The sequence below is a fragment of the Adiantum capillus-veneris genome, chromosome 10 (assembly GCF_014529385.1).
Source record: "Adiantum capillus-veneris isolate H3 chromosome 10, ASM1452938v2, whole genome shotgun sequence".
In the NCBI taxonomy this organism is placed as follows: domain Eukaryota; kingdom Viridiplantae; phylum Streptophyta; class Polypodiopsida; order Polypodiales; family Pteridaceae; genus Adiantum; species Adiantum capillus-veneris.
Window position 1 is genome coordinate 83,153,126 of NC_140940.1, and position 72,089 is coordinate 83,225,214.

General features: G+C 43.4%; 1 protein-coding gene across 2 annotated transcripts; it reads right to left on the reverse strand.

Annotated features, from left to right (window-relative positions):
• Window positions 1-15,966: 15,966 nt before the first annotated feature.
• On the reverse strand, window positions 15,967-53,414 carry LOC147449158 (RAF-like serine/threonine-protein kinase 20). 2 transcript variants are annotated; one of them, XM_086521720.1, is made up of 8 exons: window positions 49,297-53,414; window positions 18,086-18,184; window positions 17,851-18,003; window positions 17,602-17,765; window positions 17,267-17,414; window positions 17,047-17,166; window positions 16,845-16,938; window positions 15,967-16,770 (listed from the first exon to the last, which is right to left on the reverse strand). In XM_086521720.1, exons 1-8 carry the CDS (start codon window positions 52,948-52,950, stop codon window positions 16,604-16,606), a joined length of 4,599 nt encoding a protein of 1,532 aa, XP_086377846.1. In that variant the 5' UTR covers window positions 52,951-53,414; the 3' UTR covers window positions 15,967-16,603. The 2 variants fall into 2 exon arrangements, with proteins under 2 accessions (XP_086377846.1, XP_086377847.1); XM_086521721.1 differs by having other exon boundaries at window positions 16,851-16,938; window positions 49,297-53,412.
• Window positions 53,415-72,089: the final 18,675 nt, after the last annotated feature.

The following is a 72,089-nucleotide window of genomic DNA, read 5'->3' on the forward strand; positions in this document are numbered from 1 at the left end:
AGTCTCCAAGTACTAGCAAAAGTCTGGTAGGAATCTGGTAAGGCATCAAGAACAGTCTGCACAAGGGAACTGTCAGAAATGACTTCACCTGCAGAAATGAGTTGCTCATTGATATCCTTGACACTAGCAAGGAAAGTGTCCATATCATCTTCCTCATGCATAATCTTCGACTCTAGCTCTTTACGCAGCAAAGCAATTTTAGCCTCATTGCGGCTTGCATAAAGACCTGCTAGAATATCCCAAGCCTGTTTTGCAGATTTTGCTGAACGGATGTGAGGAATAATGGTGCGCTTCACAGACAACGCAATCAATGCATGAGCCTGCGCATCCTTAACATCCCAACGAGCTTGTTCTGCTGTAGGCAAAACAACTCTAACAGCTGCAATCCTTGCAGCAAGACCTGCAACATCCTCAATATCGCCTACATCTTCAGAACCAGGACGTACATCAATGCCCTGCACAATGTTCCAGACACCTTTTGACACAAGAACATGTTGCATCATATAAGCCCACATAGGGTAGTTGTCCCCATCCAACCTGTCCTCAGCAGCAAACATCTTGAACACATCTGTGTTGTTGTTGTCAGCCATGGTAAATGCTGCACCTGATGTGAAAACTGCCCGAAAATAGGAGAAATGGAGCGGGAACAACTTGTGCTATATAGCACAAACCGTAGAAGACTATAAGGCACCTGTTATGCAGAAAACGGCACTGACAGAAAATCTGCACAAAATGACGAAATAACCTGTGCAGTACTGCCCGTAGTGGAAACGGAGGCCGAAATGAGCCCAAATCAAAATTCTGAGCAGACCAAGCTCTTCGAGCTTTCCCAAAATATTTGTCGACCTGCGAACGCTTGCCAAAGCTCACTGAAATCGGAGAAAGTGAGCAGGCGTGTGCTGGAGCAGCTGGCGACTAAGCCCGGGAGGACGTGACCTGCTCTGATACCAATTGTTGGAATTAGGGTTGCAGAGAAACACACACAGCTTGGAGAAGACGAAGGAAGCTCAAGGTACACAATAGAGAGTGTATTCCTTAGTGTGCAATGGAAAGATTGATAGCCCTAGAGTGATGGGCGTATATACAATGCAAGGGGGAAAAAACCTCCTAAAGAGAGAAAAAATGCCCCGACGGTCCTAGTGTGTTCACACACATCACTACCACATGTATATGGTAACACACCATTTATCCAAGATAGGCTGCATTGAAACATGGAGAGAAGCAAGCTTTACCATGTTTCCAAGCTAGGCTCCATTGAAACACTCTAGGGGGTTTTATTTCAAGGCCCACCACTTGTTTAACCTATTATCCCTAGTAGCATGAGTGGTTTGGTTTCAAGATTCACCACTTGTACACTCTATGTCATTATATTGTGTTAAGGTCCACCACTTGTCCAACCTATAAGGTTATATCTTAAATAGTATCCTTTCTCGCCACTTGAAATACCCATGATATGTTTTACATGGGAGTTTCATTCCAAGATCCACCACTTGTCCAAGCTAACCATATTTAAACATAGAGAGAAACAAAGGTCCACGACTTGTCCAAGCTAAGCTCCATTGAAACATGGAGAGAAGGAACCTCCACCTCCTATATAGGCTCCATTAAAACATGGACATAAGTAAGTTCCACCATGTCTCCTATATGCTAGGCTCCATTGAAATACGCAAAACCCATGATATTTTGTACATGGGTGATTTACATTCAAGGTCAACCATTTGTCCACCCTATTATCCCTAGTAGGTTTGGTCTCACAATTCACCACTTTTCCACTCTATGTCATTATAATAAGAGGAATTGGGTGCTAAGGTCCACCACTTGTCCAGCCTATAAGGTTATACCTTGAATGGTATTTTTTTTCACCACTTGTAATGCCCATGACATGTTTTACATGGGGGTTTTGTTTCAAGGTTCACCACTTGTCCAAGCTAATTCTATTGAAACATAGAGAGAAACAAAGGTCCACCACTTTTCCAAGCTAGGCTCCATTGAAACATGGACCTTAATACCAAATTATTCCTAGTAGCATGAGTGATATTTTGTACATGGGGGGTTTGCATTCAAGGTCCACCACTTGTCCAACCTACTTTTCCTAGTAGGTTTGGTCCCAAGATTCACCACTTGTCCACTCTATGTCATTATATTAATAATAATTGGGTGTTAAGGTCCACCACTTGTCCAACCTATAAGGTTATATATTGAATGGTATTTTTTCTCACCACTTGTAATGTCCATGATATGTTTTACATGGGGATTTTGTTCCAAGGTCCACCACTTGTCCAAGCTAAATCTGTTCAAACATAGAGAGAAACAAACGTCCACCACTTGTCCAACCTAGGCTCCATTGAAACATGGAGAGAATGATGCTCCACCATTTATCCAAGATAGACTCCATTGAAACATGGAGAGAAGTAAGCTCCACCATGTCTCGAAGATGCTAGAGTCGATTGAAATACCCAAAACCCCTGATACTTTGTACATGGGGGGTTTACATTCAAGGTCCACCACTTGTCCAACCTATTATCCCTAGTGCTAGGAAATAAGACGTAGCTAAATAGATAATTGAGTAGATTACTTAATGGAGAGAGACAGATTTACATACACGAGATTATAGAGTAGAGAGAGAGAGAGAGAGAGAGAGAGTACACACGATATACGTGGTTCACCCAATGTGGGCTACGTCCACGGGAAAGCAGCCACTCAATGGCTTTAGTACTTCAAAACAAGAAGTAATTTACAAAGGGATTATACCCTTAATGGAGCTCCCGCCTTGCTTCACTCTCACCACCTCACACTCACCTTGTTGCATCAACTTCACACTATGAAATGTGTGTAGAAATGGCCTCCTTTTATAGGCCAAAAGGGCTGCCCTCTCTTTTGAGAGACAGCCATGTGTAGCCGCCCTTGTGCGAATAAGTCCAAATCGGACCCTCCAATCCGCCCATGTGTGGCCGCCCTTGAGAAGACAAGTCCGCTTTTGAATTCGGCCACCGACCACCGGCCATTGACTTCCGACCACCGGCCACCGACCATTGACTTCCGACTACCGGCCACCGGCCAACCGACCGGTTGTTTTCCGACCACTTTCCGGCCGCCGTCCGGCCATAATATTCCGGCGAAAAAGAATATTCCGGCGAAAAAAACTCTCGGGAGCCTTCGCCCCCGAGGCCTTTAAAGTTGCCCCTGATTCTTGTCCGTGAAAATTTTGGTTTCTGGTGAGTGATTTTCCTTCACGCACAATGGCTTCTCCTCATAATGGGGGCCTTACAAATGTGCGCTTTTACCACAAAAAATTACAAGGGTAAATCAGGCTCCATACTTAACAATCTCCCACTTGGAGACTGATCTCCAAACAAACCTGTGACTGCTTTCCATTCTGGCTTCTTATCCTTGAATGCCGATTGAAGATGAGCAAAAGCTCAACTTCTCCTTGTTCACCACCTTTGTAAACATGTCTGTAGGATTTTCACTTGTATGCACCTTTCCTAGCTTTAGTTGTCCCTCTTCCAAAAGAGTGCGTATGAAGTGATATCTCAGCTCAATGTGCTTTGTCCTTGAATGAAAGGCTGAGTTCTTCGCAAGATGGATAGCGCTTTGGCTATCACTATACAAGACACAATTGTCTTGTTTGAATCCAAGCTCTTCTAAGAATCTGTGAAGCCACAGAATTTCTTTGCTTGCCTCCGTCATTGCTACATACTCTGCTTCCGTGGTAGAAAGTGAAACCACTTTCTGCAGCTTTGAAGCCCAGCTTACTGTTGTGCCTCCAACCGTGAACACATAGCCAGTAGTGCTCCTTCGAGTATCTTTGTCACCTGCCATATCTGCATTAGCATACCCTTCTAGAAAAATATCAGTTCCTCCAAAATACAAAGCATTTGTTGTTGTCCCTTTTAGATACCTAAGTATCCACTTCACAGCTTGCCAATGCTCTTTACCTGGGTTGTCCATGAACCTACTCACAACTCCCACTGCATGTGCAATGTCTGGCCTTGTCCAGACCATAGCATACATTAGAGAACCTACCGCTGCAGCATATGGAACTTTAGACATATAGGCTATCTCATCTTGTGTCTTTGGACACATATCCTTCGTTAGTTTAAAATGACCAGCCAAAGGTGTAGAAACTGGTTTTGCATTTTGCATTGCAAACCTTTCTAGTACCTTCTTGATGTAATCTTCTTGAGATAGCTTTATTGTCTTCTTCGTCCTGTCCCTTGATATTTTCATACCAAGTATCCTCTTTGCAGCACCTAAATCTTTCATTGAAAAAGATTTGGACAGCTCCTCTTTTAGGTCTTTGATGTCCTGCATGTTAGCACTTGCAATCAACATGTCATCAACATACAACATTAGGATGATGAATTTCCCATCTCCCAAATTCTTCGTGTAGACGCAGTGATCCGAGTTGCATCTTGTGAATCCATGATCGAATCCATGATCCAACATCCATCGATCAAACTTCAAGTACCATTGTCTTGATGCTTGCTTTAAACCATACAAGCTCTTCTTTAATCTGCAAACCATTTTCTCCTTACCTTTTACTTCATACCCCTTTGGTTGAAGCATGTAGATTTCCTCCTCTAAGTCACCGTGAGGGAATGCCGTATTTACATCCATTTGCTCGAGATTTAGATCATGAGTAGCCACAAGGCTTAAGACAAGCCTAATTGAGTTCATTTTTACAACAGGAGAAAATATTTCATTGAAGTCAATACCTTTCTTTTGAAAAAAACCTTTTACCACAAGCCTAGACTTGTACCTTTTCTTCCCACCTTCTTCTTCCTTTATCTTGTACACCCATTTGTTTTGAAGTGCCCGCTTACCTTTAGGCAACTCAACCAACTCCCATGTTTGGTTGTGATATAGTGAGTCCATCTCCACTTGCATGCTCTTCGTCCATTCTTCTTTGGATTCATGTTGCATAGCTTCTTCATATGATTCCGGCTCTCCAGAATCTGAGATCAAGAGATGGTTGAAGGAAGGAACAAACCTTTCTGGAGGTCTACTTGCTCTTGTAGATCTTCGGGGAATAGGTTGAGGCTCCTCATTTGGTTGACGTTGTTGCACATTGTCACCGTTTGCAGTCCTTGAGTCTTCACCGTCCTCAAGCTCCATGTACTCATCACCTGCTTCTTTTGTTTGTTTTCTTTCCAAGTAATCTTTGTACATATTTTGTTCGTTAAAAATTACATCCCTACTCCTTAAGATTTTACCATCTTCAGGATTCCATAGGCGATACCCAAAGTCACCTTCTCCATAGCCAATGAAGAAACACTTTTTGGACTTTGCATCTAGCTTTGATCTTAGGCTTCTATCTATGTGCATGAAAGCCTCACACCCAAACACTTTGAGAAATGCATAATTCACCGGTTTACCTGTCCATGCCTCTTCTGGAACTCCCCCATCCAATGCCGTTGAGGGTGACCGATTGATTAAGTACACAGACGTACTTACAGCTTCTGCCCAAAGCTCAAGCGGTAGGCCTGCATGTAGACGCATGCTTCGTGCTCGTTCCATGATTGTCCTGTTCATCCTTTCCGAAATCCCATTTTGTTGAGGTGTCCTTGGGGTTGTCCTTTGCCTCCGAATTCCATTGCTAGCACAAAAGCTTTCAAAAGCTTGGCTGCAATATTCGCCTCCATTGTCGGATCTGAGGCAATTAACCTTGGTACCTGTTTCATTCTCCACAAAGGCTTTCCACCTTTGAAATATGGAAAATACATCGGATTTATTCTTCATGACATAAACCCATGTTTTTCTAGTCGCATCGTCTATGAATGTTACATAGTACAATGAGCCACCAAGTGATGGTGTACTTGCAGGACCCCAAACATCAGAATGAACCAACTCAATTTTTTTATTTTTTCTTTCATTTCCTGATTTTTGAAATTTTACCCTCTTTTGTTTACCATAAACACAATCTTCACAGAACTCTAAGTCCACTTCTTTCAAACCTGGTAGAAGCTTCTTTGTTTGAAGGATTTGCATTCCTTTGGCACTCATATGCCCAAGTCGGTAGTGCCACACCGCACTGTCAACTTCTGTAGTTGCTGCACAAGCTGAAGGTTGCGTGCTAACAGCACACAAGTAAAGTGTACCGACTTTTTCACCCTTGGCAACCACCAAAGATCCCTTTGAGATCTTCCACCGTTTGTTTCCGAATGCAATGTTGTGACCTTCATCGTCCAATTGTCCTGTAGAGATCAAATTTTTGCGAAGAGAAGGAACATGCCTAACATCTTTAAGCTTCCATTCATTTCCGTTAGCAGTTTTGACAGAAACTGTACCTTTGCCGACAATCTCACAAGCTTCATCATCTCCCAAATATACATACCCAAAATTACCTTTAGTGTAGTCTTGGAAATGTTGCTTGTGTGGTGTCGCATGGAATGAAGCCCCGGAATCTACTATCCAGGAATTAGACACATTGTCTAATGAGAGAATTAGAGCATCTTGCTCTACTTTACCTGCCACATTGGCCTCCGATGTTGGCTTGTTGTCTTGAGACTCTGCCTCCTTCTTCTTCTTGGACCAGCAATCCTTCTTAACGTGGACTTTCTTGCCGCAGTTCCAACATTCAAGAACTGACTTTGTGCGTGACTTGCTCCGCCTTGAGCGATCACGACCCTTTTGGTTTTTGAACCTCTCCTTAGGCCTTCCTCTTGTTTTCACTGATAGTGCAGCACTTGATGATTCTCCTGCGCTTCTTCTTCGCATTTCCTCACTTAGGAGAACACCCACAACATCATCAAACTTAAGAGTATTTGTGCCAGAGATAGAATTACTTACAGCCATCACAAGGCTGTCCCAACTATCCGGTAGAGATGATAGTATAAGGAAAGCTCGTACTTCGTCATCGAAATTGATTTTCACTGATCGAAGTTCACTTATGTTTGTGTTAAAGTCATTTAGGTGTTCTGCAACTGAACCATTCTCTGCCATCTTTAGATTGAACAAGCGCTTCATAAGAAATACCTTATTGGATGCCGATGGTTTCTCGTAGAAGTCGTCAAGTGACTTCATCAAGTCCTCCGTGGTCTTCATCTCCGAAACATTGAAGGCCACCGTTGACGCCAAGCTTAACCGGATTGTTCCCAGTGCCTTTCGATCAAGGACAATCCATGCTTCATATGCCATTGTTGCGGGCTTCTTCGCAAGACCGCCTAGTGGCAAATAGAGGTCCTTCTGGTAGAGATAGTCTTCAATCTGCATCTTCCAATGTTGGTAGTTTTTGCCGTTGAACTTCTCAATCTTGAGCTTCCCTTCCTCCGCCATAACTCCCACTCAATTCAAGGAATCCTTTCCTTGAGATAATTTAGCTACGAGCAAACCTTGCTCCGATACCAGTTGCTAGGAAATAAGACATAGCTAAATAGATAATTGAGTAGATTACTTAATGGAGAGAGACAGATTTACATACACGAGATTATAGAGTAGAGAGAGAGAGAGAGAGAGTACACACGATATACGTGGTTCACCCAATGTGGGCTACGTCCACGGGAAAGCAGCCACTCAATGGCTTTAGTACTTCAAAACAAGAAGTAATTTACAAAGGGATTATACCCTTAATGGAGCTCCCGCCTTGCTTCACTCTCACCACCTCACACTCACCTTGTTACATCAACTTCACACTATGAAATGTGTGTAGAAATGGCCTCCTTTTATAGGCCAAAAGGGCTGCCCTCTCTTTTGAGAGACAGCCATGTGTAGCCGCCCTTGTGCGAATAAGTCCAAATCGGACCCTCCAATCCGCCCATGTGTGGCCGCCCTTGAGAAGACAAGTCCGCTTTTGAATTTGGCCACCGGCCATTGAATTCGGCCACCGACCACCGGCCATTGACTTCCGACCACCGGCCACCGACCATTGACTTCCGACCACCGGCCATTGACTACCGGCCACCGGCCAACCGACCAGTTGTTTTCCGACCACTTTCCGGCCGCCGTCCGGCCATAATATTCCGGCGAAAAAAATCTCTCGGGGGCCTCCGCCCCCGAGGCCTTTAAAGTTGCCCCTGATTCTTGTCCGTGAAAATTTTGGTTTCTGGTGAGTGATTTTCCTTCACGCACGATGGCTTCTCCTCATAATGGGGGCCTTACAAATGTGCGCTTTTACCACAGAAAATTACAAGGGTAAATCAGGCTCCATACTTAACACCTAGTAGCATGAGTGGTTTGGTCTCAAGATTCACCACTTGTCCACTCTATATCATTATATTAAGAAAAATTAGGTTTCCATATCTAAATGGATCTTTGCTTGGATAAGTGGTAGACCTTGAGACCTAAATACCCATTCTACACTAGAGCATTGGTAAAGCCTTATGCACTTCAAGCATACCTTTAACAACAAGTAGTAGTTATTAGTTGACTTAAGTCTAGTTGACCTCCATGGTATTGAGACTAAGAGAGAGTGTAGCATAAAAAAGAGTCAGGATTTTAATTTGACTTTCTTTCTATTAATGAGTAGATCATAGATGGATTTTGGTATCTAATAAAACCTTACGGTAGACAATGTAAAACTCATGTCTATTGTTGTGTTTGCATTAAGTGTTCTTGTTCTTTAATTTCAGAACCATTACAGAAAAATGGATTGGCTATATGCTGGCATAACCCAGAATGGTGTGGCTGAAAGGATGAATAGAACCATTCAAGAATGGGTCACTTCTATGTTGTCTATGGTCAACTTACCTCAAGAATTTTGGGGAGAAGTTGTTACGATGGCTGCTTATTTGATCAATCGATCACCTAGTACATCACTAAAGTACAAGGTTCCGCAAGAGATGTGGATAGTAAAACGTCCCAATTATGACAGATTACATGTATTCAGGTGTGAGACATTCTCACATGTGCCAAAAGAGCTTAGACAAAAGCTAGATCCCAAATCATACAAGTGCATCTTCATTGGATATGGTGTGGACAGAGAGATGGGATATCGTCTCTGGCATCCAAAATTCAAGAAAGTTATATGCAACTCACAAGTGACATTCAACAAGTCTAAGATGCATTGACAGCTAGTGAAAGACATAGAGTATCGTAGAGTATGGTTTGAGGACGTTGCCTCACCATCAGTTACATAGAATGTTGGGCGTGCCAATGATGCACCTTCCACTAGTACACACACACACACACATGTTTCTCCAGAGAGAGCAGAATCCAGCAGTCAAGAACTTCGGAGATCTACTCGTACATCTTGTGCACGTGAGCATTTTGAGCCAAGATTGGACTTCTTTCTAGTCACTACCTGCGGTGAACGCGCTTGCTACAAAGAGGCCATTCAAATGGACGATAGCATGAAGTGGGAAGAGGCTATGCAATCTGAGTATAGCTCGATCTTAGCAAATGAAACTTGGGAATTGACGGAGTTACATGCAAGTAAACAGGCATTGCCATGCAAATGGGTGTACAAAAAGAAGTATATCACAGACGATCCCAAGCCTAAGTATAAGGCTAGATTGGCTTCTAAAGGGTTCAAGCACATGAAAGGCATAGATTTTGATGAAATCTTTTCTCACATGGTCAAGATGACTACCCTACAGCTTGTGCTTGGTCTAGTAGCCATCAAGGACATGGAATTGGTCCAAATGGATGTGAAGACAACGTTTCTTCATGGGGATCTTGAAGAGGATGTCTACATGAAACAGCCAAAAGGTTTTGCGATAAAGCTTGAGAAGCCAACATGGATAGAACTGGTGTGTAAAAGGATTTGTATGAAGTCCTACAAAATAGTGAGCATGTTTTTTTGAGCGACTAAAAAAACGAGCAAGTCCTTCAATAAAGTTTTTGTGAATTAGAGAGATTTTCAAAAGTGATAAGGGAAAAGACATGGTCATATAGTATAACAAATACATAATTAAAGAGACATTTCAAACCACATTTACAGACCAAAAGAGCCTGGGTTGTTGGTAGGACAACTATACCCAATGAGAGACAACGATTAGTTCTTTACTATCCCATGGACACGTCATAAGGCTATGTTCAAGGGTGTTTCCTCTATGTCGCTTGCTTTGATTGGCAAAGAAAGTTTGTGTTGGTGGTCTGGCCTACCAGTTGTTGGGTTTCCTCAAAACCATGGTCTTCCATCCTGCATTTGTGCAAGAAGTGCGAACATAGAGCTTCAAGCAAATCTTTCTATGCACCTGTGTCCACCCTTTGTGAACCTTATGCCTTCATCTAAACTTAGCCTAAGCACCACTATATTCATCTTTGTTGTTCAAGATTATAACCTAATTTTCAATGTTTTATTCATACATAACAAGCCACAAAGATGTCATTCTCTTGCATAGTGTTCATAGAAAATCAAAGGTCAATGTAGTTATAACCAACACAAATAATGAGTGCTATTTCAGAGGGTTACAATGGCCATCACTCCATTTTGGGCTGCTCCTATTGAAAACAACCCCAAGTGGTTTAATATTTGCTTTGATTTAATGTGGATGATCAGTGCTAATTTACAGTCGCATTATCATTGTCTACAATTTATCTCGTTATTTTGGCCCTTTCAACTAATTGTGCTTTTATAATACTTTATCTAGAGCCATGTGTAGCTAGTGTTAACAACAATAATCACCCTGGTAATCAGCAGAGCAGGCCCTTTCATGCCCCACTTACACAACACAATCTTTTGACTCCTCCCCAACGATTCTGTGTTGTAAGCCAACAAAAAGGATAGCGCTCAAGCTCTCAGTGATTCCATCAAGCTTGATGGATAGCTTCCTCTTTGCATGAGTATAAGGCTAAATAGCTTGTCTGCTATGAGCAAACCAACCAACATATCTAATTCTCCCCATCAACTAGCCGCTTCTATCAAAATCAATTGCTACAAGTGTTAGAAATCTACCACTACGTCATTGGCCCCTTGCCTGTATGTATTGTTGCCCTTACCAACCCTTATCACCGTTGTCGATCACATTTTCCTCCCCTTGCACATATATAACCGATAAAGTAGTCGTGCCCTCTACAAGTGAGGTAGCTTTCATCTTGGCCCTCTATAAAAGAAACTTCACCCCACTGAGACCTTATTGCCATCTGAGACGGCCGTATGAGGTGCCATCTGGGCCTTTAAATCAGAGCAACTATTGTACCACTTGGCATTGTCATCAATTGCAGCAACTCAAATGGAGCCACAACCTTTGCATCGCCTATTGGAACCGGTCCACGCCGGCGCGAACTAGTTTGGAGTAGTTTCAAATGCAGTGCAATGATTTGATTTAATAAAAAGTACAAAAAACCTCATTTGTATATCTTTTTAAAGAGCATAACTTATAAGTATTTCTTGCAGACACTACTGGAACCAGTCCGCGGCGGTGCGGACTGACTTCGACAGCTTACACTAGGAAGGCGGCAGCAAAACCTGGTGGTTGGAGGGCTACAATAGCGGAAAAATCCGTAGGCTAAACCCCACTCTGTTGACTAATAAAACTAGAGAGCATGCCTTGCAAGGCATCAAAAACACAGAGCCATGGTGGAGCTCCACAAAGCTGAGTGGCGACGAGCGTAGTTGAGTGATCCCGTTCAAGCATTCTCATGCCTGCGCGCGCGCGCGCACACACACACACACACACACATGCAGGCCCATACTTAATTGGTCAATGGCAAAAACATTTGTTTTGTAATGATTTAAATAATTTCATATTGCAAATATTAATATACAGAATGATCATGTGGAGAACGCATTGGGGTAGAACTATGTCTCGCTATGAATCCTTGCTCTAGTTCACGAAGAGTTGACAAGTGCCAAATCTTCACAGATTGCACGTTTGTCATTGTCCACTTTGACTCCTCCTCCTGTTACCACCATGTGAGTGTAATGCTTCCTTTATCTATTTTTTCATCCGAGTCTCTGAGACACCTCTTCTATTGACGTGGCCATTCTCCAACTTCAACACCTGGCATCACCGTGGCCTTTGCAAGGCTATGTTCCGACGTATCCCTGATGTGGCATCCAATGTCGGAGTGTTGTGCCACGATGGTACACTCTTGCGTGAAGTCCCTGCTCGCAATGTTTTACAGCTAGCCACCAATGTCATCTATATTGGACATCTTGGACAACAAGTCCGTGGACGTGTCATGCATAGCTCATTAACCTGGCCTTCCACATATCAAGGCTCAACCTCCTCACATGTTGTCACGTTACTAGGTACGACTTTTCAACACCAATTAGAAGGACATTCATTAGCCTGGACGTCCACAGTCTTATAGATTGAACCTAGTTTGAGAGGTGTCGAGCTGAGAGGTGCCAAGTTTAGCGGGCTTGAGCTACGATGGACAGAGCTGAACGGGGTTGGGCAATGATGGGCTGAGCGGGGCCGTTGTTGAGCTGAGGGATATTAGAGAAGACCTGGTGAGCTAGGCGATATGAAGTCAAGTGAAGCGGAGATGAGAGAGAGAGGGTGGTGGAATCCAAAATGACATGAGTATTTTCTTTAATATACATTGCGCTCAAGTCAATTTGTCATGGGTGTTTCTCATATTTGCTCAAAAATTGGCTTTGCTCAGTTTTTTCTGCTCGTTGATTGGAAAGCCTCTTTGTATTGGTTAAAGCAAGGCTCAAGGCAATGGTACATCAAATTTGATAAGTACATTCAGTCTCAAGGTTACATATGAAGCCAAAAAGATCACTGCTTGTACAAAAGGAGGTTGAGCGATGGTTCCCTCATCAATCTGATCAGTACATGGATGATATGCTCATAGCCAAGAAGTCATAAGATGAGATTGCACTTCTCCAGGATGCCTTAAACAAGCAGTTTGCTATGAAATATTTGGGCGATGTATATGAATTTCTTAGCCCATGCATATCAAGAGAGATCGCAAACATGGTATACTTGAACTTTCACAGGAAGAGTATTTTCAGAAGGTCTTGCAACGATTTAATATGCAAGGGGGGAAAGCATTGAGTACCCCAATGGCTGCAAAACAAAAACTTAGCAAGCATGATTGTCCCAAATCGGATGTTGAAAAGGTAGAGATGGCAAATGTTCTGGCAGTCTCATGTTTGCCATGGTTAGCACACATCCAGACATTGCATATACAGTGGGAGTCGATAGCGGGTATAAGGCAAATCCAAGCAGAAAGCATTGGGAAGCAGTGAAGCACACCTTGAGATGTATCAAGGGCTCAGTCAGCAAGTGCTTACGCTTCAGATCAGCCTATTAGTGATGCAGGTATACATAATGTACTTAATGAGAAAAGGGATGAGAATGAGCAAGCTAGAGGTATGCCAAAATGGCTGGTGCATATTTTGCACGACAGTAAATTGGACGCACCTTTGTTTAGTTGTACTCGTTCAGGTTCTCGCCATGCATCTTATGCATCAAATTGTTATGCTTTAATTGTGTCTAGCTTATGTGATGTTGAGGAACTTCTGTCTTTTGATGAAGCACAAAATTCAAAAAATTGGATGGTTGTCATGCAATCAAAATATGATGCACTTATAGAAGATGACACATGGACTTTATGTGATTTGCCTCTTGGCAAAAAGGCCATTGGTATGAAGCGGGTTTGCAAGTCGAAACGCAAACCAGATGGTCAGATTGATGGCTATGAGGCTCGACTTGTTGCAAAGGATTATGCACAACAAAAAGGTATAGATTATGAAGAGACTTTTACTCCCACTTGTCGTATGACTACTGTGTGTTTTCTATGGGCATTGGAAGCTCATTTAGGTTGGGATGTATATCAGTCACACATCGTTACTGCTTGCTTGAATGGTGACATATTTGAGGAAGTTTATGAAACGCAACCTCATGGTTTTGTCATTAAAGGGCAAGAGGATAAAGTGTCCAAATGTAAGAAAGTTTTGTATGCCTCGTGCTTGGTATGAAAAGGCTGACATTCGTTTGGTCAAACGAGGCTTTCGTAATAAACCAATAGAAAGCATGTTGTATGTAAAGCGTGAGGGTGATGTACTTCTCTTTGTCGTTCTCTATGTGGATGATTTGATGATCATTGGACCAAATGAGAGACATATTGCTGAACTTAAGGCTGATTTGAATACTACTTTCAAGATAAAAGATTTGGGGTTATTGCATCATTACTTGGGTATACAATTTGTGATGGTGGTATTACCTTGTGTCAGACAAGTTACATAGAGACATTGCTATGGAAGTTAGGACTTGAGGATTACAAACCTATGGAAACATGTTTGAAATTGAGTCTTCATGATGTTTGTGATCCTGCTGAAGCCACTCTTTACCAAATTACTGTTGACTTGTGCATCATGAAGCTGAATCTTCAGTTTGCAGCCTCGCAACTCAACAGATTGATGCATAGCCAAGGGTCTAAGCATTGGCAGGCTGTCAAGAGGATTTTTGGCTACTTGAGAGGCACTTTACATCGTGGCTTGTTTTACCCCAAGGGGGGATCATTGCCACCAGCTTTACATGCTTTTTCGGACTCAAATTGTGCTGGTTGTTTTGACACACGAGTGTCCACAAGTGGTTTTTGTTTCATGCTCGACAGGTTATACATATCATGGTTGAGCAAGAAGCAACCTACTAAGGCCACTTCCAATTGTGAGGGCGAGTACAAAGCACTCTTCACAACTACATTTGAGTGTAAATGGCTCAGACGCCTTATGGTTGATTTGGGTGTTGGACAGAACACTACCAACACTATCTACACTGACAGTCAAAGCGCATTGGCAGTTGCGAGAAACTTAACTTTTCATACTCGCACAAAGCGCATTGAGACGCATTACCACTATGTCAGGAAGAGGCTCTCAACAGGAGAGATCAGCTTGGTTTATGCGCCAACACAGGACAACCTTGCAAATCTTTTCACAAAGGCATTGTCTCGTGACAAGTTCGAAGCTTTCCGCAAAGCTTTGGGATTACTCCCCTTTGTGGACTGATCATGTTTTCAAGGCATGGCACTTCCCTATACTCTATGTCAACTCTTGTTCATTGCATCACTCCCAAGGGGGATTTGTTACCATAAACACGAGGTAGTCTTAGGATCGTCGGAGCATTTTTTTCCCTCACTAAGAGGTTGTTTCCTGTGCATTGTATATATGCCCATCACTCTAGGGCTATCTTATCATTCCATTGCACACTAAGTAATACACAATATTGTGTGCCTTGAGCTTCCTTCGTCTTTTCCGAGTTCTATGTGTTTTCCTGCAACCCCAACAGCGATTGGGTTGGAGAGCAATGGCTTAGATCATGCCAAGCCACCACATGTAGGCTCAAGAATCACCAAGTAACAAGCCGTCGACATGCTCCATGTCTTTTGCACACATTATTGGATCGTAGGAGATGCCGTAGGGCAAGAAAGCTTTGAGATATTTTCAATGGATCCAAAGCAAGGGTCTTGTCAATGTTCTTTCTTTTACGAGAAAGAATAGCATTCACGCTGGTGAGCAAACTTTTGGCGAAATACTGAGGAAGTCTTCAAGATGAGGTAGTGATCAATTCTGCCACACCTTGTGAGAACTGATGTTGGATTCCAGCTTTGTGCAGACCTTCGGACAAGTCATCGACGTCGTGTTGCTGCTCTTTTCAGTCATAATATAAGATTGAAAAGAATGTGTGAGCTCTTTCTTAAAAGCAAGTGTTTTGGGTCTTAGAAGGACGTTATTACGCAGGCGCAGCCAAAGTTTTTCAAGGCAGGTGTGTATAATTAGTGTCTGCGTTAAGATAACAAAATACTGCGTGACGTCATCGCAGACTCTTGGCCGTGTGAAAAACGGCTTAGATTATGCCAAGCTGTCACTTGTAGGTTCACAAAACCATAAAACCTCACTAGGCTCACCAAGTAAAGAAGTCAGGCCATCACAAAGACCTTTACTGCAAATGGGCTGATATTTCCTCCACATACACCATCCCTTTCTCCCGAAAGAGCGTGCCAACAAAATCTTACTCTGAAAAAATGATCCATCGGCCGTCACTTAGAAATGTAAAAACATGACAAAGAAAGGTTAAAACAATTTTTTGCCATGCCAATGATAGCCCACAAGATGGGACAGCATCCTGAACAACAATGATCTCTTGAAAGAATAAGGTAACATATACATGATCAAGTGGCTCAAAACCAAGGTGTGCTCCTCACCTCGGAGAACTAATTAGAACCACAATAAATAAAAGCTAAGGCAAATCTCAACTTTGGATGAGTACCTGATTAAGGCAGTATCATCTTACCTGTCTTTTCTAGATGCATACTAATAAACTTGCTATAGATACAACGAGAACCTTCCCCAAGGTCCCATTATGCTGTCCGAGAACCGAAGCTTCACCTACTTGTCCACAATCTTTGAACAAAGCATCCAAGATTTAGACTTAGCCTAGATGTTGAGTAGCTCCTGGCTCTTCATCTATATATACAGAAGTCTTTGGTGAAAATTTACATGCAGCCAGTATTTACAAAGCTGCAAAGCACTTGATGAAAAAATCTCCATCGGCAGCACTCCACAACACCACGGTAACCAAAATCAAATACAAGAGCCATTCATGAAGAGCTTACACCTCAAGAAAAATGGCTACTACGAGAGTGGACTTCAAAACCATTATTGGGACCGTTGCTCCTATCCCTACTACTCAACTTTGTCAGGCCCCTTGCTCGCTTAAAATTCATTGTCCGTCCCCTTTCTCAACTTTTTCCGGCCCTTTCCTCACTTAACATTCATTGAGGAAGCTATTGCTCTTAGCTCACTTGCCACTGTCAGAAAATCAGGCCTATCCGCGGGATTGCCTGACCAGCACCTTTCCATTAAATCTCTCCAACTGGGATCACACCAGCTTGGTATAGCCGGCCGCAAGTTGTCATTTACAATACCCCCTGCAGAAACAGAACATGTTAATTGTCCAACTGCTTCTTATAACATGGCATTTTTCTCTTCATTGAAAAGCTACCTCTACCTATAATGGTACCACAATGCATGTTAGCATATGGTTCTTCTCCCGTTAGCAGCTCCCACATAACTATTCCAAACGAGTACACATCGACCTGCAAACAATTGTCTTTCCAATGAGCCCATTTGAAAACAAGCGTATTGACCAATAAGAGTGACCAATTGCATTGAACCACACTTTCTGGTCTACTTCAATCACTTACTTTCTCTGTTACCAACCCCTTTGTGTTCAATAATTCAGGCGCCATCCATGGTAAAGTTCCTCTTACACCCCCTGAGACCAAGGTCTGATGCTTCACCTTTGAAAGCCCAAAATCACCTACCTAAAACACAGTCCAAACTAGTTACATATACTGAAAACAGACCATAAGATAAGGTTATGATACTCTACTTGGCACCAACACTTGCACAAAACCAAGTCACCTTGCAGATGGGCCGGTGTGCATCTCTCATATTGACAAGGAGGTTCTCACTTTTTAAATCAAAATGTACTATCCTTTTACTGTGCAAGTACTCCATTCCAAATGCAGCATCCATGGCAATCAACAAGCGCTTTCTACGATCAATGGTCCTGTATTAACATACACCATGTCCTGTCAGCTAAAACTCCAATTGTTGCAGATTTCATAGTTAGTAGAGCTTAATATCAATCAGAATCAAACTAAGAAAACTTTGTGGCAAAATCCTGTCCTTACAAAATCCGCAGTGTCATAATATAAGCAGCAAACCAAATGCTACAACGATAGGAACTCACTAACCTATCTTTCTTCAGAAGGACCTGCTTCAAAGAACCATTCACCATATACTCTGTTACGGTTGCTAAAGTGCCTTCAGGCCCATCAGGCACTACTCCATAGAAAGCCACAATATTAGGATGATGCAACTGGCTTAGAGTGCCAGCTTCCCTCCAGAAATCCGAGATCTGTGAAGTGTAACCGAGTTAGCAAACCCTTCTATGGAAGACACACAAAATCGTGGAGTTGGCCAAGTACAGAATCTGGCTCTACCAAGCGTTCTTGCTCCAATGGACTACCCATAAAACAGCTTGCTTTTATTCGCTTAATAGCAACATCTGATCCCCTCCATTTACCATGAAACACTGTTCCATAAGTCCCAGAGCCTAGCTCTTTTAAATCCTCAAGATCATCATTCTTTATAATCTGGTGAAAAATTGAACATTAGTCCCTTCTTGCTGGTGATGCACAGTTACCTCCTAACGCTACATTTTATTAAGGAAGGAACCTGCAAGCCGCGAGCAATAGCCTCTGCTTCAGCTTGGGTTGCAGGCAGCTCCTTTTCATCCTCTTCAAGACGACAATTAACAGATCCGCTCACCTTAACCTGTATATTGTCAATCAAAGAAGCAGTATTAATGGCAGAACATAGCAATCCAGAGCTCTGTCTGGACCTTAAACATGTAACAAGACTTGTAAAAACAACACTTCAGTAATGTACTGCCATATTCAAAGCAGCTAATGATAAAGCCTACAAATCATGATATTGTAAAACTAGAGAGAGAGGAAGAAGAAAGGAAGGAATGACAAAGCCGTTCTGCATTTCGACATAGCCATGATCTATAAGCTGCCAGACTTTCTATCTAAAGGTCTCCAGCAGGTCAAAATAAGATGCAAACATAATCTTTAGATCTGCTGAAGGAACCCAGATAGGTGTCTTTCATCAACTTCAGAATCTTTGCATGCAAACTCCTCTATTAGCACTACACGGTTACAAGTAATCATTCAACTACTGAAAAACAAACAAGAGAGTTAAACAAATTCAACAACAGACTCAACTGAGTCATCAGCCCCATCTTGTCTCCACCTTGGCACCTCTCCTCTTCCAGCTCACCTTACAGTCATTTCCCTCGCGCAAAATAAAGGTCCCAACTTTGAATTCTCAGACCCTCCAGCACAGTACATGCAATTTGCAAAAAAACAAAAAAAAAAGGAATCACATCTACTATATCTCGATAGAACCCCCGGCCCCCTCATGGGCATCACTCACAGACGAGCTAAGTTGCTATGTCTGGAGATTGTCCATCAATGTTAAGACATAACCAATTCAGGAGTCCCAAAACAGAAGCAGAACTGAAATTAAGCACTCGATTGATATTAAAAATCTCTTAGAAGCCAGACAAGAAAGAGCAGAATAGAGGGGAGACAAGAGATACGACACTAGACTAGGGTGAAAAGATGGGCTGGTCCCCTGCCCTTCAGAAAATCGTTATTAACGGGAAAGAATGCAAGCACAAATACAGAAGGTGGGGCCTGATACCCACACTCCATTATGGTACATGGCAGAATACTCTCCCTAACTGAACCTTAAGCAAAAAGCTCTCTACTCCGAAGAGTCACAACTTGATCTGAGGGTGTGGCAACCCTTTTGAGTTCTTCTCAAATCCGTAACTGAATCCCTGTAGCAGAGACCGAAGCCTTCTACAGCTATTGCTCTCACTCCGAAGAGCAAAAACCTGCAGAACACAGAAAGCAGTCAAGCAAACCTCACAAGATAACATCACTTCACTTGAACAAAGTTGAACTCAAATGTGGAACTGTCTCAAATGTAGACTTCACGTGGTCTCGCACTTGCTCATGGCAAGAACCCGAGAGACCTCTCTTTTGTTGCGAAAGTGCCAAGAATCTGAAGTCAAAACTGAGGGAGAGGGGCTGCTTTAATAGGTGCTGGCCACCCTTCCCTGTGCACTTGTCTTGCATGTGTAGCCACTTGCATGCATGTGTGGCCACATTGTCAAAAGTGTCACAGGAAAGGCTGTTCAAAACTTGCAGGCAGAATGTCCTTAGGTAGACTAACAAGCCCCTAACCTCCAGATCAACACTGGTCACAGGAAAAACCTCTGCGAGGAAAAAAAGCACAATTTTTCCAGCAGGCAGATGGACACCAATATTTAATAGCACCTTGCAAGCATCAATGCTACCAACTTTTGTGAAGAAGACTCGGTAGAAACCCTACATGCATAGTCTAACAAGCACAGAGCTTGCGGCCAAAGAAAGCGTCAAAATGATCATAGGCAGGTCAAATGACATCAAAATGAAGTCAAACTTCATGAACGGCTTCCATACAACTACTTCTTCATGTTCTTGATCATGCATTGTGCCAGGCAATAGCCTATGGTTCATTTCAGCATTTAGAGACTCATTCAGGCGTCAAATTGATAAAGATATTGATATCTAGCTATTGAGGTGACACCTCGAGAGTGTCCCAAGGGAGTATATGTCCGTCCATGTTGAATTGATCACATGCTTGGAAACTAGTATATTTGTGTAAGGTAGGAAAAAATCGCGATTTTTGCCGTGCCAGAACACTTTGAACCACAGTGATTTTTTTATGCTACCAAAGTTTTATCCTAGCTTGGATACCCATGTCTATGAAGTATCACATGCATTGCAAATGCCTATCACTATTTACATGTGATTTTCACCTTGTAATAAGGCGGGAAATGGTCTAAACCTTGCATAGAGTAACACGTTAGTGATTTAGGCTGATCTACATTACAAGAATATCATGAGAAACAAGCCCACAAAGTAGCTAGTTCATATGAGCCCAAATCTTCATGCTGAGAAGAAAATCAAAATTTTTCCCTGCATACTTGAAATCAGTCCCAGCCAGGTTTTTCACCTAACAGCAAGCTGACATGAGTCCCTAGACCACTCTTATACAGCCAAAGTTCACAAAATTGTGTCACAAATGGGTGACGTGGCATGGCAGCAGACCCCGGGATGACACGTGGCAGGCTGACATGGCCACAGTACGGATCTCCACGTTTCCCGGTGCAAAACATGCTGACAGGCTGACGTGGCATCCTACGGAATTCCCGCTTTTGCGTAGCTGTTGATGACGTGGCAAAGCGTACAGAATCCCTGATTTTATGCTGGCTGATTTTAGCAAGGCTTTTCGAACAAATTGCTTTATTTTTGAAAGCTTTTAAAGTTGATGGTTTTTGGGGCTCTGCTTTTGGGCAACCCTTGTACCAATAAATAAGTGGGCAACGCTTAACTTCTCAGAGCATCTGATGTAACAGACTTGGACACTCCAAGTCAAGAATCTACCACGATAGCACCAAATAACCACTTCAAAACAGTTCACAGTTTACAATTGATTCAACACTGGCCCGGCTGACTTTCGTGCCTAGAGATATTGGCCCCAAAGACCCCAAAAGCTGAAATCAAAAGCTTCAAGTAAAAGCTTCGAAAATAAAGTAAAAGTTCTTCCTCTCTCTTTCTTTTAATAAATAAAGCAGAGGCTTTCTCTTTCTCTCTCTCTTGCTAAAATAAAGCAAAGAGGGTTCTCTCTCTCTTTCTCAGCAATTTGCGTAGAAAAAGCAACGGTAAAAAGTTGCCCAACCTTTCGTAAATCACGCTGATGTCCAGCAAATCAGGGTTAGGGTTAGGACAGAATTAGGGTTTCTGATTTTAGGGTTAGGATTTCATCAGAATTAGGGTTTCTAGTTTTAGGGTTAGGGTTTCAACAAAATTAGGGTTTTTGGTTTTAGAGTTAGGCTTTCAACAGAATTAGGGTTATTGGTTTTAGGGTTAGGGTTTCAACAGAATTAGGGTTTTTGACAGCCACATCATCACTTTGTGACATCTGGACACAGAGTCTGAGAGTGAGCACCCTCCCACTCTCTTGTACTTTGAACACAAATTAATACAAAAAGAAATACCGAAAGGGGCGCCAGTCTTTGGGGCCAATATCTCTAGGCACGGAACTATGGCGGGCTGTGTCGACTCAAGTGTGAATTGTGAATTGTTTTGAAGTCGATCTCTGTTGTGTCGCGGTAGAATCTTGACTTGGGGTGTCCAAGTTTGTTACAGTGGTATCAGAGCGCGGCCAATTTCTCTTCTACCGAGAAATCCGATCCTTTTCTCGTGACACTTATGGATTCCAACAGAGAACAATCGACTTCTTCTACATCTTGGAATGCGGGAGGAGATCACGAAGAAGATTCGCATGAAGAGTACAGCCCACCTCGGCCTACTCAGACAAAGATTGAAGAGATGGAAGTCGACAAGTGGTTGACAACGCAACAAAGATGATGATTTAACATTGCGAAGGATCCGAAATTTGCAAAATTTTTGACTCAGCAATCCTTCAAAGAAGTGCACACCCAGTGGCAGAAGGCCACAGAGCCACCTATCAAACCGGCACTCAAGAAACCTCCTGCTCTGAGGATGTTTACAGAGCAAGAATTGGTAGAGGTGGTTGATACACAAATCAGTCGGCTTTTGAACGCGAACAATAAAGCCAAAAAGCACGACAAAAAACAGAAGAAAGGAACTGATTTCTCGGGTTATTTGGGTCGTCAATCTACTTTTGCCTCAGCGAGAAAGCAGAAGCAACGTACTACCTAGTTCTTCTTCTTCTTCTTCTTCTTACAGTTCTTCTAGCTCTTCTGACTCGAGCGAAGAAGACAGGAAAGGGATAAAGCGAAGCAAAAAGCAAAGCTTCGGAAAGGGCAAGAAAAAGGCAAAGAAGCCTAAGTTTCGCCCAGTTTCTGACTACAGAGGACTCATCCTTAGATAGTTCGGACTCCGACGATCACACGTTTTACGGAAAGAAGAAGCATTTCTATAAAGCCAACCAATATGACTTCCTTGGAGATAAAAGCAAGAAATTAAAGAATATAAAGAAGGTGGACAGTCAATTAAGTTTGACACTTTTTCTGGATTCCAAGATGCTTTGAGGGCATTGGCCTTCATACAACAGTTTGACATAGCTTTCTCTAGAGGGCATTACTCAGAGCACTCCAAGATTCGGAGGGCTACCTCTTTCTTCAAGGGAAATGCTCGAACATGGTGGTCCACCCTTCTACTGAACAAGGAAGCTTCGGTTAAATGGTTGAAATTCAAAAGGCTTTGAACAAGGAAGCTCTCGTTGAATGGTTGAAATTCAAAAGGCTTTTTATTTCTTCTTGGCTGACTCAAGAGTACGAACGAGATATACGAACAGCTTGGAATCATCTACGAATGACCAAGGCAGATTCTCTGGACGTATATTGCAAGGGAGTTTGAAGCTCTTTTCTAGAAGATCTCATTTAAAGAACAGATTGATCGGTTTTGATGTGGACTTCCTAACGAGATCCGAGATCACTGCTTAGAACAAAAGTCAAATTCTACTCAAGAATTGATGGGTCATGCGAAACGGGGTTTTGCCATACATTTAGGCAGTCTGAAAAGAAAGACAAGGATTCACTACCTCGGCTCACTCTTCGAGAGAGGGCCAACTACATCAAAGAGGGGAAGTGTTTTGGATCCGGGGAACATGCGCACGTCTGCACGAAGTGCCCTAAAAAGGCACAGCAAGAACAGAATGAAGACAGGCCAGAGAGTTCGAGAGCAGTTGAGGAACGTGGACGAAAAGGCAAGATGACAGCAGGACTAGTTTCAGATTGCATGGGTGTTGACCCAAGCACGATTGAAAGTACATAACTTTGTCGAGCTTGGGGCAAAGTGAAAGATCAAGAAGCCCTGATTTTCTCTGATGGGGGAGCCAAGGTTGTGTCACAAACTGCTGACGTGTCAAAGCCCTGAAGACAAAAGCCAACTTGCAGATGTTGACCGAGGGGCCTAAACCCTAAGAAGAACAAGTAACAGAAGAAGAAGTCCTACCAACATATGGGGACCCCGTCCGATGGGGCCCCAAGTGACATAAAGGAAATAAAGCAGGACCCCGACACACACACGCACAAGAAATTGCGTAGCTACTAATGACGTGGCTGATTTTTGAATATTACGTTGTGACGACGTGGCAAGCTGTACGGATTTCCACGTTTTGCGTTGGCTGATGACGTGGTAGGATGTACGGATTTCCGTAAATTACGCTAGCAGCTTTTTGGCATTGCTTTTGGAACCAGAAGCTTTTGAGTATGAAGGCTTTTTACTGTAAACTGCTTTTGGGGCCTAGGGCCTTTAAATATGAGGTTAGGACACATTCTCTGGCATGTCTCCTAGAGAAGGTGCAGAGTCTAAGGTACCGGCTTGTACTGTGTTGATGCAATATAAAGAAATACCGAAAGGGGCGCCAAGCTTTGGGGCCAATACTCTCAAGGGTGGAATTCCGTCACTCCGTGTTGCGTGTCGTCTCTCTCTTTCAATTGTTATTGAAGTGCTAAAGGTCTGTTTAGTCTGTTCTTTTCTATTGGCACGTGGTGCCCGTCTTGTGACAAAGGCCAACTTCATTTCACCTGAATTGGCTGCACAGCTCGAGATTACACCCAATCGGATGGAACCACAAGCAAAAGCAGTTCTAGCGGCACCCAGGAGGGATGTGGCCATTACACCTGTCATTGGCAAACTTCGGTTGCATTGGGTATTTGGGGCAGGAGGACTTCTACATAATGCCCTTGGAAGGTTGTGATGTCCTCCTAAGAGTCCCTTGGTACCATAAGAACAACGCCGTGGTCGATTATCGGGTGAAGAAAGCGACATTGACTACTAAAAAGAGCCAAAACATTGTACTTAATATGAAACTGAAGGGCGAGTCTGTCCCTATTGTATCGGCTTCGGCCGTTTCAAAATTAATGAACTCCAATTTGTTTGTTTACTCGATCTTTTTGAAAGAGTTGAATGATAAACATAGGACAAATATGTCTGAACTTGATAAAGAACGCAAGATTTTCTCCACACTCATGCCGATTGTTTTTCTGAGCGCCTGCAAGGCGAGTTTCCACCAACTCGTTCTGAGGATCATACCATTGATTTGATACCTAGAAGCACGCCACCAAACCGGTCACCTTACCGTGTGAGCCGAGCCCAAAATGAAGAGATTATGAACCAAGTGAAAGACCTCTTGGAAAAGGGTCTTATCCAGTCGAATACTTCACCTTACTGCTCTCCGGTGTTGTTGGTTTTGAAGAAAGACGGATCTTGGAGAATGTGCATTGATTATAGAGCTCTCGATAAAATCACCAGCAAGAACAGATTTCTGATTCCAAGGATCAATGATATTCTTGACCGACTACAAGGATCCTCTTGTTTCAGCAGGATCGATTTAAAGAGCGGATATCATCAAAAGCGAATCGCGCTAAGAGATGTCTACAAGACAGCTTTTCGGACGAGCTTCGGTTTATATGAATTTTTGGTGATGCCTTTTGGCCTTACCAATGCTCCAGCGACTTTTAACCGATAGAATTTTCAAAGAGTGCAGATCTTTTGTTGGCACTTTCTTTGATGGCATTATAGTCTTCTCCAAGGATGAGGCTGAACATAGACACCATCAACTACACGTCTTTCAGGCATTGCGAGATCACGAGTTAGTAATCAATGCTTGAATTTTTCTTGCCGGAGATACACTTTTTGGGACACATCGTCTCAGCAGCAGAAGTACAGATGGATTGGTCAAGATTGAGATTGACCCGATTTGAAGAATGTTCATGAAATAAGAAGCTTTTTGGACTTATGTTCTTACTATCGGCGGTTCATTAGAATGTTTGCAAAGGTTGCTTCTCCTTCGCATATCTTGACACAGAAAGGAGTCCCGTTCTCATGGGGACCCACAGAGGTGACTGCCTTTCAGACTTTGAAAGAAACATTGACTACGGGACCAGTTTTGACTTTGCCGGATTTGCAAAAGTCATTCAAAGTATATTGTGATGCTTGTGGCCGTAGTCTGGGTGCAGTCTTAATGCAAGAAGGCCATGTCATTGCCTCTGAGAGTCGATTGTTCTCAAGGCCGGAATTGACAGCACAGATTTATGAGAAAGAGCTTTTGGCGGTTATCCATGCTCTTACTCAGTGGCAACATTACCTACTCGGAGCCGATTTTACGATCTTCACTGATCATCAAAGTTTACGCTACTTCTTGTCACAGAAGCAGCTTTCGAAAAAGCAGATGCGATGGGCTAACATCTTGTCACAGTTTCACTTCCAGATTGTCCATGTACAGGGACAGAAGAACTTGGTAGCAGATGCTTTGTCCCGGAAGCCGTTAGACTTGGCTATTTCCGCGATTCATCATAGAAGCTATGAGGACATGGTCGATCAGTACGCCACAGATCCAGATTTTCCAGATGTATTCAGTCGAATACAGAATGGGGAGGTAGTAGCGCGACATTCCATTCGGGATGGCTACTTGATGAACAAAACGATGTTGCGCGTTACACAGTCATTGAGGGAAAGGTTTTAACTGAATGCCACTGTCCACCATTTACGGGTCACCACGGCATTGACACCACCTTGAAAGGTGTGGGCAATACTTCTTTTGGCCGAGACTCAAGAAGGACGTGGACGATTTTGTACGCAGTTGCTTGGTATGCCAAAAAGTCAAGTTTGACAGGCATAAAGCACAGGGATTGTTATAGCCTTTACCCATTCCCACCCGCCTTTGAGAAAGTATTGCTATGGATTTCATTTTTGATCTCCCAAAGACTCGGAGTGGGCACGATGGTATCTAAACTATTATTGACAGATTTAGCAAGCAAGCTCATTTCATTCCAATGAAGAAAACAGTCAAGCTGGATCATTTAGCGAGACTGTTCATTGTCCAGGTATTCAGATTACATGGCATGCCTGAGACAATTGTCTTTGACAAAGATTCGCGATTCACGAGTTTGTTTTGAAAGGCTATTTGGGAGAACATTGGCACACGGTTGCAGTTCTCGTCCTCTTTCTACACGCAGACAGATGGGCAATCTGAGATTGCAAATTCAGTCGTACTAGATTTATTGAAGTCTTACATTTCTGATCAGAAGACTCAATGGGAAAAGGTTTTGCCCTTGGTGGAATTTGCCTACAATAACACGATACACTCTTCGACGGGGAAGGCGCCATTTGAGATTATTGAAGGTGCTACAAAGGTTCCACCCTTCCTTAGCACAAAAGATAAGATTTTTGAAGCCGACCAATACACGAGGGAATTGGACACTGCTTTTGCCAAGGTCTGGGAGGCTTTAGAGAAATCTCAGGAAAGACACAAGAAGGCAACAAATCGACACTGTCGCGATTTGAAATTAAAGGAAGACGATTGGGTGCTCTTACGTTTTGAGAAGGCACGCCTTAGAAAGAAAAAGGGAAAGGAGCGGCTTTTTCCAAAGTTTAGCATGAGATACTATGGACCTTTCCATATAAAAGAAAAGATAAATGATGTCTCCTTTAGATTGAAGCTGCCTGATACTTGGAGAATTCAAATGCTTTTCATGTGAGTCTTGTAAGGTGCAGCGGATGTGAATGTTGAACTTTGCTCAAGATGAGTGCTCCGAAATGTGCTCAAGGGTTCCTTTCACTTACGAAAGGGAGAAGGAAGAGCCTTCCATTCCTTTAGTAAGAGAGTGCAAATGATCACAAACAAAGTGGCAAACATTGTGAATCAAGGTGCTGAGACCGATAGATAGAGAGAGAAGAATACAACACCAAAATGTTTTCAAACCCTCCTCCGAAGGCCCCACTCTCTATGGCGAGAGCTGTCAAAAATGCGTGACGTGGCTGCTGCCAGTACACACATACCCGCCTGGCTGCCCGTTAGACCCACACACACCAAATTGCTGACGTGGCACTACTGATGTGACTGGCTATGTACGGCAAACTGCCACGTGGCCAAGCTGAACGGACGCCCATAAAACGCGGCGTGAATTGCGGAAGCTGCGTTGCTTTTCTGGCTACGCAACGTGGCCTGCTTGTCTACGCAATTCTGAAACTGCTTTAAAGCATAAAAAACTCCAGCTTTATGCTACGCGAGTAGTTGAGAGAGAGAGAGAGAGAGAGAGAGAGAGAGAGAGAGAGAGAGAGAGAGAGAGAGAGAGAGACTAAAGTTGCTTTATTTTTAAAGCCTATTTTAGAGGCAGTTTTTATGGGCAGCTTTTAAAAGAAGCTTTTGGGCTCTACTTTTAGCATCCCTTTGTAACCTTTAAATACACGGGTTGGCCTCTCATAACTCGGAGCATCTGGACGCACAGTTTGAGTGTGAGCGCCTGCCCGCACTCTTGTACTTTGAACACAGATTAATACAAAAAGAATACCGAAAGGGGCGCCAGTCTATGGGGCCAATATCTCTAGGCACGTAACTCCGCCGGGCAGTGTTGAATCAATTGTGAACTGTGAACTGTTTGAAGTAATTATTTGTGGTGTCGTGGTAGATTCTCGACTTGGAGTGTCCAAGTCTGTTACAGTGGTATCAGAGGACGGCCGATTTCTCTTCTATGGGAAATCCGATCCCTAATATTTTTCCGCAGCACCTATGGCGGCTTCAGGCAAAGATCAGTCGACTCCCTCTGCATCCGGAGATGCCGGAAGGGATCACAACGAAGATTCAGGCAAGGAGTATGGCCCGCCTTGGCCTACTCAAGCGGAGCGTCAAGAGATGGAGCGTCGACAATTGATCGGCGATGCAACAAAGATGATGCTTAATTTTGCCAAGGACCCGAAATTTGCAAAATATATGAGCCAGACTTCTTTCGATGAGGTGCACACGCAGTGGCAGAAAACCACAAAATCACCCCGAAAACCCGCTCTCAAGAAACCTCCTACTCCCAAGAGGTATATAGAGCAAGAATTAAAAGAGGTGGTTGATGCACGAATTGCTCAGCTTTTTGACGCGCAGAACAAAGCTAAAAAGCACGGCAAAAAGCAGAAGAAAGGCACTGGCTTCTGTAACAAACTGCTCACGTGTCAAAGCTTTTAGATTGGAGCCAACTTACAGATGCAGGCCGAGGGGCCTAAACCCTAGAAGAACAAGTAGCAGAAGAAGAAGTCCTACCAACTTAAGGGGACCCCGTCCGATGGGGCCCCAAGTGACATAAAGGATTAAAATAAAGCAGGACCCGCACACACGCAAACATTGATGACGTGGCAGATTTTTGAAGAAATTGGCACTAACATGATGACGTGGCAAGCTGTACGGATTTCCGCGTTTTGCGCTGGTTGATGACGTGGCAAGCTATACGGATTTCCGCGTTTTACGCTGGCAACTTTTTGGCTTTGCTTTTGGACCAGATGCTTTTAAGTGTGAAGGCTTTTTCACTGTAAGTGCTTTTCAAGCCAAGGCCTTTAAATATGAGGTTAGGGCTCATTCTCTGGCATGCTTCTTGGAGAAGGTGCAGAGTCTGGAGTACCGGCTTGTACTGTGTTGATGCAATATAAAGAAATACCGAAAGGGGCACCAAGGTTTGGAGCCAATACTCTCTGGGGTGGAATTCCCCCACTCCGTGTCATGTGTTGTCTCTCTCTCTCTCAGTTCAGTTGTTATTGAAGTGCTAAAAGTCTGTTCAAGTCTGTTCTTTTCTATTGGCACGTGGTGCTCGTCTTGTGACACCTTCCCGAGTTATTTGGGTCCTCAGACTTCTTTTAAAAAGGCAAGAAAGCAAAAGAAGCGTGTTCGATTTGAAGGAGTACCCAGTTCTTCTTCTTCTTCTGACAATTCTTCTAGCTCACTCAAGCGAAGATGACAAAAAGGCAAGCAAAAAGCAACGCTTCGGAAAGGGCAAGAAAAAAGCAAAGAAGTCTAAATCTCGCCCCGTGGTTGACAGTTCTACAGAGGACTCGTCTACAGAGAGTTCGGACTCTGATGACAGCAGCGTTTACGCAAAGAAGAAGAATTTTTACAAAGCCAACACAATATGACTTTCTAGAAGACAAAAGCAAGAAAGTCCGAGAGTTTAAGGAAGGTGGACATTCAATTAAATTTGACACGTTTTCTGGTTATAGAGATGCTTCAAAGGCTTTGTCTTTTGTGCAGCAGTTTGACATCGCTTTCGCGAGAGGGCATTACTCAGAGCACTCTAAGATTCGGAGAGCTACCTCTTACTTTAAGGGGAATGCTCGAACTTGGTGGTCCACGCTTCTATTAAACAAGACTGCGCCAGTTAAATGGCTGAAATTCAAGAGGCTTTTTATTTCTCTTGGCTAACTCGAGAGTATGAACACGACATACGGAGTGGCGGAATTCCACCCCAGAGAGTATTGGCCCCAAACCTTGGCGCCCGTTTCGGTATTTCTTTATATTGCATCAACACAGTACAAGCCAGTACTCGAGACTCTGCACCTTCTCCAGGAAGCATGCCAGAGAATGAGCGCTAACCTCATATTAAAGGCCCTAGGCCACAAAAGCAGTTTACAACGAAAAGCCTTCAAACTCAAAAGCTTCTGGTCCAAAAGCAAAGCCAAAAAACTGCCAACGTAAATCACAGAAATTCGTACAATTGCCACGTCATCAACTAGTGCAAAACGCGGAAATCCGTACAACCTGCCACGTCATCATGCCAACGCAATTTTTGGAAATCTGCCACGTCATCAGTTTTTGCGTGTGTGTGGATCTTGCTTTATTTTAATCCTTTTGTCACTTGGGTCCCATTGGACGGGGTCTCCATAAGTTGCTAGGACTTCTTCTTCTGTAACTTGTTCTTCTTAGGGTTTAGGCTCCTCAGCTCGCATCTGTAAGTTGGCTCCATTCTTTAGGCTTTGACACGTCAGCAGTTTGTTACAATTGGGTGCTCTTACGATTTGAGAAGGCACGCCTGAGAATGAAGAAGGGAAAGGAGAGGCTTTTTCCAAAGCTTAGTATGAGATACTACGGACCTTTCCAGATCTCCGAAAAGATCAATGATGTCTCCTTCAGACTGAAACTGCCTGACACTTTGAGGATTCACAATGCATTTCATGTGAGTCTCTTCAAACCTTTTAAAAGTGATGTGCCCGAAGATGGGGAGCCCGATGAGCAACCCAAAGTGGAGGAAAACGAAGAGATCCATGTTCCTGAACAGATTTGGCACATAAGGACAGAAAGATTAAGGGTAAAGTACGAAGGCAGTTCTTGGTTAAATTCAAGAACTATCCTCCATTGGATGCGGGGATGGAGGAGGAGGACCTAGCAGATACTCCTCAGATTGTGAAACTTTACCTTGAAGCTTTTGGTTTAGCATAGTCTATTCCAAATGGAACCCAGAATTCAACTTGGCCGGAGACCTGGTGCAGTGGGTTGCACAAGAGGGGAGTTACTCCGCTCCTTTGTCAACAGATGCCTTGATTTTTAGAATACTAGAGTCACTGATGTCTCTTTGAGCTTCAGGGATACTAAGAGCTGACAATATTCTGCTATATGACTTTATAAAATGGAATTCCTGAATATAAAACTGATTTGTTCTTGACTTGTTTTTAAGTGCAAGAACTGATAGACGAAATGACTGTAGCATTTAGGTCTGAATGATCTTGAATAGACATGGTTGCAATAGGGGTTAGTCAATCGGACATCGATGAGGTCCTGAGTGGATCTAGATGCGATTGCTAACTGCATTGCCGATAAATCATGGTCTAAGATCCGAATGAATGTTGAATGTGATTTGCCATGTGATGTCCTGTGATGTCGTGTGATGTGACTGTCGATTGGTACATGTGTTAGATGTGTGTTCCTAGTGCGTAGGTACTAACGGTCAGTGTCTGCTAAGGCAGTTTATGGCTTCTGTCTGTTTTGCAGGCGTAATCGAGGGCGATTACAATGCTTTCAAGAGGGGGCCCCATATGTCACAAATGGGTGATGTGGCTGCTGCCGGTGCACACACATACCCGCCTTGCTGCCCGCTAGACCCACACACACCAAATTGCTGACGTGGCGCTGCTAATGTGGCTGGCTGTGTACAGCAAGGCTGCCATGTGGCCAAGTTGTACGGACGCCCGCAAAAGACGGCGTGAATTACGGAAGATGCATTGCTTTTCTAGCTACGCAACGTGGCCTGCTTTGTCTACGCAATTCTGAAACTGCTTTATTTTATTAAAGCATAAGAAACTCCTGCTTTATGCTACGCAAGTAGTTAGTTGCTTTATTTCAAAGCCTATTTTAGAGGCAGCTTTTATGGACAGCTTTTAAAAGAATCTTTTGGGCTCTGCTTTTAGCATCCCTTTGTAACCTTTAAATACGCAGGTGCCTTTCATAACTCAGAGCATCTGGACGCACAGTCTGAGTGTGAGCGTCTGCCCGCACTCTTGTACTTTGAACACACATTAATACAAAAAGAAATACCGAAAGGGGCGCCAATCTTTGGGGCCAATATCTCTAGGCACGGAGCCGGGCCAGTGTCGAATCAATTGTGAACTGTCAATTGTTTGAAGTGATTATTTGTGGTGTCGTGGTAGATTTTCGACTTGGAGTGTCCAAGTCTGTTACAAGAGCGGTCTACTATTGATTGCACAAATCTCTACAATGCTATGGACTTGCCGACGATGTCGACGACAATGAGGACGACGACGAGACGGGCTGAAATCTGCAAATCTTGTATCTGCTGAATTCTGACTCTATGTCGATGACGACGGCGATGATGACGACGTGACGAAGATGCCCTGAAAAAGCAGATGCTGAAATCTGCGAATAGCGGGCTGAAACTGCAAACGATTGCTGATCTGACCGTGCGGAAAGGATCTGCTGCGGGAAGGTGAGATCTGCAAGGTTCGGGGGCTGCGGTGCGAGTGAAAACTGAAAACGCTGATGCAGAAAAGGGGCTTGTCGCCAGGAATCTGCATAACGCTAGCCTGTCCTGCTGATCCAAAAACGCTAGGGCTGATCTGTTGTCCTGTTGCAAAAACGCTAGGGAATCTGCAATGTTCTGTTGTCGTCAGGCTGATCTGCAACTGCAAATGTTGGGGCTGATCTGCAATGCTGAAAAACATTGTTCCTTGGCTGAAAACGCTAGGTTGCCTGCCTGGGAGTCTTGCTGAGAAGGTGCTCTGTTGGAAACTTGGTACCTACTGCCTCTTCTGTCAGAAAACACTAGCGTCAGGTTTCCTTATATATTGGCTTGGTCAAATTGCCCTACTCAGTTTCCCAACAAGTCACTTATTGATAGTAAGTGAAAAATGGCTAAAAATAGTGAAATTAGGTCCCGTGCACTGTAAAATGCTCCTAATGGGTTCTGATTGCAACCTAATGATCATGATGTGTGCAACCAAAGGATATGCATCTACTCTAAGTGCTTGGACATGCACGGTCTACAAACAGACTCACAAAAGTGCTAGAACACTTCCTAAGCTAAACTAACTGAACCCTTGTCATGAAGTAGCTTGTCCACGTATACATAGGGTTAGATGTGGACGTGACATCCCCTCCTTTTTAAAGTGAGGTACTGGTACCGAACTATATGGCGTCGAGGGAGATCGCCAACAACGTTTGGAATCCTGGAAATGACTCTTTGCCGGCCCACTCTGATGGGTGGGTCGTGCGATACTTGAACTTCATAAAGGTCTGCAACGCTTGCTTCTTTGGGCCGCGCCGAAAGCGATACAAAGTCGTATGTGGTTGCTTCAATGGTCCAACTACGTCTATGAACATAGATCCACCTTCTTCAAGAATCTCCAAGGAGGAAAATTCCTGAAACCACTTCCAACACAAAAACATGAACATACCCATTCCATGTAAAGTGACTAGAAAATTCTAGTCTTCTTTAAAGATTGTGCATGCAATGTAGATGAGCATAAAGATGGAGTACCAAACCGTTCATCAAACACACGCAAACAATGGAATCGAAACTTGTCTTTCTGCTCTAAATCTATCAACTGTGGTAAATCACAATGGAAATGCCGATGCTTGATGCTCAATCCTTCTTGTGCTCTTTCGGATACTGAGTCATGCCAAGGAAGAGACATTGAATGTGAAATGCCGATGCTTGATGCTCAATCCTTCTGTGCTCTTTCGGATACTGTGTCATGCCAAGGAAGAGACATGGAATGTGAATTCCTTGGGTGCAAACATTTCATCTTTTCATGAGAAATCCGCATACATCCGAGCTCATTCATGAGTGAATCGTGTTCATTGTACCATATGGCATGCCTATGAAAAGGGATCTCATAAGAACGATGACTAAAATACAGGAAACCATCACGAATGAAACACTCGAACAATGCGTGCTAACTAATCATGAGCACATATAATACTTCATGTGGGGGTTCTTGGAACCTCGACTCGAGAGCCAAAATTGGTTCTTCGTGATTGATTGAATCTGCAATGAGGTTAGCTTCACTAGACAAAGTAGCAACTAAACCATCATCCTTGTGAACAATTACATCTTTATCTTGCAAATCATCAAGCTCGTAAACATTGTAACAGACTTGGACACTCCAAGTCAAGAATCAATCACGACATCACCAAATAACCACTTCAAAACAATTCACAGATCACAATAGACTTGCACTGGCCCGGTGGACTTCCGTGCCTAGAGATATTGGCCCCAAAGACTGGCGCCCCTTTCGGTATTTCTTTATGTATGGATAATGATCAAAGTACAAGAGAGCGGTTAGGTTTCACTCTCAGACTCTGCGTGAAGATGCTCTCCAGAGTGGGAACCCTCTCCGCTTATTTATCTGTTTACAAGGGTTGCCAAAAGAGCTAGGTTTCTTTCTCTCACTCAAGCTCTCTCAAGCTTGTAAAATAAAGCAAAATCCCTCTCTTTCTCAAATCGCGTGGAGAAAAAGCAAACGCTAAAATCCCTGAAATTCCATCGTAAAATTCGAGTTTCTGCCATGTCATCATGCCATCGCATTTCACGGAAATCACAGTTGTTGCTTGGGTTAGGGTTTAGGACAGATTTTAGGGTTAGGGTTAGGGTTTTTGGTAGATTTTAGGGTTTGCAAGTTTTAGGGTTAGGGTTTGCAAAATTAGGGTTTTCAGCAACAGTTAGGGCTAGGGTTTCCCGCATGCTCTCGGGCAGACACGTCATTACTTTGTGACATACCCCCCTCTTGAAAGCATTGTAATCGCCCTCGATTACGCTTGCAAAACAAACAAAAGCCATAAACCGTCTTAGCAGACACTGACTGTTAGTACCTACTTACTAGGAACACACATCTAGCACATGTACCAATCGACGGTCACATCACAGGACATCACTCGACATCACATGACATTCAACATTCATTCGAATCTTAGAGCATGATTTATCGGCAATGTAGCTAGCAATCGCATCTAGATCCAATCGGGACCTCATCGATGTCCGATTGACTAACCCTATTGCAACCATGTCTATTCGAGATCAATCATACCAAAATGCTGCAATCATTTCGTCTATCAGTTCCTGCACTTAAAAGAAGTCAAGAACAAATCAGTATCATAATCAGGAATTCCATTTCGTACAGTCATCCAACAGAATACTGTCAGCTCTCAATATCCCTGAAGCTCAAAGAGACATCAGTGACTTTAGTATCAAAATCAAGGCATCTGTTGACAAAGGAGCGAAGTGACTCCCCTCTTGCGCATCCCACTGCACCAGATCTCTGGCCAAGCTGAATTCTGGGTTTCATTTGGAGTAGATTGTGCTAAACCAAAAACATCGAGGTAAAGTTTCACAATCCGAGGAGTATCTGCTAGGTCCTCCTCCTCCATCCACTTCGCATCAAATGCAAGATAGTTCTTGAACTTAACCAAGAACCGCCTTCGGACTTTACCTTTCTTCGTATCCTTATGTGCCAAAATCTATTCAGGAACAACGATCTCCTCGTTTTCTTCCACTTCGGGTTGCTCATTTATATTATTGCTGATTCGCAAATTACAACAGTCAGGGAGCACCTCCTCTGCAATTTGTGCGTTGAAGAGTGCCAGAGAGGGCCCCCAAGCCTCATATTTAAAGGCCCAAAGCCTAAAAGCATCAAATATGAAAAGCTGACCCCAAAAAATCACTTTCCTAAAATTTCGGGATTTTCCTAAAAATTCGCCGCAAATTCCGGGACGTCCGTACAAGTGCCACATCATCATATTTTGATGTGCAAAGTCTTTTGAGTGTGTTCTGCTTTATTTTTAATACCTTTATGTCACTTGGGGCCCCATCGGACGGGGTCCCTATAAGTTGGTAGGACTTCTTCTTCTGTTGCTTGTTCTTCTTAGGGATTAGCGTTTGCAGGTTTCAGGGTTAGGGTTTCCAGAATCAGGGTTTGTAGGTTTTAGGGTTAGGGTTTCCAAAATTCAGGTTTTTGGCAAAAATTAGGGTTAGGGTTTCTGCTCTCGGGCAGCCACATCATCTGTAAGTTGGCTCCATTCTTTAGGCTTTGACACGTGAGCAGTTTGATACATCTCCCCTTCTTGAAAGAGAGTAATCGTCCTCCTTTCTGCTCTTTTGAACAAGGAGTTAGCTTCTCCTTTCGTCCAGATCGGAACTCTTGATATTCCAGCATAGTAAAATTAGCCATCACACAGATACCGTACTGATCTTCCACGGGTGTCTTGATGCACTAAAATTACATACCCAGGTAATCTCATCCAATTAGGAATATTCAGTAATTGGCACATCACAATGCAACACAAATGCTTACATATGCATGTTACAAGACACAACAAACAGCGTCGCTGAGCACTCCCCCGAGACAAACGGTCTGCGGTATGAAGCTACTCAACGACTACCTCGTCACTCCCCCCACAAATAACCGGGCCATGAGCTCAAAGGATTGTACAACCAAACGCTCCCCAGACCGCAGTCTACGTCGCTTGGAGGTTCAAGCATACAACCAAACGCTCCCCAGGCATCGGCTTGCATCGTTCGGAGGTTTTCTAACATACAACGAAACGCTCCCCAGCCATCGGCCTGCGTCGTTCCGAGGTTCAAACAATACCAAAACAGTATTTCTCACTTCTCCACCTGGGAGTAAAAATCACCAATCGATGAAACCAGAGTCAAACATTTCAAATCGGCACCAAAACAGCTTCAAAACAGATACCATCCATTTCAAAAAGATTCCAAACAGGATCACCAAACAAGATCAAACAGAACTCAAACTTAAAAAGCAATCTCGACATCAGTCGAGCTCGAAAAGTCGACTGACTTTCCATCTTGAAACTTGCACCAAAAATTAGGGTTAGATTCCTTCCATGAGGTCGTAGCCGAGCACAGCATGGTCCATCAGCTCTTGGACAAACAGTGTTTCTTTAGCGGCGATGGTAGTCCCAAGAGATAGCAATCGCACTAAACCTCCAAGGTCATCTGCTCGTGAAGGGACATCTACTGAGAGATGTCGAGAAATTTCAAGATATAATCTGCTAGGGTTTCCATGGCAAGCATTTCAAGATACCCCACTTTGCCGAAAGTTGCACTCAGAAGGAAGATGTCAGAAACCATATAACTTCGGGCGAAATTTTTTTTTCTTGAAAGCTTACCAAGTACTTGGAGTATGCTGCTTGGTAACTGTAGACATCAACATCTGCATGGCACTGCTTCTGAGAAAAACAGTGACTTCGGGCTTTTTTTTTTTCTTTTTTTTTTCTTGAAAGCTTACCAAGTACTTGGAGTATGCTGCTTGGTAACTGTAGACATCAACATCTGCATGGCACTGCTTCTGAGAAAAACAGTGACTTGAAACAAATCTGGATCCTTCTCTTGCAAGGGATCTTAATTGGCTTATACCCTGTAAGACATGATCGGTGAAGACGGGAGCGCGCCCGATGACGTAAGGGTGGGAGTGGCTAATAAGTCCAGGTTGGAGGGTGAAGATACCTCAAATCAAATTCCAATAGCTCTGTCTGCTCTTTTGTAGAACCGGTATGCTTTTAGAAAAGCACATGCCTGATGCTCTGATACCACTGTCACAAGACGGGCACCACGTGCCAATAGAAAAGAACAGACTGAACAGGCTTTTAGCACTTCAATAACAATTGTTCAATAACAACTGAACTGAGAGAGAGAGAGAGACACCACGCGACACGGAGTGGCGAAAGTCCACCCCAGAGAGTATTGGCCCCAAACCTTGGCGCCCCTTTCGGTATTTCTTTATATTATTGCTGATTCGCAAAGTACAACAGCCGAGGAGCACCTCCTCTGCAATCTGTGTGCTGAAGAGTGCCAGAGAGGGCCCCCAAGGCTCATATTTAAAGGCCCAAAGCCTAAAAGCATCAAATATGAAAAGCTGACTCCAAAAAATCACTTCCCTAAACTTTCAAGGTTTTCCTAAAAATCCGCCGCAAATTCCGGGACGTCCGTACAGGTGCCACATCATCATATTTTGATGTGCAAAGTCTTTTGAGTGTGTTCTGCTTTATTTTTAATGCCTTTATGTCACTTGGGGCCCCATCGAACGGGGTCCCCATAAGTTGGTAGGACTTCTTCTTCTGTGGCTTGTTCTTCTTAGGGTTTCTAGAATTAGGGTTTGCAGGTTTTAGGGTTAGGGTTTCCAAAATTAGGGTTTTTAGCAAAAATTAGGGTTAGGGTTTCTTCTCTCGGGCAACCACATCATCTGTAAGTTGGCTCCATTCTTTAGGCTTTGACACGTCAGCAGTTTGTTACGTTGTGAATCCTCCAAGTATCAGGCAGTTTCAGGAGACATCATTTATCTTTTCAGTGATGTGGAAAAGTCCGTAGTACCGCATACTAAGCTTTGGAAAAAGCCTCTCCTTTCCCTTTTTCTTTCTCAGGCATGCCTTCTCAAAACGTAAGAGCACCCAATCATAACCTTCAATTTCAAGTCGTGACGATGGCGATCCGCTGCATTTTTCTGTCGTTCTTGAGACTTCTGCAAAGTCTCGCGAACCTTGGCAAAAGCCGTATCTAAGTCTCGCGTATATTCATCGGCTTCAAAAATCTTATCTTTCGTGCTTAGGAAGGGTGAAACATTCGCAGCACTTTCAACAATCTCAAATCGCGCCTTCCCCGTCGAAGAGTGTATCGTGTTATTGTAGGCATATTAACCAAAGGTAAGTACTTTTCCCATTGAGTCTTCTGATCCGAGATACAAGACTTCAATAAATCTAAAACCACTGAATTGGCAATCTCAAATTGCCCGTCAGTCTGCAGGTGTACGATGACGAGAACTGCAACTGCGTGCCAATGATCTCCCAAATTGCCTCCAAAAACAAACTTGTAACTCTGGGGTCTCTGTCGGAGACAGCATCTCAGACATGCCATGTAATCGGAAAATCATCGTAACCATTCTGTGTTCTCGGGAGATCAAAAATGAAATCCATTGCAATACTTTCCCAGGGGCGGGTAGGTATGGGTAAAGGCTGTAACAATCCCTGTGCTTTATGCCTGTCAAACTTGACCTTCTGGCATACTAAGCAACTACGCACAAACTCTTCCATATCCTTTTTGAGTCTCGACCAAAAGAAGTATCTCTCTACCCCTTTCATGGTGGTAGCAATGCCGCAGTGACCCGTAAAAGGTGGACAGTGGCATTCAGTCATAACCTTTTCCCTCAACAGCTGTGTAACGCACAACATGGTTTTCTCATCAAGTAGCCTTCCCAAATGGAGTATCCTGCTACTGTCTCCCCATCCCGTATCCGTGTGAAAACGTCTGCAAAATCTGTATCTGTGGCATATTGGTTGACCATATCCTTGAAGCTCCTATGATGTATCGCGGAAATAGCCAAAACCAACGGTTTTTGAGACAAAGCATCTGCCACCACATTCTTCTGTCCCTGCAATGGACAATCTGGAAGTGAAACCGTGACAAGATGTTCGCCCACGGCATCTGCTTTTCCGAAAGTTGCTTCTGTGACAAGAAGTAGCGCAAACTCTGATGGTTTGTAAAGACAGTAAAATCTGCTCCGAGTAGGTAATGCCGCCACTGAGTAAGAGCATGGATAACCGCCAAAAGCTCTTTCTCATAAATCTTGCTGTCATCTCCGGCCTTGAGAACAATCGGCTCTCGTAAGCAATGACATGGCCTTCTTGCATTAAGACCGCACCCAGACTACGACCACAAGCATCACAATATACTTCAAAAGACTTTTGTAAGTCCGGCAAAGGCAACACTGGTCCCGTAGTCAATTTCTCTTTCAATGTCTGAAAGGCAGTCACCTCTGTAGATCCCCACGAGAAAGGGACTCCTTTCTGTGTCAAGATATGCAAAGGGGAAGCAACCTCTGCAACTTTCGAATGAACCGCCTCTAGTACGAAACACAGTCCCAAGAAGCTTCCAACTTCATGAACATTCTTCAAATCGGGCCAATCACGGATAGTGTCTATCTTGGCCGGATCCATTTGCACTCCTGCTGCTGAGACAATGTGTCCCAAAAAGTGTATCTCTGAAGCAGATGATCTCTGTGTTCTGCCTCATTCTTGGAGAAAACAATGATATCATCAAAGAAAGTGCCAACAAATAGCCTGTACTCTCAAAAAATCATGTCCATCATCCGGTTAAATGTAGCAGGAGCATTGGTTAAGCCAAAAGGCATCACCAAAAACTTAAATAACCCAAAAGTCGTCCGGAAAGTTGTCTTGTAGACGTCTCCCCGCGCAATTCTGATCTGATGATATCCACTCTTCGTATCAATCCTGCTAAAGCACGAGGATCCTATGTCAAGTATATCATCGATCCTCTAAAATCGATGCACATTCTCCAAGATCCGTCTTCCTTCAAAACCAACAACACTGGAGAGCAATACGATGAAGTACTAGGTTGGACAAGACTCTTTTCCAAGAGGTCTTTCACTTGGTTCATAATCTCTTCATTCAGTGCTCGGCTCACACGGTAAGGTGGCCGGTTCGGTGGCGTTCTTCCAGGTATCAGATCAATGGTATGATCTTCAGGCCCTCTAAAAAGCAATCTGCATGAGTGTGGAGAAAAATCTTGGCGGTCTTTTGTTCAGGTCAAAACATATTCGACATTTATCCATCGTTCAGTTCTCTCCCAAAAGAATGAGTAAAGAAACTGAAGTTCATCAAGTACAATCTCTGAGCCCTTCAAGTCGCTTTCTCGGCCCGGTAGTCAACCACGGTGTGGTATCAAGGGATTCCGAGTAGAACGTCACTCGCGTGCCCTAAATACCCTTGTCATTGCAAACGAAGTTTGCCAATGCTTGGTGTAATGGCAACATCCTGTATCAGGATGCCAGTCGAACTACCTCCACCTGTGGCATCAATCGGTCGGGCGTAATTTCAAATCGAGCCGTCAATTTCAAGTGAAAAGAAGTTGGCCTTGGCTCCTTCAAAAGAGCTTCTTGATCCTTCACTTTGCCCTAAAAGCGGCAAAGTTTGTACTTTCATTCATTTGATTCGATGCAGGTCCCACGACATGTGGTGTCAGTTCTGCTTTTTATCTACCTTTTCTGCCACGTCTCTCAGCTGCTTTTGAACTTTCTGGCCTTTCTTCATCTTGTTCATCCGGTGCCTTGTTAGGGCACTTCGTGAGATATGTCCGTGTTCCCCGCATCCAAAGCACTTTCCCTCCCTAATGAAGCGAGCTCTCTCCTCAGGAGTAAGCTTGGGTCGTGCATCCTTCTTTTCTGGGTTGCTCTTTCTCTTTTTACTTTCATTCGCTGAAGTCTATTCGGCTTGTTGTGTCATGACCTCATCGGTGGGGTAGGTCAGACTACCAGAGTGAATGGCAAAGCCCCGTTTTGCATGACTGATCAACTCCTGAATAGAAGCTGACTTCTGTTCCAAGCAGTGATCTCGGATCTCTGTAGGTAGACCCGAGGTAAACCGCTCAATCTGTTCTCTAAACGAGATCTTCTTGACCTACTTTCCAACAAAAGTCACTTAAAAATAATAAGTGAAAAATGTCAAAAATAGGGAAAATAGATGTATGCACTCTAAAATGCTCTTGATGGGATCTGATGGTCATGTTGTGTGCAACCAGAGGATATGCATCTAATCTAAGTGTCTGGGCATGCACGGTTTGCGAACAGACTCACAAATGTGCCAGATCACTTCCTATTCTAGACTGACTTGACTGAACTGAACCCTGATAATGCTGTAGCTTGTCCACGGACACATAGGGTTGGATGTGTCATGTGACATCCCCTCCTTTTCAAATGAGGTACTGGTACCGAACTGTATGGCGTCAAGGGAGATCGCCAACAGGGTCTGGAATCCTAGCAGGGACTCTTCGCCGGCCCACTCTGATGTGTGGGTTGTGCGATACTTGAACTTCATAAAGGTCTGCAATGCTTGCTTCTTTGGGCCGCGCCGAAAGCGACACAAAGTCTTCTGAGTCTCCTTCCTTGCTTCAACTTCGTCTAGAGTCATGCTTCTTTCTTCTTCAAGAATCTCCATGGCTGAAAATTCCTGAAACCACTTCCAACACAAAACCATGAACATACCCATTACATGTAAAGTGAGTGGAAAAAATCTTGTCTTCTTCAAAGACTATGCATGTAATGTAGATGAACAAATAGACGGAGTGCCAAACAGTTCACCACACACACGCAAACAATGAGATCGGATCGTGTCTTTCTGATCCATATCAATCAACTGTGGCAAAACACGATGGAAATGCCCATGCTTGGTGCTCATACTTTCAGGTACTCTTTCTACAATTGTGTCGTGCCAAGGAAGAGACATGGAATGCGACTTCCTTGAATGCATACTTTTCAGCTTTTCATGAACAATCCGTATACATTTGTGCTCGTTCATGAGTGGAACGTGCTCAACGTACAATACGTCATGCCTAGGAAAAGGAATCACGTACAGACGCTGACGAAAATACAGGAAACAATCACGAATGAAACACTCGTACAATGCGTGCTGACTAATCACTCGAACACATAATACTTCCTGTGGGGGTTCTTTGAACCTAGGCTCGAGAGCCAAGATCGGTTCTCCCTGATTGGTCGAATCTTCCTGTGTGGGTTCTTTGGACCTCGACTCGAGAAAAATCTTTGGATCATGCTTGTGAGAAATCAAATCTTGTTCATCATACAAATCATCATGCTTGTCATTGTCAGTCAAATCATCGTGCTTATCATTGTCATTCAAATCATCATGCTTGTCATTGTCAGTCAAATCATCGTGCTTATCATTGTCATTCAAATCATCATGCTTATCATCATGCAAATCATTATCATTCAAATCATGTGTGTCATGCTTTGGAGAAGAAAAGACTGAGAGAGTCTCCTTTTCTCGAATCTGTGCAAACTGCGCCTGCACAATAGAAAAGAGTCGCAAGAACTCTTCTATGTGTTGGTCGCTCTGCTCTTTTCTTGCTTTGTTCTCGCAATCAAATGTTGCTTGTCTTTCTTTGTTCTCGCGATCAAATTTGGCTTGACTTTCTTTGTTCTCGTAATCCAATTTGGCTTGATTTTCTTTGTCTTCAAAGTCGTACTTACGCTCTATGGTTGCCACTGTTTCTTCGTAGTCACAATCTATGGCTTCCACTGTTTCTTCGTAGTCACGATCTATGGCTGCCCTTCTTTCTGCGAACTCCTTGTCCATCATCCTCGTCGAAAGCCTCCATAGGAATTAGGGCAATCCCTGTCGTAGATGGGGAAGGGGGAGGGTCGAAAAAACCTCCAGGTGGGAAAAATTCTTCTTCGCCTCTTTCATGCTCATCACCTCCAAGCGAAGTATCCATTCCGCTTCGAATGATCACCATCCACTGAAGTCGCGGGTTCTTGTGGTCTTAAGTTCACGAGGAACTTGGATTCTTGTGGGTCTTGGGTTCTTGGGTTCTTGAGGGTCTTGAGTTCTTGAGGGTCTTTAGGTTCTTCTTTTGCTTGCAATCTGTGTTAGAGAAGGATCTTCTCTTCACCCGAGTTCTGCTCTTTTCCGCGTGCGCACCCCTTGGCGGCCTTGCGCTCACAACTAGGTCGCTTTTTCCCACCTTACGTCGATTGGCCGGCCGCTAAGTGCACGGTCCGCTCTCAATGAGTGAAAAGAGGCACAAAGGAAGGCTAGACATGCATTTCTTTCTTGGGATTCCTGTCACTCTTCAAAAACACGATTAGGAATCAACATGCCCAAGTGAACTCGGGTTACGTCTGACCTCAACAAGCAAAAAAAATTGTGGTTCTTGTGGTTCTTTCCTTGAGTGATACAGAACACTGTCAAAGCTCTGATACCAATGTAGGGTGCAACGGAATGAATGTTTAAACTTTGCTCAAGATGAGTGCTCCTAACTGTGCTCAAGGTTCCTTTTACTTACTGAAGGGAGAGCCTTCCGTTCCTTTAGTGAGAGAGTGCAATGGACACAAACAAAGTGAATGGACACTGTGCGAGGAAGTGTATGAGACTGAGAGATAGAGAGAGAAGAGAATACGACACCAGAGATGCTGTCAAACCCTCCTCCAAGGGCCCCACTCTCTATGGCGAGAGCGGTCTACTTATGATTGCACAAATCTCTACAATGCTTGGACTTGCCGATGATGTCAACGACGACGAGACCGGCTGAAATCTGAAACTGCTAATGGCTGAAATCTGCAAATCTTTATCTACTGAATTTTGACTCTATGTTGGTGACGATGTCGACGACAACGATGTGACGACGACGCGCTGAAAACGCAGATGCTGAAATATGCGTTTTCCAGGCTGAAACTGTAAACCTTGTGGAAACTGACCGTGCGACGAGGATCTGCTGCGGGAAGGTGAGATCTGTGAGGTTCGGGGGTGGTTCTGCTGTGTCTAAAGGCTGAAAACTGAAAACACTGGTCCTATGGCTGATTCTGTCGCCATGATCTGCAAAAACGCTAGGGTTGTTCTGCAAACCAAAAACGCTAGGGATGATCTTGGTCCTACTGTCGCCTGTGGTTCTGCAAATGCAAAACGCTAGGCTGATCTGCTGTGTCGTGATGACGCCGAGGCTGATCTGATGCAAAAACATTAGGTCCTCAGCTGGCTGAAAACGCTATGCTGCTGCGGGTGTTGGTCTTGCTAAGAAGTTGCCTGTTGAGCAAGGTGCTCCTGTTGCCTCTTCTGCCAGAAAGTGCTAACTGTAGTTTGATTATATATTAACTTAGCAAAATTGCCCTACCTACTTTCCAACAAAAGTCGCTTAAAAATAATAAGTGAAAAATATCAAAAATAGGGAAAATAGGTCTATGCACTGTAAAAAGTTTCTTGATGGGATCTGATTCCAAATGGGAATCTGATGGTCATGTTGTGTGCAACCAAAGGATATGCATCCAATCTAAGTGTCTGGGTATGCACGGTCTGCGAACGGACTCACAAAAGTGCCAGATCACTTCCTATTCTAGACTGACTTGACTGAACTGAACCCTGATCATGTTGTAGCTTGTCCACGGACACATAGGGTTGGATGTGTCATGTGACATGAAAATTCGTCTTCGCCACTTCCATGCTCATCACCTCCATGCGAAGTATCCATGCCGCTTCGGGTGATGACCATACATTGAGATCTTGGGTTCTTAAGTTCACGAGGAACTTGGGGTCTTGAGGTCCTTGGGTTCTTGGCCGCTAAGTGCACGGTCCCCTCTCAATGAGTGAAAAGAGAAACAAGGGGAGGCTGGACAAGCCCTTCTTTCTTGGGTTTCCTATCACTCTTCAAAAACACGATTAGGAATCGACACGCCCAAGTGGACTTGGGTTACGTGCGACCAAAACGCTAGGGCTGATCTATTGTCCTGTTGCAAAAACGCTAGGGAATCTGCAATGTTCTGCTACCGCCAGGCTGATCTACAACTGCAAATGTAGAGGTTGATCTGCAATGCTGAAAAACGTTGGTCCTTGGTGGTTGAAAAGGCTAGGTTGCCTGCCGGGGAGTCTTGCTGAGAAGGTGCTATGTAGGACACTTGGTCCCTGCTGCCTCTTCTGCCAGAAAACACTAGCACTAGGTTTCTTTATATATTGTCTTGGACAAATTGCCCTACCCAGTTTCCCAACAAAGTCATGTATTAATAATAAGTGAAAAATGGCTAAAATAGGAAAATTAGGTGTTGTGCACTGTAAAATGCTCCTGAGGGGTTCTGACTGTAATTTGATGATCATGTTGTGTGCAACCAGAGGATAGGCATCTACTCTAAGTGCCTGGACATGCACGGTCTATGAACAGACTCACAAAAGTGCCAGAACACTTCCTAAGCTAGGTTAATTGAACCCTTGTCATGAAATAGCTTGTCCACGTACACATAGGGTTAGATGTGCGCATGACAAGTCTCTTGAAGCCTTCTAAAGGCGATGTGCCCGATGATGGGGAGCCAGATGAGCAACCCGAAGTGGCAGAAAGCGAGGAGATACTCGTTCCAAAACAGATACTGGCACATAAAGATAGAAAGATTAAAGGTAAAGTGATTAGGCGGTTCTTGGTTAAATTCAAGAACTATCCTGCTTTGGATGCGAAGTGGATGGAGGAGGAGGACCTAGCAGATACTCCTCAAATTGTGGAACTTCACCTTAAAGCATTCGATTTAGCATAGTCTACTCTGATAGAACCCCGATTTCAGCATGGGCGAATCTAGTGCAGCGGGTTTGCACAAGAGGGGAGTCCCTCCGCTCCTTTATGAACACATTGCCCCGATTTTTGATATAGAGTCACTAATGTCCCTTTGGGTTTCAGGGATACTGCTGAGCTGACAGTATTCTTTTGTATGACTATGAACTGGAATTCCAAAAAATGAAAATGATACTGATTGATTTGTACTTGACTTGTTTGAGCGCAGGACCTGAAAAACAAAATGACTGCAGCATTTCGGTCTCATGAATATCTATAGACATGTGTCACAAACTGCTGTCGTGTCAAAGCCCTGAAGAATGGAGCCAACTAACAGATGCCGATCGAGGGGCCTAAACCCTAAGAAAAACAAGTAACAAAAGAAGAAGTCCTACCAACTTATGGGGACCCCGTCCGATGGGGCCCCAAGTAACATAAAGGATTAAAATAAAGCAGGACCCACAAAAAAAAGACTTGCGCAAAAAAAAAAACTGATGATGTGGCAGATTTCCGGAAATTACGCTGACAGTGCTGATGTGGCAAGCTGTATGAATTTCCGCGTTTTGTGCTAACTGCTGACTGCTGTGCGGAATTCCGTGATTTACGTTGGCAGCTTTTTGACATTGCTTTTGGACCAAAAGCTTTTGAGTTTGAAGGCTTTTCATGTAAACTGCTTTTCATAGGCCAAGGGCCTTTAAATATGTGCTAAGGGCTCATTCTCTGGCATGCTTCCTGGAGAAGGTGCAGAGTCTGGAGTATCGGCTTGTACTGTGTTGATGCAATATAAAGAAATACCGAAAGGGGCACCAAGGTTTTGGGGCCGATACTCTCTGGGGTGGAATTCCGTCACTCCGTGTTGCGTGTCATCTCTTTCTCTCAGTTCAGTGGTTATTGAAGTGCTAAAAGTCTGTTCAATCTGTTCTTTTCTATTGGCACGTGGTACCCATCTTGTGACACATGATTGCAATATGGATTAGTTAATCAGGGCCAGGGCTTCTGTGAGGTCCCGACTGGATCTAGATGCGATTGCTAAATACGTTGCCAATTAATCATGGTTTGAAATTTGGAATGATTTACAATGTGTAACAAACTTGGACACCCCAAGTCAAGATTCTACCGCGACACAACAGAGATTGACTTCAAAACAGTTCACACTTGAGTCAAGACGGCCCGGCGTAGTTCCGTGCCTAGAGATATTGGCCCCAAAGACTGGCGCCCCTTTCGGTATTCCTTTTTGTATTAATCTGTGTTCAAAGTACAAGAGAGTGGGAGGGTGCTCACTTTCAGACTCTATGTCCAGATGCTTTGAGAAGTGAGGCCTTGCCCACTTATTTATTGGTACAAGGGATGCCCAAAAGCAGAGCCCCAAAAGCTGAAAGGCCACTAAAGATGCTACCATTATGTGACAGCTTTACAGGAGCTATGAAGACCGATGCAAATGGCAACCCTAAGAAGTGGAGTCGCAAGAAGAAGCTGGAGCAGTTACCAAAGTTCACCTTTCTCAAGGACTTCCTTTGAGAGACCTCTACATACATTGAGAGGGAAAGATTAGAGTTAGAAGAATCCGTCTACAGAGACAAAGAGAACAAAATGGTAGTGCTGCCAATGATACCAGAAGAGGCCTATAACCTCGCTAGAAGATTACCACTGGAAGAAGCCTTGGAGAAAACAGGCCTACTCAACTACTTCCAGTTGCACCTATGCAGCGTAGATATTCAGAGAGCCCGTGAGTTGTACACAAGCATGAAGGAAGATGAGACAACAGAAATCACTACATTGGATGATGACAAAGTACAGGTGTTAATCACAGCAGAGATGATCGTTGAAGCATTGCATATCTCAAACGAGGGAGCCCTAATGAAGGGGCAAAAAAGAGTTGAAAGTTGAAACCCAAAGTATTTGTCAAGAAAGGAGCCTCTGCAACCTTCGCAAACATAATATGTCAAGAGGCTGAGTTGCCCACACGAATATTTATGCAGTTCTTTCTGATTGAAGATAAAAGGCCAACCCGTTTCACAACGCCAAACCATATGGTGGCTAAAGCATATACATCGGCTCACCAGCAGATACAGATAAATCATGCCCAGTATATCTTAGAACTCCTGACAGAGAAGAAGAAGCATGCCATCTTGGCGCACCAGAAATACTCGCAAGAATTTCTTACCACGCTATTGGAGCGGCCCAGAATTTGCCGAAAGCACCTACTTAGAACACATGGATAAGTTATCAAGAAATACGAAGTGATGAAAAGACTGCCACATAGAGGTCAACTCAAACTGCAAGAACAACGTCAAAAAGGAGATTGCAAGTGTCCGAGTAGACTGATGAAGAGCCTGAAACGAAAAAGGGCACGAAGTCGATGACAGCGGTAAAGTTAGCTCGGGAGGAAAAAGCACAGAAGGAAGCGAGAGTTGAAAGACAAGCAGAAGAATTCAAGAAGCAACAGGTTGACGCAAGAGATTTTCTGGAAAAGTGAATTCCCAGAAAGTTGCGGACCGAGAATCCAATGGCCCCACCAACTACTCCGAAAGTGCTGGAGGAATTATTCGCTCAACTGGAAGAAGAGGAGGAGAAAGAAGCTAAAGAGGCAGAAACTGCAAAGGCCATAAAGGAAAGACCTGAGTCGGAGAGCACCTCTAGAAGTTCTCACTCCGAGGTGAATGAACATTCTTTTGGTGATGCAGAAGAGCAAGTAGCTCAGGAAGCTACATCTCAGCCAAAGGTCTCACAAGCACAAGTAGACCCTAAAGATCAGAACAATGAACATCTCTCCTCCGTTCCAAGATCCCAAGGTAGCGCAAGAAGAGATCAGGAGACCTGTAGCGCTACCAAGTTCCTCAGCTGGGCAATGGAGTATGACGGACTCATATTATTAGGCATTACAAAGGATAGTGGCAGGCATGTACAATGTAGCTATGCAAGGGCACACAAGGGACGAGGCTAATATCTTAACTCTTCAAAGTGAGTTAATGGAGGCATATCAGGCCATCAATAATCTGCAGGAGAGAATTACCACATTGGAGGAGATGCACTGTTAAAAAGCCATGGAATGGAAAGTAAGAATTCTCCATTCACTCAACGTGCAATTAAGAACTATGATCATCCGCTGCCTCCATTTTGAACCTGTCTCAATCCTCTACTGATGAGACGAGAAACAAATATGACCCATAGATGTGTATAATCTATGATACCTTTGAGTATCCATAAAACTGAATCACATGATGAAGCAATCTATTGAAGAGCCAAAGAAAGCATCCTCACAAAAAAATAAAATTGTGCCATTCAACAAAAACTGACACCATTAAATCAGCAAATGCAGAGCCATACTCCTAGAGTGCAAACTGGAGTTTATAAATGCTGCATATGCCATGACTTGCTTGACCACATAGCTCTGCACATAAAACAAAATTACACTCAACAATAGAAAGCAACCATCTACCTCTTGCAGTATCTCGCTTGTCACTCTACTCTGAGCCAATGGCACAGTCTCTAGTGGTGCATTCCCTTTGTCATGAACTACTGAATCTGCACTGCACGGTCTAGATGAATGTCTGGAAAGTGCCCTCGATTCTTCCAGTACGGATGTGGTTTCCAGCTCGGGAGTTTTATGAGGAGCAGCCTGAACATTAATTTTAACCATCTCCTGATTTTGACCATAACTTTGATGAGGTGCTGTGATAAAAGTGGTCCTGTTTTTCAAGCATTGTTCTGGGGCTTCTTTTACAATGCACGGTCTAGATGAATCTGCACTGCACGGTCTAGATGAATGTCTGGAAAGTGCCCTCAATTCTTCCAGTACAGATGTGGTTTCCTGCTCGGGAATTTTATGAGGAGCAGCCTGAACATTAATTTTAACCATCTCCTGATTTTGGCCATAACTTTGATGAGGTGCTGTGATAAAAGTGGTCCTGTTTTTCAAGCATTGTTCTGGGGCTTCTTTTACAGTGCTGACACTCTTCAGGTCACTGGGACCAAAAGAGAAAGTTCTATTATTTACACTGTTTATGACACTCTGATCATAGATAGGCAAGGCAAACGCAGTTGATCCCCTGAAGGTGTCTGAATCCAAAGTCAGTAAAGCAGAGGGTTGTGAGGAACTCACAGAGCAGTCATGAGGGTGTGAACTGCAAACATTTGATATGGTACTTTTAGCTTCTGGCGTGTGCATCAAGTAAGAAACTGGAGAATCCTCAACCCTTAGTCCACCAGCATTTGCAGGTGCGATTAAAGACCTAACCCTCGCATAGGAGTCTATGCAATCAAAATTTGGCCTTTTACATGTGTCCCCAGTGTTTTCATGATTAACAGTCCCATCCACCAACTGTATAGTACTAGCAATAAGGTTGACTTGAGAAGTACCTTCATGAACTACCCTCTCCTTTATCTCATCATTGTGTACAGCAAGAGGAGGGGATTCAGCCCAACCTGTAGGCTCCAAAGAGTTCCTTGACAGAGAACCTGCCACTGCATCTGTAGAGCTAAATGATTCTGATTTTAAGTCAGAATCAGATTCTTTGTGCTGATATACAGAAGAACACCTAGAAGACTGCATGTGCACATATCCTGATGCCTCCAGACCTTCTCGCATACTTGGGATTCGTGTTTCTAAAGTGCCTTGTCCAATATTGTAGTCTGGACCTGTCACGCTATCATTCACTCTGTCACTCTTAGGATCCGCTTTGAGATCAAGCATCAGCCTTCCTGTTGTTAAATTCTCTTCAGGTTTTCCAGAGTGTATGTCATACTGCCCCGTGTAAGCCTGAAATTCAGGATTTGGCAATGCCCTTGCCTTGTCCAGATGCTGCCCTTTCACGTGATGAAAGTCTTGAAAACAGGACGAGCATTGGTGTAGGCTTCCCTCACGAAGACCATGCACAGGCTCAATAAAACTGTGGGCAAGATTCTCTTTTGCACCACAATCAACCAGGTGACAGTGAGTGTTGATTCTCCTAAGTGTGTGCTTTCTTGAGCATGCATCATGTTCCTGTTCATTCCATTCCAAACCTTTTTCCAAAGTTGGCGGACAAGGCAAAGCAGTAGAATCAGAGCAGAAGTTTTGCCCATCACCAAACCGAGAAAGGAGAGGCAAGCCATGCCTCCGGATAGTACGATCGCCAAAATAGAATGGCTTTTTGGTGTGTCGGTACTCCCCAAGAGAAACACTGATGCCACGATCAACTTGAAAGTGTTGCTGACAGCAACAGCATCCTTGATGATGCAAGTTTCGAGGTGATGATGGTGCTGAACTCAATGGCTTTGGGGGGACTGAACTTGTTACATTAGCATTGGCTAAATGGATATGCATAGGCTCCTGAGAAAATTGCAAGTGTCCATGGCTATCTATTCCTCGTTGCAGCCGAGGAAGATCCTCACAATGTAGAGGTGAACCTCCGTGATGAAATTGGTGGAGGAATGGCGCTTGCTTGCAATGTTGCAAAGGTTCGTATTGGCCAAAGTCATCTTCAACCTGGCCACCATGACAGACAGATAATGTCAATGGCTGGGCACCTGGATAGTTTCTATGATGGGTCTCACATCGAGATTCATGTAGTTTTGAAACATCATGCCGGGTATCCACAAGTATGGTGCCTGTCTCCCGATGCCGTTCATGTTTACGCAGCCGAGTGTCCTCTGAGTCAACAAAATGTGTGCCATTCTCCTTCATCCACATAGCATCAACTCTTGAGAGTGAAGAGTCCTGCTGTATTCTGGGACTTTCCCCTGGAACGTGGCTTCGATGATGATCACACTTGAGAGAATCTGCATGGCAGTCCTGACTCAACTCTTGAGTATTTACATCAACATCATTCATAGGTGTCACAAAACCCTGGTGGTCCTTTGGCATTTGGAGGAAGACATCTGCAGTGCCACACTGTTTACAATGTAGCCTCGAAGCAACAGAAGGAGACGATGAAACTGAGGATGGGGCTGAAGTAAACCGTAAGAAAACCTTTGGAGGAACGCATGGGAAGGAAATTGTATTGTCAGTATAATCAGAGGCGGTCCTTGAAGATGTCTGAAAATCATTTGAGCTATTATCCAGATGCATGTCAAGGTGACACTCAGAGGCTCCTTTGCTATCAAAACCATTAATAGCATTGATATAACTTTGCATAATCTGAGCGCAGCAACTTTCCTTTCCATGGCCAATTTCAAGATGAGAAAAGGTCTGACAATCAGATGGACTACGGAAAATAAAGAGCCGGAACCAGGAGTTGCCTCCGCTAGCAACCATCTTGTCATATTCATCAAGCATGTTCTGTAAATCATCATCTGAAGATACAGACACAAGAGCATCCAAGTCCTCTCCTGGCAATTGGTACTTCAAAGTGAATACAGATCCATACATGCGTGACAACTTGCCCATAAGGTCTGAAAAACAGATCCCTCGGTCCACGGTAATAATATGTGTGTCTCCACCACAGTACCTCAGCTTCCCATCAACTGGCCTGCCCATAATTCTCCCATCAATGCTGCAAAGGAGCTTGACACGGGGTACAACAAAAGCTGAGGCACTTGGTGATGCATGGAGCCGATTCTGAGAATATCGTGCATCATGAGCAAAGTGCAAGTTTTCATGCCGCACAGGCAGGATATGAGCATCTTCACATACCTTTACTGGGAAATGTGCATCCTCATGTGTTTTAACTGAAACATAACCATCGTCACATGGCTTGTAAGATGCCTGCACACTAGCACCACTAAACTGATCTACATACTGAGTCTGAGGTAGCCCCTGTTTCTCCTTCTCAAGATGAGGCAGAACATCACAAGGGTTCGCTTCTGATCCAATGAAGTCACCACCCAAGTCAATATAGCCCCCTGCGACAGGGAATGGATGTGAATGCAGGTGCTGAACTGGTTGCTGCTGGATATGATGATGGTGGTGGTGGTGGTGGTGATGGTGACGATGAGGGTTATACTGATGATGTTCGTCAATGTAGTCCATATGACATGATGCAGATAGGCTATGCTGATCTGCTTGATGATGGTGGTGAGGAAGACAACCCGGAAAAAGCTGCTCTGCTGGCTGTTGATAAGGAGGAGACTGCACCTCCAGCAGGGCATGCCCCCTGGCACTGGTATAGTCCATCACGGGACTCAAACGGGGACCTGTGTGGGAGAAAGCATTGGTTAAGGGCGGCACGGGAGGGTGAATGAAGGTTCCATGCAATGGACAAGGTTCGTGGAAGAGAGCTGCAAGGGTATGAAGAAGGGGGTCTCATGGCATTCAGTTAACAGTTAGGTCCGCACGGAGGGACCGTCAGGGTCTGCAGAAACGAATGAGTGGCGGCAACGCACAGAAGGTGCGTGAGAGCGCGTACACGAGGTGTGAGTGCGTTTATTGTGTGTGTGTGTGTGTGAGAGAGCGGGAACGTATGACTTTAGGGCTTTTCTTCCTGCTGCGAACTTGAGAAGCTGTGCTATAGACGATTCGCGATGAAAGCAACAACAGAATCTGTCTCCTGTCCACCGCGCGAGAACCTTGCACAGAGAAACACGTCAGCTAGCAAGAACCTAATTCCCACATGGCCAGGCCCCATTGGTCCCTTCGCGCCGAGCCGTCGCAAGGAATCTTCAGGCCGGATATGCTCAGATATTGGCAATAGATGCATCACCTTGTTTTCATGCTTTCTGACGCTACTAAGGCCCCTGTCACACACGTCAGCCCGGACAAACGACGGATATCCGAAATTCAGGTAACGCGAAAACGTATGTCATCCCAACCGGGTTAGGGTGGTCAATCCATCATTTGGACTAGGGAAACAGCCCCTAAGGGCTACATGTCATACGAGCTGTCAAGGGAGTTTGAACCCAAGACCTTTGACACAAGGGGCTCTTTGACAAAAATAAATAAAAAAACGTCTGATACGGTTTCAACCCTTAGCGTGGGTAAGGAGCCAGTTGACTGCTTGGTTTGCTGAAAACATAAATTATAAACTGATCGTCGCACTCGTGTGACACAAATAGCGTCCAAATATCCATTTCGGCCCTATCCAGGTGCCCATGTGTGACTCGGGCCTAAGGGTGCGAGAGCGGGCATACGTGTATGTTGTAAATGTGCAAGTAGCCAATAGCGATAGGGCTGTTGATTAAGTGAGCGTTTCAGATTCACTGAGGTCAAGCTCTTCAACGTGCACCCACGTTCCTCGTTGCCAAGAACATAGTAGGCGTTTTGTTCCGAGGGTTAGAGGCCGCCCTCTAAGCTGGTGGGTTTGGAACGTGCATGCCTTTTCTAAAGCGAACAGTGACTTGCCGCATATACAAGACACCCGAGAACAACTCCTTGTTCCAAGCAATGTGAACATTAAGGCTCGGTTTAGATGGGACAGCAGCGGCAAAGCAAGGCAAAGGGATGTAGATGTTTGTTGGTGCATAGGGATTGCCTAAAAAGAGGAGTGGAGCTTTCGGACCCACCTCGACTTGGGCGACCCCCCCCCCCCCCCCCCCCTTGAAAACAAGCCATTATCGAGCTCATTAGCAACGCAAATTGCAGGCTATGCAGATTGAGCTCTCTCAAAGGTTGGTATTCTTCCATTGTGTTGATATGATTAATTGCAATGTCATACCACTAATCTGATTTTCGCCTCTTGTGAACAAGCCAAAGTAGAGGTAGCCAAATTTGTGGTGTTTGCCACCGAGCTCGTCTAAACCCACCCTAAGGTTGGGAAGGTCCACTGTGGCACAAGTTAGAAGTTAGGCAAGAAAGAACATAGCTTCCTCCAGACTCACCTACAGTGAGCGAGACCCTCCTCTGTTGCAGTGAGCTTTTGCAGCATAAGATGCAAACTGCAAAGAGCATCTTCTTCCCATTCAAGCAAAAACAAGCGGGATATCGCTCATTGGCTTGTATTAGAAGTTTTGATATCAAGGTTAATATTTCCTCCATCACATGTGAAAGAGGGTAGCAGATGTCATAATAAGTAATATCTAATTCTCCTAAATGATTTCTCGTGTTAAACTGATCATTTAATATGGGGAAGTACCAGGGGAGAAAAAGCTAGAATATTGGTTAAGCTAGCAGACCGGTCATAGTAGGGATCCAAAGGAGGGAAAATAGGGATCCAAAGGGGGGGCCATCTGCAAAAGAGCAATGTGCAACAATGGGCTTCAAAGACCCTAAGGTTCAGCCCATTAAGACTTCCAAAATGCTAAGGTTCCAAAATTCAAAGGTAAGGTCCAATGGTCAAAACCTAGGAAATATTGGATGCTTGTGGGAAGACTCAAAAGTCTTCCCACATCCCTGTCTTCCCACATCCCTATCTTGGATCGAGGGGGTGAGCCCTTTTAGTAGGGGATGAGAGAGAAACACACACACGCTCTAGCAAGCTCCCTTTACACAAAGGGAATAGGGGACACATGTCGGCTCTCTAGGCCAATTGCCCCCAAGGTGCATCCCTATCTTGGAAGGGGCGAGCCCTTTTAGTAGGTAATGAGAGAGAAACACACACACACTCTAGCAAGCTCCCTTTACACAAAGGGAATAGGGGACACATGTAAGCTCTCTAGGCCAGTTGCCCACAAGGTGCATTCAAATCCTATTGGATGGCCATAGAGGTGGACCAATGAGAATTAGGCTAGAGTACATTTAGTTTAATTCATTTTAAAACACTTGATAAAAGAACCAATAGAAATTAAGCTCTCTAGATCCTATTGGACAGACTCCCAAGGGGTCCAATGAGCATTCAACAGCCCAATGGCTTGCCTGATTCCTATTGGCAAGAAGACTAAAGGGTCCAATGAGAGTTTAATCGCATTAATTAATTACCTAAAGCTCTCACATAAGGGGAAAGGGGGACACATGTCACAAGGCTATCACTTATGCTTCTTAATTATCATTGGCTAAGCTTTGCAGGGTCCAATGGGATGCTAGCAAGAGTAAAAATCAAGAGGGGTCGACCAAGAGAGGGAGGGGGTTGATTTTGGCAAGGCATTATCACACACACACTCGCACAATCTCATGTGTGAAGCAAAGAAGACTCTCTCTCCTTCTCAAGTTTTAATGTAAAGCTCATCACCTACTCCAAGCTTGTGAGAAGGGAGGCCTACACCAACAACTCTTGGCTTTGTGATGCAAATCCAACCAAGAGCCAAGCTCCAATGCATGCTCATCTCCTCTACCATGCTAATTACTAAGCTATGCTAAGCTATTATGAGTGATTTTGTGAGGAGATATACTTCTTTCTCGTAAGAATACTCCTTCTTCCTCTCAATCTACTCTCATACCCCGCTAGCTCTCACCATCTTTGAAGGTGTGTGAGGTCTTGGGTATGAGACCGTCTTCTCTCTCTCTCTCTCTCTCTCTCTCTCTCTCTCTCTCTCTCTCTCTCTCTCTCTCTCTCTCTCTCTCTCTCTCTCTCTCTCTCTCTCTCTCTCGTCATCTATTGCTACCCCCAACGTGGTTGGGAGCTTCTCCTTTCACACCACTTGAGTTTAAGGCACCTAAATGATGCCTAGGGCCACCCTAAGGGACCGCTCCATGTGAAGCCCATGCAAATTATCATGAAAATCCCGTGAGTTTCAAGAAGCAAGGCTCTGTATACGACTAGTGATAAGCAAGACAAACACTCAAATAGTTCAAGCTACGATTTCTTACCGCTTCCACGGCAAGGCCTTAGAGCAAAGTGCAGCATGCTTTGTCTTCTTGGGACCTATGTTTCGAGAAACCTTGGTTTACACTTCGTACCAAGACACAACGAGCAAAGTGAAGCCAAAGGCAAAGGGAAATCCAAATAAGAAGCATGGTATTTTGTCTAAAACAAACAAGGCTTGTGCATTTGGTAATTTATTGCAACTTAGCCTTCAAGGCTCTTCATGTGTGCCTATTTGCATGACCAAGACTCTGACTTTGACAACGGCTCATGGAAGGCCTAACAGGTGTCGAAGAGGCCAAGACAAGAATACAAAGCTCCAAGTCACCGTACACAAAATGAAGCAACAAGGTTGCCTCTCAAACTGGCTAGAAGGGCTTTAAGTTTGGAAAAATAGGCAAGAACGAGGATTTGGCAATTGTATTGAAAATCGGGCATCCAAACCTACAAGCAAAGATATCAACTAGCGTGCTTCGTTAGCTACATTGTAGTGTACAATGCATAGGAGCATTTACAAAGATGAAAATATGAGGTGGATTAATACCTCTAGTTCTGTCTGAAATTTTTATTGCTTAGGGGGGAGAGAGAAAGAGAGAGAGCTTGCGCTTACCATCATTGTGCTATCGATGGTACATTGCAATTATAATGTTTCGTGTACAACATGAAGTCCTCGCAAAAAAACCTTAAAGTGGATTAGCATTTTTGTACTTTAATGTTTTTAATTATATTTGACTATATTATTTTTTATTACGTCTTGTTCCAAATTTATGTTATAGATAAAACGGAAACATGCAAGTTTCCTTGCATGAGAGAGTCTGCACAGATCTCCCCAGTTTTATATAATATGAGGAAACATGCCATTCCCACGATAGCATGAAAATTTTGGTGTATTCATTCATTGCATTCTAGCGTTCAAGAGAAAAATGTGATAGAGCTTACTCACCACATGTTTCGATGTCCCTCGTTGATACACGTAACTTGCCTTTGACCTCTCATCTTGTCTCTATTCTTATAAGAGGATAACATCACTGTAAGTAGTTGTTAAAGTCCAAGCATAGGTAACCACATCTACAAAAAAAAAAAGCTTCACAATCAATGTAAACATAATATATACTCAACCCCATCCACTGCATTCTAGCGTTCAAGAGAAAAATGTGATAGAGCTTACTCACCACATGTTTCGATGTCCCTCGTCGATACACGTAACTTGCCTTTGACCTCTCATCTTGTCTCTATTCTTATAAGAGGATAACATCACTGTAAGTAGTTGTTAAAGTCCAAGCATAGGTAACCACATCTACAAAAAAAAAAAAAGCTTCACAATCAATGTAAACATAATATATACTCAACCCCATCCACTATATCAAGCAAAGCACTACCAAGAACAACATATTTCTCCAATAGCCCTCATTAATTAGCAATCTCCTCATTCACCTATGTCAACAACTTCATAAGGGCACAACATTTCAAGGTGCTTGCATCTAGAGCAAGAGGCCTTCGTGTCCTAACTCATTAAAACAGTCCAAAGCTTCCTTGCCACAACCATGTTGGGCATATTCTGCAAAGCAATGCCAAGAAAAACCTCTTTCTCCAATAGCTCCCGGCTAGCAATTTCATTGTGAATTCTCTCACCCATGTCAACATCTCGCATAAGGGCTTTCCGTTGCATGCGGTGACATGGGTGAACAGCAACATGTCATAAAATCTAGTATTTAACCAACCCAAATGATTTTCTCATATTAATCTGATCATTTAATGTGGGAGAATAAACGGGAACAAGGGTAAGATATAGACATGGCTTATAGATCTATCTCAACACGGGGCCAATGGTAAAGGGGCCCAAATGAGAGATGGTCTATCAAAGAGCAAGGCTAACCAATGGAGCATAAGACCTTAGGGCTAGATTCATTGAAGACCTCCAATAATTACTATAAAAGTCGTTTGACCTTAGGTAAGCTAGGGCTGAGGAGCTTGAGGTGGGAACCCGGCCCAAGCTTAAGGTGCTTGAGGTTCTTGTCGTGCTTGATGACTAAGGTGCTTGAGGTGCCTGATGACTAAGATGCTTGAGGTGCTTGTCATGCTTGAGATGTTAGGGCTGTACTTGAGGCAAGAACCCAACCCAAGCTTGAGGGGCTTAAGGGCCAAGCTTGTGGTGAGAACTAGGCCCAAGGTTGAGGGGCTTGAGGTCCCTACAAGGAGGGGGCGAGCCCTACAAGAGGGGGGGTGAGAGATAACACACACACACACTCACACAAGGCATGCTTGGTACAAAGATATCAAAAGGGACACTTGTCAAGTTCCTCCTCATGTTGCCCTCATTGTGTGCCTAAAGCCTATTGGTTGGCCACCCAAGGGGTCCAAAGATAAATTAGAAGATTTAATCAATTGTTTTTACATTTATCAAGTCCTCTCTCTCAAAGGGGAAAGGGGGACACTTGTCCCAAGGCTACCCTTCTTACTTGATTTACCTCCTGCTTGTGATTGGCTAGGCATGGAGGGGTCCAATGAGCTTCAAGCATGAGCTATAAGGGGGGTCGACTAAGGAATCTAGGGGCTTGCTTAGGGGGTATACTTTCCCACTCACACTCACACACACTCTCATTGTGTGAAGTGAAAAGTGCAAGAGCTCCCTCTCCTTCTCCAAGCAAGTAGAGAGGTTGGGAGTCTACACCAACACTCTTGGCTATAGAGTGCAAATCCAACCAAGAGCCATGCTTCAATGCTTAAGCTTGTCATCTTCTCATCTTCATTACTATGCTATTATGTATGCTAGTAAGAAGAGTGATGATAAGTGAGGAACTAGTTCTTTCTTCTATGAAATGTTTCTTCTTCCTCTTCCCTACTAGCTCTCTCCACCTTGGAAGGTGTTTGAGGTCTTGGGACATAGGCTTGTGATAGTTAATGCTTTTTTCAAAGTTTATGTTATGGTCGTGATGCATGAAGCTTTCCATATTCATTGCATCACCTAGGTCACAAGGAACAAAAAGATTGTATTGTAACAAGTCTCTCTTGATTGGAGAAATCATAATACAAATGCCTATTGGAGGGCGGACCGGCTCCACATAAATCCGGTCATCAACTGTTGTCATGTTCTCTAAATTCTCTCTCTTGCAAAAGTATCGTTCATGCCAAGTTAACTAAATGCTATGTTTATGTTGCTACCATCAATTATATGTTCACTTGCTATACTCACAAAGTAGTTTCACAAAAGTACCCTCTCTAATTTCCGCTACTCTCAAGTTAATAGGCCAATTCTATTACATTTGTATCAGAGCATTTGATTTCTCTTTTCTTGCTTAAGAAGAGAGGTCCTTAAGTATCTTATAAATGGTCGATTTTGTTAATTATATTAGGGTAAGTGGAATTGAGATCTATTATCGGTTTTGTTGAGCCCACTACATGGGATATGGTGCACACCTCGAGAGCTTTGGACTTAATAATGGAGTCTTTTTAGACTTGCCTACGGCTTTACCATTATTGAGCCATAAGAAGTCCGAAAGGAGCTAGCCCTCGGCAACTCTACTATGATAGACCTACTCCACTACTCTCTATAATTAACCACTTTGAGCCGCGGATGTAAATACTTAAGAGCCAATTTTCAAAGGCTAAGAGGAGTGGCAACTAAGGTTTTGAATTGCCAAAGCATACACTTACGTACGTACACAAATTTTGTTAAAATGGCTGACAATAACCAAGAGAGTAGAATGAACATTGATAGCTTTGATTTTGCACATGAAGGTGCTAATGATGATGCCCCCATGTTTGTTAATTATCTAGTTACTAGGTTGCAGCAAGCTGTTGAGCCAGCAGAGGAAGTGTTGAGCCAGCAGAGGATCACACCCACATTTTTGCTCACACCCATCATTTTGTAACCATTGATTGTAATAAATGTCTTTCCGACATTAATTTTGATTTGAGCCATTCATTAAGTAACGGGACTCAATTGAGTTTCCAGCTTGTAATCCCGAAGTAATTTCACCTGTTGATGTAAATAGTTAGAGATGTTCTCACCTCCAAGGCTGAGGTATATAAGCCAAAGTTTTGTAACCTAAGGGGATTCAATTATTAATCAAAGTGAGTTTTTGAGCGCCGTGACTGTGTCTGAGAGAGAGAGAGAGAGAGAGAGAGAGAGAGAGAGAGAGAGAGTCTTATCTTCTTGCTACGCGAGCTACGGGGCCGCCATTGGAGAAGCGACACCGCCATTGTGTTAGCAACGGTGAGAGCTACGCACAGATACCAAGAGTGCGCGCTATCGGCTTCTACGTGTGGTAAGTTCCTACGAGCTTCGGTGTGAGTTTTCTTCCAACTCGTGTGTCGGAATAGAGCATGCAGCATATCTATAGAACCACAACGAGTAGAGCTACACATTAGTACCATCGGGGTCAAGTTTTGATCACCTGTATTTTTCGGCCTGTCTTCATACGCGTTTACCGCACGGAGTGGTTATAGGTTGGTTTTGCAGTTCAAGTCTTTAGGGTGTTGTTCTTACCTAGTGTATAGACTTCCCCTTGAGTTTGAGATCGATTCAATGATTCTAGATCCTGTTTCGTATAGCATTCGTTCGTAGTACGGATTTCAGTCACTTGCGTATTTTAGAACTTAGATTTGATTTCCTTAGTAGTGATTGTCATTAGAAGGTCGAGTAGGTGATTTGACACCCACCTAGTTGTTTCCATGCGCCTGCGGGTCAAGCTCCGTCCTCGTCTGACAAATTCTGTTGTTGGTTGAGTTCTCGCTATTTAGCTTCCGCTAGCGGCGTAACCGCCTTAACATTTGGCGCCGCTGCCGGGGACGAGAGCCCTAAGTAGGTGACCTTAGACTAATCCTACGAGGTGAGTCGTATAAACTACTTTGTATACTTTAGTTAGAAAAGATCTAGGAGTGGTGGACTCCGAAGGTCTCGAGAGATACTAGGAAGGGGGGTATTCCTAGGTCTTCCGTGTTGACAGTATTTTTAGTTTAGCTTAGATTAGATTGTTTTTTATGGTGTTTAAGTGGTTGTTGACATAAAAAGCATTTGCTAATCCTTGTGTGGTAGTAAATCTCTTTATATTTTCAATTGCAAAAAATCCATTTTATGATTAGAAGTAGCCTAGGTAGGGCCTGATTTGATCCTGATCTAGAGCTATCAATTGGTGTTCTATTTGCTTGATGTGTTTGATTGCATGTTAGATCACTGAAAAAGTCGCTTTGGTAGTGAAATATGCAATAAACAAAGTTCAGAAAAATTTTCTGTGTAACTGATTGTTGCTGAGCACTTAAAAGAGCTATTGGAAGAGTTCTGTGCTGAAAAACTGGAAATCTGCAACTTTAGACATTATACGCGTATGATGTCTTAGGACCTAAACAGAGACTAAAATTGAAAATTTGACATTGCCAGAGTGTCTAGAAGGGGGGTTTTACCCTAAGATCAACTTGAAACAAGGGCTTTAACACTCTCAGAAACCCAAAAGACCAAGTCAGAGAGCAAAAAAACGCAAAGAACAAGAAATTTTGATTCAGATCTTGTTTTTACATTCAAACCTGACAAAAACACTTGAAACTCAATTATAAACATTTGAGAAGGCTTAAAACCAAAAATAGTCAAAATCTGGGACAAAAGACATCATACGCGTATAATGTCTTTTGGCACTTCCACTGCTTATTTTTGAAATCTGACCTGACAAGATTGTTACAAACACTGTAGAAAGCATAAATATCAAGTTTGGACCCAAATTGATGAAAAAGACATCATACGCGTATGATGTCTTTGACCTAATTTTGGACATATTTTGATACTTTGTCAACACAGATCCATTGTAATAGCTATCTAGAGGCTATATTTCAAGTTTCATCCCATTTGGATCACAATTGACCCAAAAAACAAGTCAAAAGCGGAAAATTTCCAAGAAAAGCCTAAATTAGCCATAACTTGCTCAAACAGAGTTCAAACTGAATTTTGTGAGTGAACAGAGCATAAAGGGGCCACTGAGAGTGAGCATAACCAAAATAGTCAAAATCTGTGAAAAAAGACATCATACGCGTATAATGTCTTTTTCAGCATAACTGCGACAAAATTCTCACTTGATGAAACAGAAGTTGTCCAACTGACAAGATTAAACAGTTGACCAAGTATCAATCAGTTTGGATCAATTCTGACCACAAAAACTTGGGGAAAACAAATTGCCGAGACGGAAAAGTTACAGTCCTTTAGGGGAATTGATGAATTTGAGATCTGGCAGGAATCTCCGGAATAATCAACCAAAACAAGGGGAACCAGCAAGTGTCATATCAACCGAGGGAAGCGTAAACCAAAGTTGGGTGCAACCATTAGAGCCGATCTTTGAAGGAAGTGTCTCTGATACTTCTTCGGAGAGGTCTTACGAGATTTTCACCGAACACTCGAACAGGAACAACAGAAAAAATATGGCAGCAGGATCATCAAACCCTTCCGCCACCATGAAGCTATTGTTCATAAAATACCAGTACGACAATGAGCAAGGTGCAAAGATCTACAAAGATGGAATGGACCGCTATTGTGTAAAGATAGAAGAAAGACCTAGTGAGTTCAAGGACTTAGTGCCTGTGAGCTATAGCGGAGATAGATATCTAGATGACGAGGGTACCATGTACTTGGTAGTCCTAAACCATAACATTGTGGACAAGTGGGGATTGATGGGCACCAAAGCCAAAATAGATGAAGAACTCGAGGAGAAAGCACCAATAATGAACTTCCCTAATGCGAGGTTAAGAAGAGAGAATGAAACTACAAGGATCAACACTGATAACATCTATGTGGGGCTATACAAATATAATAATGGGGAGCAAGATCTCTATTATAGATGTGAAGAACCCTACACTGGAGAGTTGACAGACAAAAAAAGACTCTATGTCTTTACCTACACAGAGGGATCAGAAGTGAAAATTGCCGCTTACGACAAGTATGGGAGGCAATACTCAACAATGGGCAAGAGAGAATTAGAAGGATATACATACTTTGGGGGACCACTACATCAGTATTATGTTACTTCTAGCTCACATAGACCAACACCAACAACTGGAGTGCAAAACTCAATGACAACAGGAGTACAAAGAACTCAGGTTGCTGACTCTTTCAGTCAACCTTGGGACTCGAAGCTCGGACCAATGGGATCATTACATTCTAAAGAGTCAATGGAGACGAATCGAGGTAGTGCAGTTCCAATCCCCACGTATACCACTCCAGGTCCAAGGTTCGAAGCGGAACCGTCACATTTACCTCCTAGTAGTAGATTCAGGACAGGGGAACCGACAAGGGTAACCCATGAAGTCCATGATGCTAGAGAAAGCTTTAGCCGGGACATAGGAGCAATGAGATTGGTAGCAGACCATAGACGTATGAGACCATCTCAAGTAGCCAAGTGTATGCCAAAGAAGTATGGTAGTTCAGGAGATCCGTATGCACATGTGTCACTCTTTAAGCAAGTCTTAAGAGCTGAGCAGATAACAGATTTCCATACACAATACGAGGGATTTGGTCTTACTCTAGAAGGTACGGCATTGACATGGTTTCAACCACTGAACATAGGGGGATTCCAGGACATTGACCATTTGCTAAGAGAGTTTGCTGAGGAATTCTCAAAACGAGGGATTAAGCACAATACGGTCTCACAAATATATGCTTTTAAACAGAGAACACGAAAAAGTGAAGGAAGCTTCACTTCGCTTCAAACAATACATTGAGAGATGTCCAGTACGTGAACGACCACAAGATGACAGACTATCTGTTCTCTTTATTGAGGGACTGAGAAACGACACTCTCAAGAAGGACTTGCACTTGAAAGCTTGTACAAGTTTCGAGCAAGTAACGAGAGAGGCATTGTACTTAGTGGATAACTGTACGGTTTATGGAGAGGTGTCAGCGGATACAGATTTTGCACCCAGTAGCTCCTCCTCCGTAGCGAGCGAGACTACCACTAAAAAGAATGTTCAAACAACAACCATGCCAAATGTAGAGCAAATGATAGAAGATGCTCTAAAAAGGATGGCACCATACCAAAAACCATTGCCAAAACCACTGAAATGGTGTGCTATTGAACAAAAATGGACAAATCATCCAACAGAGGAGTGCTATTACAACAAAGGGTATGTAAGGGAGCGTCAGTATGCACCTCCTGCTCAATTAGCACCACCTCAGGTACATCCAGTACCTCGATACCCAACGGGAAATGTACTAGGACCTATGGGGATAGAAAGACCGCAACCGGTATTGGGACAACAACCACCTTTACCAGGAGCAAGACCAGTGGGCATTAGATATGCACCAACCTTAGAGAATCAGGAAGAACAAGCCTTAGTGCCTGTTCAAGCCTATTATGAAGAATCTGGTGCACACATGTCTCCAACTGTGTATTACCCACCAAAAGAACCCAAACAACCAGAACCATGGGGCATGATAGGGAATGTTGGAACACCAAACAGTTACAAGTGCTTCTGATGAAGAGAGATACAATTTGGACGCAAGAACATTGATGTTCATAGCTCATGGAGGGTTAACAGGACAAAGACCATCCTATCCACAAAGGACGAATCAAATGGGACCAAGACCAGCACTAGGACCCTGTTACAAGTGTGGAGGTGACCATCTGATGAATGTTTGCCCACATACGGAAATCATTAGAATTAACGCTTATTGCACTGAGTGTGGGGTTACTCACTTCATTGAGGATTGTTCAAAGAATCCAAACAAAGTGCAAAAGACGACATTGAATATGTTAGAAACTATTCCTACCAGCAGTGGGTCTGAAAATGAAACTCTGATACCAACGCAAGTTGTTACTAGAGCTCAAGCTAAGAAAACCACTAGAGAACCTGAGAATGGAAAGTTAGCGACTGAAGTGGTTAGTCCAGGACCGCGGAGTCAGAAAAACACATGGAAAGCTAGAAAAGCACGCATGAAGTTGAGAAAAGAACGTGAAGACGCTATTCTAGCTGAGGAACTAAAGCGAACTAAAGATAGATTAGAAAAACTTGAGAGTCAAAACGGGAAAAGAGAGATGAGCCCGGAAAGAACGAAACAAAAGAGTATCAAAGAAACAACGAGCTTAAGCTCAGGGGGATCAGTGCTAGTCGACAAAGTACACGAACCATTGGACGCACTGATGAGAGCTTACGAAGCTAGGTTAAAGAACAACCAAACACAAGAACAGAGGTGGATGACATACCCAAACGCGGAATTGGAAAAGCAGAGACTTGAAATGTGCCAGAGAATGATCGAGACTGCACAAGCTTTATTAGAACCACCAAGAGAAACAATGAATTGTGGAACGGAAAACCCAATTCAGCAAGAGACTATCGTTTCACGGGTAGCTGAAAAGACTCCCAGTGCACAAAAGCCTGAAAATACACACAAGGATGACCGCATAGTGTTGAACACAACCGATCAGGAGATAGAGAGTTTTCATCCAGTCATACAGAGGTCTTACGGAAGAGATGATGATTACAATGAATTTTGGAAACAAGTGAGAGAGGCAAACTTTGCAAACGAGCTAAGTTGCCAAGCTAATCAGACAAATGGGGAAGGGGACATCAGAAATCCTCCATTGTGGAATTTGAGGCAGGATCTCAAGTGGACTTGGATCTGCAATCTTACTGGGGAGATGGGGGCTCTGTTAGAACAATGGAGAGCAAACCTCATTCACTGAAAACCTTACCTTCATACTTAGGAGAGTATGAAGCAAAATCCGAGATTAGAGCACTTCCCTCACGAAAAATCTCATCAGAAAAAGTCATGGACTCGCAAGGATTGATAGAGATCTTGTCAACACCAGTGACATGCACTATCACTTTAGCTGAGCTTTTGAGGCTAAGACCACATATGTGGACCACTGTAGGAAAATGCTTGGAGAAATTCGGGATAAAAGATCCAACATCGAGATTGCAAGAGAGCATAGAAGAGCTGAGCAAGCCACAAAAGAACGCTAAGCCTGTACCCTTAAATAAGGTCGGAGAGTATTGCGAAGGTGAAGAGGGGAATACAACCTTACCAGTTGAATTCCAAGGAGTGAAGACGATGGCAATACTAGACAGCGGAGCTGGGGTAGCCATTGCTACAAAAGAAATCTGGAAAAAATGGGGGAAACCAGCAATAAGGAAGACTAGGTTGAAACTCCAATTAGCAGATGGACACATGGAGAAACCTATGGGGTTATTAGAGAAAGTTGTAGTGACTTCTTGCGGCATTGAATACGAACATACTTTTGCTATTGTCGATTTTGGCAAGGAGAATAACTATGATATCATACTGGGAAGACCATTCATGAGACAGTTGAAAATGGTCCAGGATTGGGGCTACGATCACATATACCTGAGAAATATGGAAACCACTACACGTGTGAACCTGAAAGACCATAGCTACAAAGATGTGAACCGAACACCGGTAGAGGAGTTTGATTCAGCTACTTTGGCGGGATCCGAATTTCCAGCTTGGTTAGGTAAGCCCAAGGAGTTATGGATGTGTGGGCTTCGAAATGTGGAAGTCTAACGAGAGAAGAAGATGTTTTAGAAAGGGCTATCGAAGACGAAACTTATATAAGAGAACCCTTTCCAGAGGACACGTTTGAACCATTAGAATGGACACACATTCTAGCAACCCTAGATGTTTGTGCAATTCCGGATGGTCCCACAACGCAATTTTGCGATAAGGACGGGTACGATGTGGTTCCTTACTTCATGTTGAGAACTGTACTCGAAAAAGAAACTGAAAAGAACGATACACTGGAAAAGGAAGATGAAGAGGAGGTGTTTCACGACATTACCGATCATCCAGAGTGGGGAAATGAAGCAGACGAGTCAACGGACAATTCAAGCGGAAACGAAGAAACTATAATGGATGTCCGATTTTATGATTTTCTGAACCAAACTAAACAACGCCAGAAACGCTATAGAGCAAAGAGAAAAACAAAGGGGGTTAGAACCAATCCGATGCCTAGAATAAGAGGAAAAAATCAATTCCTAATGCTAGTAAAGGCTGAAGATTGTGTTAAGGATAAGATTTCTGGAAGAATGAGAGGCAGTAATCAAAAGAGCTTACGAAAAGACAAAAGAGGCTCAAGAAATCAAGTTCAAAAGAATGGAACGAAAACTGAAACAGAAAAATCAGAAAATAACAAGCGCAACAGAGAACACACGGAGTCCAAGTTAGAACGTAGAAACAAGTACAGAGAGCTCAAGAAAACTTTGAAAGAAGTTTGGACAACAGAAATTGAGAGTGGAGAGGACGAAAACGCCAAAATCAAGGAAAACATGGATGTTCCCTCTCACTACAGGAAATTCACGATTGAGGATAGGAAGGTGATATTAACCCAACCTATTCGAGAGAGAAGGGAGAACGAATCTTATGACGGACCGGAGGATGCAAAAAAAGTTGATTTAGCAGCTCCAGGTGAGACGCCTAGACCGGTGTACATAGCCACAGATTTGTCTCCAAGCGAGGAAGAGAGACTTTTGAGTCTTCTCAGAGAGTACAGGGATGTGTTTGCATGGTCTTATAAGGACTTAAAGGGAGTTGACCCATCGATATGCCAACACACAATCCCACTAAAACAAGACGCAAAGCCTAGCAGACAGAGACCATACACATATAATGATACGTTTGCTAAGCGAATCAAGGAAGAGATAGATAAGCTAATGGAAGCTGAATTCATATACGAGATTGAACACACCGATTGGGTATCTCCGATTGTGGTAGTACCTAAGAAGAACGGAAAACTCCGAGTGTGTGTCAACTTAAAGAAAGTGAATGCTGCAACAATCAGGGACAATTATCCCCTGCCGATAACTGATCATGTTCTAGAGCGTGTATCAGGGAAAACAGCATACTCTTTTCTTGATGGTTTTTCAGGATATAACCAGCTAGCCATAGCACTGGAAGATCAACATAAAACAGCTTTTGCAACGGAGTGGGGAATTTATGCTTATCGGGTTATGCCTTTTGGTCTAACCAATGCTCCCGCAACCTTCCAGAGGCTGATGACGCATGCTTTCAAAGAATACTTAAGGCTGTTTCTAGAAATATACATGGATGACTTATGTGTACATTCTCTTCTGAGAGATGAGCATCTAGAACACCTAAGAAAAGTATTTGAGAAATGTAGGACATATCGCATTTGTCTCAATCCTGAGAAATGTGTGTTTATGGTCCGACAGGGCAGAATTCTGGGACATATTGTCTCACAAAACGGAATATCCACGGATTTAGAGAAGATAAAAGTTATAGTGGATATGCCTAGACCAACCAATGCGAAACAAGTACAGAGCTTTATGGGACATTGCGGATATTATAGACGATTCATTTACATGTACGCTATAATAGGCCAACCACTTTACAGGCTAATAGTGAACTTTGAATGGACAGAGGAGTGTGAGGAATCGTTCAAGAAATTGAAAGAGGCACTCATTACTGCTCCAGTCTTGAAATCACCAGATTGGGAGAAGATATTCCATGTGCATATAGATGCTTCGGCATATGCAATAGGATGCATTCTGGCTCAGCCAGAAGAAGGAAACATGGATTTTCCTATCTGTTACGCCAGTCGACAGCTCAACAATGCAGAGAAGAATTACACCACAACAGAGCGAGAGGGATTAGGAATGATATATGCTGTGAAGAAATTTCGGCATTATCTTCTAGCCAACAAGTTTGTGTTTTTTACGGATCACCAAGCCTTGCTCTACCTAGTGAATAAACCATGCAATACCGGGAGAATAGTGAGATGGTTCATTATCTTACTGGAATTCGACTTCACGGTAGTAGTAAAGAAAGGAAAAACACATCTTAGAGCTGATCATCTTTCGCGATTGACGAATGGAGAAGACCCTATAGGAGTAGATGACGACATGCCAGACGCGTACTTGTTCAACATAGAAATGATACCGAAGTGGTCTCAAAATGTCGTTAACCTATTAACCTATGGAGGAGAGTTTGATAGAAGAGAATACAACCAGAAACATATTGCTATTCAGCAATCCAAGAATCTTCAATTGATTGCAGGAAGGTTGTATCAATTGGGAAATGATCATGTTTTACGACTATGCATCAATCCTGAGGAATATAATATATATCTGCGCGAAGCACATGTTCAGGAATGTGCATTTCATTGTTCAAGAAGGAACACATATAGGAATTTGTTACAATTGGGAGTCTATTGGCCAGGAATGAAAGAAAGCGTACATGAATATGTCACTGTATGTATTGTATGTTCATCAAAACCGCCAGCAGAGTATTCGACATTATATCAGATAATGATCGCTCCAGAATGGAGTCAGTATATTGTTGAATATCTCACAAATAGAACTTTCCCAGAAGGAACGTCAAAAGCTCGTCAGAAATCTGTAGAGACAGAAGCTAGAGATTACGCTTTAATAGGAGATCAACTCTATAAGAGAGGTAAAGACAACCAGCTTAGGATTTGCGCATCAGAGTCTGAGTATGTGATAATCCTAGAGCAAGCTCATGGAGGAGTAGGTGGAGGCCATTTCTCAGGTGATAAGACAGCAAAACTTGTCTTAGCCGCAGGAATATGGTGGCCAACATTACATATGGACGCTGAGGAATACGTTAAACGGTGTGATGACTGTCAGCGGACCAAAGTACCACTTAAAAGAGATGATATGCCGCTTAGACCAATGATGGGGGCAAGAGCTTTTGCAAAATGGGGGATTGATTATGTCGGACCCATTTCACCTCCTGCATATAAGACTCATGCACAATACATCATTGTGGCTACAGACTATCTAACAAAGTGGGTCGAAGCAAAGGCAACTCAAAAAGCAGATGCCAGGACCACGGCACAATTTCTATATGAATACGTCTTTGTACGATATGGATTGCCAATAGAAATTGTGAGTGATCGAGGCACACATTTCATAAATGAAGTGATAGAGATCCTTCTAGATGAATTCATGGTAATCCATAGGAAATCAGCCCCGTATCATCCACAAGCAAACGGACAAGCTGAAGCAACAAACAAAACCATATGCACGGTCCTTACGAAGATTGTATCTGAGTCGAGAACTGACTGGGACCAAAGTTGCATTCAACATTATGGGCATATAGGGTAGCATATAAAACATCAATAGGAACGACCCCATATAACATGGTTTTTGGGCTAAATGCTATCTTGCCAATAGAATTCTTGATTTCAACCTTAAGGGTGGCTAAGGATCTAGAGTGGACAGGGCACGAGCTCTCTGATAGAATAGATGACCTGGAAAAGCTAGATGAGCTTCGCCTAAAAGCAGTAGCTTCCATCTACGCTCAAAAAAGGCGACAAAAGGAATTTTTTGATAAGCATGTGCGGACTAAAGAGTTTAAAGTTGGGGACTATGTCCTAGTTTACACTCTGAAACAGCATGCTAAGAAGCTTAAAAAGCGAGGGATGGGACCTCTGGTGATTAAAGATCTATCACCAAGTGGAGCCGTCAAGCTTGCTACATTAGACGGAGAAGAAATGCCCAATTGGATTAGTGGATGCAGAGTGAAAAAGTATCTGTTGCCGCTAACACAAGACATGCTTCTCAAAATACATCAAGAAAAGCTGCGTGTCCAAAAAAGAAAAAGATTGTAGAGGAAGCGCAAGCCGAGGCGAAGGAAAGAATGGAGAAAAGAAGACTACTGCGTCAGAAACAGCGCAATGAAGGAGCAATACGAATAAACGCAGTAGTATAACAGAAATGGGGAATGACAAAGAAGAACCCATCATTGAATGCAAAGTAGGGACCAACCAAATCAAAGCCAGAGCACTATTGGATTCAGGAGCTCAAGCTAACCTACTTTCACTCAGTTTGTATAGACAATTGACAAATGACACTAAATTACAAACTGCCAAGCAAGAGTTAAAAAGTTACTCTGAGAATTCAATCAAAACTGTCGGATGCACAGTTTTACATATACAGATTAACCAGTATGTGTATCCTCATATGTTTTACGTGGTTGAAGACCAAGCTACACAACATCCATTATTGCTAGGACAACCATGGCAGAAGCAATACAATGCAATGATTGACTGGAGTTCTAAATCAGTGCTTATCAAATACGAAGGTGAAAGTCAATCAGTTAAGTTCACCAAAGGAGCAGAGCCAACTCCAAAGGAAGAATCCACGAACAAGGGCAAACAACAAACAGAGAAAAAGAAGAAGCAATGGCAACCAAAAGTTTCTATACAACTGGATTACTCTTCGACGAGGAACTCTCAACATTGGATAAGGAAGACAAGCAATAATATAACAGCTCAACCTTGGGAAAAAACGGAGTCAACGTTGGTATGGAGACCAAAAAAGGTGGTGCCAGAAAACACAAACAGAGTCTTCAATACCAGACAACAGAGTGATCCCCGACAATCAAGGACAGTGAAACAGATCTGGATTCCAAAGAAGTTCATGACGGCACAAAGCTACAGCAAGCAAATTTGGATCCCAAAGATTTGTAAACAGGAACTCCCTTCAGTACAATCAACGGAAACTCCTAGGTATTTCAAGGCGAGGAAATCAACACACAGAACAAAGCAGGTTTGGGTCGCAAAGAGTTTGTGGCAAGCACAAGCAAAGCGGAAGCAGATTTGGATTGTGAAAAAAGACAACAAGGTAACGAAGAATCCATCTACTGATTCTACTACCAAAGTGC

Excerpts from the sequence above, each read along its gene's own strand:
- LOC147449158 (XM_086521720.1), bottom strand. The coding sequence starts at position 52,950 with ATGGACTATACCAGTGCCAGGGGGCATGCCCTGCTGGAGGTGCAGTCT. Across the intron at positions 17,167-17,266 it reads CACACCGGCCCATCTGCAAG|GTAGGTGATTTTGGGCTTTC; the intron begins GTGACTTGGTTT and ends ACTGTGTTTTAG. Across the intron at positions 16,939-17,046 it reads AGGGGTTGGTAACAGAGAAA|GTCGATGTGTACTCGTTTGG; the intron begins GTAAGTGATTGA and ends AATTGTTTGCAG.